Genomic DNA, 72089 nt, shown 5'->3' on the forward strand with positions numbered 1-72089 from the left:
ATTGAGGTTAATGAATGTAAATGGTAAGTAAAAACACATTAACTAGAATAATTAAGAGTACCATAAGTTTGCTGGAAACACCACAGGAAATTACACAACCTATCAAACATGATTTCCTCCCGCTCTGTCAGAGACTGAAATATGTGTCTTGATTGAAAATTTATTTTGGCCATAAAAATGTAGTGCCGCTGAATTTGTTTCCTTGTTTTTACACCTCACAGATAACCCTGGAAGAGATGAACAGACTGTATGAGAGTGAGAGATAAAGAGATGTATGAAGAAAGTATCACAAAATGGGGGGGGGATCAAGACAGAGAAAGAGCCTGTAAGTTAGGTAAACAGACAGGAGGTGAAAGGAGGCAGGGGAGACACATGTTAGTCAGGGGGAATCCTGCACATCACCCTGCATAAGGAGTGCAAACCTGACACTCACAAGCTGCACACCAGGCCTGGAGACAGCCTGAGAAAAACAGATAGAAGAGGCCGAGATCACAATCATTCAGATGCTCGGGGAGACAATCAGGCAAGCCAACTGGACTACTCAGGTGAACCACTGAAAAGAGAACTGGAGAGAGGATTGTAATTTTCTATTAATGTGTGAATGTCACCAATTAAGCTTGATTTGATGTAATCTAAAATAGTGTGACTCCTGGAGAGATTGTATTTGAAAGTATCAAAACAGCAAAAAAGGTAAAATAGTAAACAAAAGATGGAGTAGTTGTAGTTTCCTATGGAATGCAATTAACAACAAAAAAGCAGTCTTTCTATCAAAAAGACATATACATTGCAAGTTATAAGAATGAGCATTGCACAATATGTAAGCTTACTTCATTTGGTACAGTGAAACTAAATTTTGGCTGCACAGATCCCTTTTTTACAGCTCTGTTTTTCTGTGCCAAAAGACTTACAGTGGGGCAAAAAAGTATTTAGTCAGCCACCGATTGTGCAAGTTCCCCCACCTAAAATGATGACAGAGGTCAGTAATTTGCACCAGAGGTACACTTCAACTGTGAGAGACAGAATGTGAAAAAAAATCCATGAATCCACATGGTAGGATTTGTAAAGAATTTATACGTAAATTAGGGTGGAAAATAAGTATTTGGTCACCTCAAACAAGGAAAATCTCTGGCTCTCACAGACCTGTAACATCTTCTGTAAGAAGCTTTTCTGTCCCCCACTCGTTACCTGTATGAATGGCACCTGTTTGAACTCATCATCTGTATAAAAGACACCTGTCCACAGCCTCAAACAGTCAGACTCCAAACTCCGCCATGGCCAAGACCAAAGAGCTTTCGAAGGACACCAGGAAAAGTATTGTAGACCTGCACCAGACTGGGAAGAGTGAATCTACAATAGGCAAGCAGCTTGGTGTGAAAAAATCAACTGTGGGAGCAATCATCAGAAAATGGAAGACATACAAGACCACTGATAATCTCCCTCGATCTGGGGCTCCACGCAAGATCTCATCCCGTGGGGTCAAAATGATCATGAGAACGGTGAGCAAAGATCCCAGAACCACACGGGGGGACCTGGTGAATGACCTGCAGGGAGCTGGGACCAAAGTAACAAAGGTCACCATCAGTAACACACTACAACGGCAGGAAATCAAATCCCGCAGTGCCAGACGTGTTCCGCTGCTGAAGCCAGTGCATGTCCAGGCCCGTCTGAAGTTTGCCAGAGAGCACATGGATGATACAGCAGAGGATTGGGAGAATGTCATGTGGTCAGATGAAACCAAAGTAGACAATGTGACAATGATCCAAAACACACCGCCCGGGCAACAAAGGAGTGGCTCCGTAAGAAGCATTTGAAAGTCCTGGAGTGGCCTAGCCAGTCTCCAGACCTCAACCCCATAGAAAATCTGTGGCCGGAGTTGAAAGTCCGTGTTGCTCGGCGACAGCCCAAAACATCACTGCTATCGAGAAGATCTGCATGGAGGAATGGGCCAAAATACCAGCTACTGTGTGTGCAAACCTGGTAAAGACCTATAGTAAACGTTTGACCTCTGTTATTGCCAACAAAGGTTATGTTACAAAGTATTGAGTTGTATTTTTGTTATTGACCAAATACTTATTTTCCACCCTGATTTACGAATAAATTCTTTACAAATCCTACCATGTGGATTCATGGATTTTTTTTTTCACATTCTGTCTCTCACAGTTGAAGTGTACCTCTGGTGCAAATTACTGACCTCTGTCATCATTTTAGGTGGGGGAACTTGCACAATCGGTGGCTGACTAAATACTTTTTTGCCCCACTGTATCTGCTTTTTCTTCCAATAGAAGCTGGATTTATGTGTAAAATGTAGGACTGAGAGAATGACCCTGAATTGGACAAGCTGTTAAGAAAATGATGTATATTTTATATATAATAACATGCTGTATACTGCTGTTTGAGCCAAGTCTTATAGATCAGCTGCTGCGACTGATTATTTATTAATATTACTGCCCCATCTATCATGGCAAAAAGGACTAAAAAGCGTTCTTAAAAACCTCTCAGCCAGGAAAATTCACAGAGTTGTCTGTCCAGCTGTCCAAAGTTCTCATGGAATCAGAGCTCTCCAAGCACAAGGTTATCAGACTTTCACAGGACAAAAACAGCGGATCCCACTGATTTATTCACGGCTTTTACTTTTGTAAATAGGCCATTATGCACTACTGTCTTCACACCTGCTCCACCACTTGTCATTACTGAGCAAGCAAAGCGACCCAAAAGCAGACTCTAAAGATTAAATAGAAAATCCCCTTTAATAGTGGGTGGTGAGCAGTTCAAAATACAAAATCTGATAAAGAGGAAACACAAACTAAACTGCCAGGTAATACAAAGGGAAGACATATATCACCAAAAGGACAAAGCAAAAAGGGAAAATACACAAACACAGAGGGTAATCAATTGGAAACAGCTGGGAAACAAGACAAAGGCAAGCATAATCAGACAATTGGCTAGAAGGGAAGTAGAACCAAAGAAAAAACAACTTTTACCAAAATAAAACAGGAACTAACAGATGCCAGCCATACCCGGATAAAAGCATACCTGAGGCAAGCTTTCCGGAGTGCACTAGTCTTTGCCTTGGTGGCACCAGCCATTTTAGCCAACCTGGTTTTCCATTTTAGGATGAAACCTCTTCTCACCCACACTCTGTTATTCATCTCTGTTTTTATGTTGCGGCCTTTGAGCCGGGTCGTAACATAAGTGGGGGCTCGTCCGGGATCTTTGGACATTTTAGTGGAGACTGAATGTCAGTTTGTTTTGCTTTTAAGTGGGTGAGTGATGGTGGTCACTGTAATTGTGCAAACTCCCTTTAGTAAGTGTGTTTCAGCTGGGTGGCTGTGCTGCCCTTCCATCGAAGCACTTGTTTGTTGTTTTGCTTTATTGTTTTAGTTTATTGTGTTTGGTGGCTATCCTGGGTGGGGGTACGCTTCAGAGTTTGGTAGGAGACTATATCTCTGGTCTGCTGCCTGCTCTCGAGTTCGCGTTTAAAGTTGCCTCGAGCCTGGTACACCACTGAAGACTAGGGTAGGAAAAGTAAGGGTTTTGTTGTTTTTAGTGTTTTAGGCTGGGAGTTGCACATAGTAAATCAGTGGCACCAAACTCGGTAGGAGGTTTGAGACCATTCATGATTATGGTCTGTAGCTGTGGCGGGTAGGCTGTTTTTAAGTTGGCATTGTGTGTACGCCATGTGTGTGCATATGTCAGTGTTGATGGATGCTAATGAGATCCTTGTGAGGTGAGTGTTTTTGTGATGTGACCTTTTAGTGTTGTGGGGAATATGGCTATTTTGTTGGATCACTTGTGAGTGTTGTTGGCCAGGTGATGGCAATAACACTGTGGGGTGCTGAGCCACCCTTGATGTGATCATTGTGTGGCCATAGCTCTCCAGTTTGTGGTTGGTCACTAGTGTGCTTGATTTACTGAACTTTTTGGATTAAAGTAACTTGTTGTGGTATAGGGCCACTTGTATGTGACTGTTTGTGTGGTGGAGACAACAGATCACTTGTGATTATTTGTTGCTACATTTGGTTTTGTGTTGTAGCAGATCAGGTAATCATTTTGGGTTTGTGACTGTTGTGCTCCTTTGTGTTGGTCACATGTTACTTTTTGTCTGTTCAGTGTGGCAACTTCAAATCCTCATGCCCATCCATGCTTAGAGATGCCAACTATAACGTGAATACTGTGCTTCTGTTAGCTTTAACTTTTATTCCAGGTTTGTGGGTCAAGGAACTGAAGGCTTCAGAGGGGCTTTTAATAAATTTAAGGGTCCTAGAGGAACCCTTTTAAGGGAGGAGGTGTTACGTCCCTCTGCAGCTTCTAATCGTCTCAGTGTTTTCAGCTGGTGCTAATTGGCCACACCTAGTCAGGTGTGGATAAAAGCATACCTGAGGCAAGCTTTCCGGAGTGCACTAGTCTTTGCCTTGGTGGCACCAGCCATTTTAGCCAACCTGGTTTTCCATTTTAGGATGAAACCTCTTCTCACCCACACTCTGTTATTCATCTCTGTTTTTATGTTGCGGCCTTTGAGCCGGGTCGTAACACCCATACACACACCAACTTTACACTAAAGGAAACACAAAGGAGGCCAGGAAATTAACACGAAACCTCTGCCTCAGGATCTCTTACCCGGACACTTATGAAAGAACATGAAACATACAACATAGTTCATACAACACCAGCTAAGTCAGCGGTTTCCAAACTTTTTTTGTTTTACAGGAAAACTGTTGCCTCCCCCCCCAAACATCCTCCAACCACACACACCCATATTTTGCTCCACTGTGGTTTATTTCACACCTCAAACATTTAGTAAACAATTAAGCAAATACAAGTAATCTGCAATAAATTACAGGTAGGAAGAAAGTAAACTACTAACTCTTTTACGCTACGTCCACACTTACGCGGGTATTTTTGAGAACGCAGCAGTTTCGTCCACACGTAAACAAGGTTTTGAATCACCGGAAACGGAGATTTTTTAAAACTCCTTTTTTGCGTTTACGTGTGGACGAGGAATACAGAGTTTGTCACGCAACGTCAAAGGTATGTGCCTTTTTTTTCACGTCATGCTGTTATTGTTATTGTTATTGTTTGCATGAGATGAATTGCAGAATAGCAGACAGACACAAAATACTGTTAATCTGACTATCTTCCGGTTTTACACGCTTACACACACACACGCCGTTACTGTCCCTCCATTTAGAAAGGCAGAGGCGTCACGGTATAATTATTTTACGTGTAGTTGTTTTTTTCCTGTGTAATAATATTCAACATTGCTATCAATACATTTTTCAAAAAAATGCCTCTCTGTGCAAAATGGGTTCAAAAACATAAACAACTGTGGGATACTGTTTGTCCGTGATTTGAACCGGGGGAACAAATCGTGGCAGGATCAGCCTGATATTATTTGTATCCCACTGTAACGTTACTGTATAAAGAGCAAACATCTCCAGGAGCAGTTAGTCATTACAAGTGTTTGTGAACTAAAAATCAAGAATGTGGGATACTGTTTGTCCATGATTTGAAGAGCCCAGCGCGTCCTCCCGACCAGTGTTGGGACTAACGCGTTATTAAGCAGTAACTACGTTATTATTGTGGTAACGAGCACGGTAACTAGTTATTATGCCAAAATCAGGAACGCGTTAGTCGTTACTGGGATTTAGATAGGGTCGTTACTCGTTACTTCGTGTGGTGGCTATCACGGAGCTTCCACAGATTCAGTAACATTAGCAAGGGGTGGAGGCCATCAGGTGGATGAGAGAAAGGGGAGGCAGAAGGAAGAGAGACCCGAGGCGGCCGCCTGTCCCAGTGTGAACTGAAGTTCAGGTAAGAAGTTATGACCTGCAGTCTCTCTGGGTCAGATATAAACCAAGTTTAGGTGGAGTTTATTTTTGTTATTCTGACTTTTTACGTACTGCGTACTAGCTAGCATGACGGAGTTTCTATACAGCTGGGTGGGTGCAGTGTTGCCAACTTAGCGACTTTGTCGCTATATTTAGCGAGTTTTCAGACCCCTTAGCGACTTTTTTCCTAAAAAAAGTCGCTAAAAAAACGACGTGAAAGCACGTATTGCTTTTACTCTCAACAACCAGCGGGTGCTGTAACGCAGTCAGTTCTTCTTTTACTCTTTTACTCTTATGCTGTTTTGTGGATCACAAGGTTTAAAACTACTTATAAACACACACACAAAGTAACTCTACCAGAGTGCCTATTTCGGGTCACTTTTGCCGGTCCAAGCCCGGGTAAAGGAGCAGGGTTGGAATTGTGACATTAAAAAAAACAATAATTGCTAAAAGAAATTTAATTTGTAGTTCTAAATAAACTCTAAATGCATTTAGGACGTTTTTTACTCATTTTATGTCTCTTCCACGATGTTATTTCTCTCTCCAGCAACATAGGTTACAATTAGATTAGCATGACCAATTATGCAAATTAGGCAATGACGTCATTTAAATGACCTGTATTTATATAGCGCTTTACTAGTCCCTAAGGACCCCAAAGCGCAGTCATCCACCCATTCACACACACATTCACACACTGGTGTCATTTAGCGACTTCTAGCGACTTTTAGGACAACCAATAGCGATTTTCCTTACTGTGGAGTTGGCAACACTGGGTGGGTGCTATGATGTTAATGATGTTGAACTTTATTTTGTTCATAAGGTTAATTATTAGTTGCCAACCGTCCCGTAAAAAACAGAATCGTCTCGTATTTAGAGAAAATATCACACGTTTCATATTGAGGTGAAAAGGAATAGTTTGTCCCGGACTTCAGCTACAATGAAAAAGACACAAAGCTGGAGTCAAAGGAGCTTGCAAAGAAAAGCGTCTGGACTTCTTTAAGTTGCTTGAAGACGTTTCACCTCTCATCCGAGAAGATTCTTCAGTTCTAATGTCAAATGGTGGAGAGTCCCAGATATAAACCTAGTGGGAGTGACCCCCCACAGAGGGACAAAAGGACCCCCTGATGTCCAAAATGTGAACATTGGCATCCTCGAAAGAGTGTCCTTTATCCTTAAGATGCAGATGGACTGCTGAGTCTTGTCCTGTGGAGGTGGCTCTTCTGTGTTGTGCCATGCGCTTGTGAAGTGGCTGTTTGGTCTCTCCAATGTAGAGGTCTGGGCATTCCTCGCTGCACTGTACAGCATACACCACCGTCTTCAAGCAACTTAAAGAAGTCCAGACGCTTTTCTTTGCAAGCTCCTTTGACTACGATGACCTGGATGACTGAGAACCTTCACAGACACACAAAGCTGGAGTTATTCTGTGTTTGCTGCACAGCTGCCTCTTCTTCTCTCATTCTCTCCCCTTCCTCTCCTGTTTCTACTTCAATCATGAAACTGATCAATGATCAGCTGATTGGCTTTTCTTTTTCTATTTCTATTTTTTTTTCTATTGGTAGGTGGCACAGTGCACTTGTGGCAAGTAAGCAAGCTAGAAGACTGGCAAAGTTATGGAAGCAACACATTAACAAGAGAATTCTGAGTAAAACCAAAGTTACTTTCCCTAATAACTAGTTACTTTGAAAATAACTTGAAGTAACTCAGTTAGTTTTGATAGAAGTAAGTAGTAATGTAACTAAGTTACTAATTTAAGTAACTTACCCAACACTGCTCCCGACGCAGGGAAAAGCAGTAATGCAGGGGAGACCTACCTCGGCCTTGTGCAGGTGAAGCCAAAAAGAAGATATGCTTCACCATATTTTCTAGTCTTTGGCTTAGAGTGAAGTTGGTTTCGAAACATATTCAGCGATGTTTCATCTCCTGCTTTGCGTTTGTGTGGACGTCCCGTGTCCAAGCTTTTTTTTTTTTCTCCCCTTTTCACACCACGCCCTCGGTGCAATGGTTCAACAAGGTTGATAACTAACTTTGCCCTTAGAATTAAAACACAGTATATTTAAACTGCTTTTCACCTGTCAGATATAAACCCTACTGTCTACTGGGTTAGCAGACTGAACAGCAACCATTACCTCTATTGATCAACATATTTGTGCCTATAGGCACGTGTGTTTTCAACTGTATTTGTGAATTTGTGTGTGTGTGCATGCAGCAATGTTTGTGAGACCTCCCGCCTGCTCTTCCATTGACTTTCACTTTGGCCGATACAGGATGTCAATTTATCAGTCGATTGAATATCTACCAGTCCTTTATTTATGACAACACTGGATGAAGTGTTGCTGCTCCTTTTTCTTCTTCTCTGAAGAGGTGTGGAGAGAGACAAGTGTGTGCATGTGTGGGGAGAAGGGGGGAGGGGAGGACAAGAGAGAAGCAAAAATCAATGTATTTTTACTGAAAGCTCTTGTGTAGCAGGAACACAGACAGGAAGGAAAGGGGCAGGACAGAGAAAGGGGAAGGGGTTCAGGGTAAGAAAAGCAGTCTGAAAGGAAAGGACAGAGGGTAGGAGCTTTTTTTATGTCTCCACTCGCTTTCGTACTACTCAGAAAAATGTCATACTGGTGTCTGCATTGGACTGGAGTATTTTTGCTGTAGTCCTACAAAGTGAAGCTTCGGCTACGTTCACACTGCAGGCAAAAGCGCATCAAATCTGACTTTTTCTGACCCTATGTGACCCATATCCAATCATGGTATGACAGTGTGAACAGCACAAATCCGATATTTTCAAATCCAATCTGGGTCACTTTCATATGTGGTACTGAATCCGATACATATCTGATGTTTTAGAAAGCAACTGCTGTTTGAACGGTCATGTTGCATTAAATCCGTCTTTACGTCACTGACACAAGACAGACGCCAATTATCAGCGCCGGAGAAGACATCGTGAACGCTTCCTGGCCATCCAGTGTAGATGTTAGTGAAAATGTTGGGAAGACAACGTTGGAGAAACGTGAACATTGTATTTGTACTGTATAATCTGCAGATTCTGACAGAAATCTGCAACTATCCTTTGAAGCACCACTCCTCTTTAAAACAGCAATAATGCAAACCTTCTGTAGATTTTCTGTATTTTTTTAGTTGTTATAAACATCTATAGATATTTTGCTTTTGTTTGTTTTTTATTAACCATATGAATACTGATGGGGCTCATTGTACTTCAGCTTAAGAAAAACAAGTAATTAAAAAGATTTTATCATTTTAATTGCTTGCACCCTAAATGCTTACAGCATAGGAAATAGATAAACACAATGTAAATAACCAGTCCATTCATTATTAGGCATCTTTTTGTATTTGGTTTTGTTTTGTGTACTTACAGTGGTGTACAAATGGAGGAAGAGTGAAACAGCAGAAGAATTAAGAAAGGAACATAAGATGATATCTCAATTCATGTGTGTCTATTCAGAGTTGTGTGCAAGTAATCACATTTGTAAATATTTAAAAAAAAAAAGTAAGGATGCATAGCTAAAAAGCAAGTTTTGTTTGAAGCACTGAAAATACACATAAGTCATCAGTCAACTCAACCAACTTTTCAATTGGCTGCCTTTTTTTGCTTTACTTCTGCCATGGCCAATATGCAAATGAGTGTGGACAATAATCCACAAGTGAGTTTGTTGGTAAATTGTGGGTTTTGTTATCTCCGAGCTGAGGCTCAAAGGTTGAGGTTATACCGTGTTACCTAGAACCAGGGTTGCAGAAGTTAGCGATATAAGCGTGATAATGGACAGCTGCTAGTGGTGGCTGGCACATGCAAGGCAGGCATATGTGGGCATACTACATCCATTTAAAGGATCTGCTATATTTATATTTTTCAGTAGTTGTCATAACCAGTGTTGGGTAAGTTACTTTAAATTAGTAACTTAGTTACATTACTAGTTACTTCAAAACAAAAACTGCAGTCGTGGTGCTTTCGATTGTACTCAGAACTCGGAAATTCTGCCTTCTGAATAGGAAGATGTAGGTAACACCAGACTGAAGATGAGCTGCATACAGAGCTGGACTGGGACAAATAAATCGCCCGGGCATTTTGACTAGAGACCGGCCCACCATTACAGGAAAAATCATAAAGCCTTTGAATGAAAATACCGTAATTGTCGGGCTATAAGCCGCTACTTTTTGCACAAGCTTTGAACCCTGCGGCTTTTAGTCAGGTGCGGCTTTTCTATGGATTGTCCATGATTTTTGTCATATCATAAGACGATTTGTTTTGTTTGTTCCGCTGTTGTACGGCACTACATTGCCTGGCGGAAGGATCGGGGTTCAAGAGTGGTATGTTAGTCACATGTCCGTCCGCCAGGCAACGTAGTGCCGTACGAAGTAGCGCGAAAAACAAACTTCAAAGTAGCGCTACGCGTTCAGCTGGAGTCGTGGATGATGAGCGGCGATAAACTTGCGAAAAGCAAGTTATGCCCAACTCCACCGGTGGATTCTGACAGCGTGGAAAAGTGTGAAAACATCCACGATCACCAACGGATTTTGAAGGGCTGGACTGCTGCATGATGGAGAGGAGGACACCGCCACGGCCCTTCTGAGGGTGTTCAACTCTGACACTGACAATGAGGATTTCTTTGGTTTTGAAAGTGACAACGAAGGAGAGAAGCGGAGAGTGGATGACGAAGCCATCCTGAGCCTGTTTGTATCCGACACTGGAGGAGAGGACTTTGGTGGTTTTAATGCGCAGGAAGAAGAGAAAGATGGTGGTGAATGACTGACTTTTCTTCTTGTTAAAGCTGTGTCACTGCACCTGAGCCTAAAAGGTAGTCCAAATCTATTTTTCTGGTGTGCTATAGGTTACTGTTATGTACTACATGTGCAAATATGTACCCATAACTTGTTTTTCAAAATATTAATAAAAGGGGTGTGTCTCCAAACAGCCATCTCTTTCCTGACAATTCCCTTTGTGCATATTCTCTTACATATGATAAGTCAACATTGAAACACCTGCGGCTTTTAGTCAGGTGCGGCTAGGATTTTCCCCTGATTTTAGTTAATATTCAGGTGCGCTTTGTAGTCCGGGAAATACGGTAAACACTCTTGTGACAGTGATGTATACTGTTCGGATGGTATATATGTATCAATCTATCAATTGTTTGTTGCAAGACTCAGATAATTATTTTTTTTAAAAGTGAGACATTTTAAATGAGAATAAGAAAGTATTTCCTTGTGCCCCCCTTTCCCTTTTAATGCCCTACATGGACCCCTGGCAACACTTTGCTAGACCCGCCCCTGCATAGTTACCAGCTGTCAGCTACTTAGAAAAGGATCCTGGTGTTATTTGTCTCTCAGAAACAGTTCATAACTTCCTCATAACTCATTCATATCACCTAAAAGGTAAACCTGTTTCTCCATCACAGCTCTGATGATTCAGTAAGGACATCTCCTGGTTTCATCTTCATGTTTCCCTCTCATCACATAACCAAACCGACATCATGACCAGCAGGTTTACAGCTGTGGCTCCAGCAAACGTCAGCTGATATTAGAAATTAATATTAAATAAATTCTAACAACAGCTGATCAAGCTTAAAAGTGCTGCTGTTTTTTACCACGACATCCGTTGGTTTCCTCTTTCTGGCGCAAAGTGGGCGATAAACAAACAAGAGAGAAAAGCCGATCAGCTGATCATTGATTAGTTTCATGATTGAAGTAGCAACAGGAGAGGGAGGGTGAGAGGATGAGAGAAGAAGAGGCAGCTGTGCAGCGTAAACACAGAATAACTCCAGCTTTGTGTCTTTTTCATTGTAGCTGAAGTCCGGGACAAACTGTTCCTTTTCACCTCAATACGAAACGCGCAATATTTTCTCTGAATACGAGATGATTCCGTTTTTTACGGGACGGTTGGCAACTCTAATAATTAACCTTATGAACAAAATTAAGTTCAACATCAGTAACATAGCACCCACCCAGCTGTATAGAAACCCTGTCATGCTAGCTAGCACGCAGTACGAAAAAGTCAGCATAACGAAAATAAACTCCACCTAAACTTGGTTCATATCTGACCCAGAGAGACTGCAGGTCATAATTTCCTACCTGAAGTTCAGTTCACCTGACACTCTCGGACCAGCCCATATGGAAAAGATATATATAAATCTTATAAAGTTTGTATCTGTCTTGTGTGAAACTTGTATGAAAAGCATATAAGAGTGAAAACAGATATAAGATCCCTTGAAAAATTATATAATGAAACTTGTATGTTTTGGATACTTACTAAAACAATGTATGAAAGTAATGCGAAAGTGGCCACTTTCATGAGTAAATCATGTAAGCCTTATATGTTTTCCCACAGGCATTCCACAGAATGCCTGTGGGATGCAGAAACCGGCAAGAACCTTTCCATGCATCAATGTTTCTGGAAAACTTCAACAAAATTTCCAGGATTATCCGTTTTGATAACCGAGACGACAGACCAGCTCGACGGCAGAGAGACAAGCTACCTGCCATCAGGACAGTGTGGGATAAGTGTGTGCACCACCTCCCCTGTTTTACAACCCTGGGCCTAATGTCACCATTGATGAGCAGCTGATCCCATTTAGTTGTGAAACATATTGCTTCACGTGTAAATGTGTTGTGTCTTTCCACTCACTCCACTTGATTATAACTGATTTTTTTTTATAACATTTTATATAAAAGAAAAACGAGAAGCACATTAATTCATAAATGTGATCTAATAAAGGTAAAGGGAAAAAATTAACCATGTTTGCTGTTCATATGGCTTGTAATTGGGATGAAGTAAACATCTGTTGAGTAATTTAACATAAAATTGTTTGATAGTGTTAATTTGGAAAGCCAAAACTCTAGCGGGTCCACCAGACCCATGAACACTGGCTGAGTAACAAAAATACGAACACCACACAAGGGTTAAAGGAAGAAAGGACTAAAGTCACACTGTGAAAGAGAGCCAGAGATCATATTTCATTTTCATTTTCAAGTTTCACAGGTGTAGTTTCATAGTAGTGAGTGAGCCTTTGCAGACAAGTCAGCATCTTCCATGCAAACTGTGAGAACTGTTAAGTTCGCTGGGTCACCATATAGTTCTTATTTTGGAAGATCAAAGCTATTACACTGACCATAATCATTTAACATTTTTAAACACCTCCATCTTTTATGATCCTGTGAAATATCCTGAGCTCACAATTTGACTTGGCTTCTGCGATATTTGCAGCCCTACATACCTAAGTAAAACCTGCCTTTTTTCCTATAGTAAATGTAATGAATAATAATTATTGTTGTTGTTATTATTATTAATAATAATAAGCAAATCATCCAATCACATGGCAGCATGTAGACATGGTCAAGACAATCTGCTGAAGTTCACTCCAAGTATCAGATTAGGGAAGAAAGGTGAATTAATTGACATGTGCCATAGCATGGCTGTTGGTGCCAGACAGTCTGACCTGAGTATTTCAAAAACTGCTGATCTATTGGGATTTTCGCACACAATCATCTCTAGGGTATGCATAAAATGTTTATTAAAAAAAAGAAGCTATGACATGAGCTATGCCATTTACAAGTAGCTCTTGTAAATGGCAGAGGTCAGACGGGAACTGCCAGAAATCAATACGCAGCCCTAGTAAATACTCTAAAATAATACAGAGAAAACCCCAATAACAAATGATTCCTTTTCAGCAAGCCCTTTGCAAAGGAAAAACTGGGAAGGAAAACCTCCCTTTTAACAGGAAGAAACCTTCAGCAGCCACCTGCCACGACCGGTTGATTTTTCTACCAATGTTCCCTCTAAGCTGTGCACGTACGCACTGATGGCACGGTCTCTGCACACAGAAAATCTGCGTTGTGCACAGAAAAAAAATCTAACCTGAATTGAAATTAAAATTAATACTTTAACAATTCTTTTTTGCAGTGTTAGTGTTAGTCGGTAAGTGACTGGCTGCTCCCATATGGGATTAGAACGATGCCACCTTATCCCATAGTCCAGCCAATAATGCGATCCACATTCGTATATACGCAGCTAATCAACGTCGTTGACAGGCTATGAAAGCGTCCTTATGTGCTGACACCAGTGTTTTAGCTAGCGAAGCGGCGTGGCTGATGTGGAGTGAAGCCACGTTAATGACAACGTGTACAACTATTGGAGATGTGAGCAGGACAGACGGAACAATTGACGGAAAAAGTGTGGACTTTATACCAGTTTTTAAATTGTGTTGATAGGCCACGTAAAACCAGAGTTATGATAAAAATATCTGCAATGTTTGGTTTTCTTCCTGAATATTATCGTTGCTTATATTTACTCATCAAATTTGATGCAGAACAGCTGATTGTTCTGTAAACAGTTTGAAATGTTTATTTAAAAAAACGCCCTGGCTGCATTTTTAGGTAAACAGCTGCAAAAAACTTTGTTGTTTGCATAACTCAGTTACTTTTTTGAAGAAGTAACTATATAATTAATTGCCCAACATTGGTCATTATATACTGTATTTTGCAGACAGAGAGTTACGGGACTCTCTCCCAGACCACAGACTCATACTCATAATGTAAGTCAGAGCTTTATTTAAAAAAAAGAAAAAAAAAGAAGAAGGAAAGTTTTGTTTTCAAAATTAGAGTTCAAGTTATTTTTATTTTTTTATTTTTACAAAATGTTAACATACTACACAGGTCAACAAGATTCTTTTTGAAATTTTCATCGTAAGTGGGCTAAAGCAGTTAATTAAAAGTAGTCTAACATAAATGTAAATGCTGTAATTTGATTATTTTAGTAAACCATGTAACTTGGATGGATTCGATGCTGCCGTGACCACAGTGCACACATCTGCTGTTGCTCACGGTGGTCCAAGGGACCGCTCAGGGAGTTTGTGTGTTCACTCAGACACATGAAAAATTAGAGGGAACATTGTTTCCTACAGTCAAAATTTAAAAGAAGAACTAAATGTGTTTTGTTACAGCAGTATCTAAAAGTAGAAAGAGTTCATGGACAAATAGTTTGTGCACTGCAGGATCTTATTCAAGTGTGAAAACTATTAGATTTCCTTGATTAAATGTTGATCACACATGTGATTTTACAACATAATGTGTGGGGTGTAGGCTTATTACTCTGAAATTAACTTATTAATCTCAGACGCAGTCATGATTTTAGCACTGTCTGTAGCACTGTTTAGCTTACGCGAGTGTTATTTAGACCCAGAGTTTCTGTGTTGATCGACAACTGCTCTCACAAACTCACGTGCACACATATACACACTGAATACTCACTTCAACTTGTGCTTCTTCCAGTAATTCACACTAAACTGCATTACTGAATTCTCTTCTATTATTGAATGAAAACATATTACTGTCATTTTTCATTTACAGGGAAATGCAGTTCACAGTAAAAAGTTCCTTTCCCATTAATTTCCTTTGCAGAATATGCTCTTCTTCCCCCCGGAGAAATGGGAAAATAAGGCTGATAAACAATTTAGACAGATGCTCGATCAGAGCATAGCTGAGGATGTCCCGCTCCTTATTCAGATCAGCTTTTTACTTGCAACGCTAAGGTGGATGTGGAGGCATTTGATGACAGCATATTGTGCAGATGGTTATAAATCCTCCAGCTTTTGTCCATGATGGTGATTCTTACCAAAGAGAGGTCTTTCAAACTAAATGAAGGTCAACTTGTGACATAAGGTTTGCTGCAAATAAGCTGCTAATGTAATTTTACATTTAATGAATATTTCCCCATGAAAGCAAATTGCAATTGCTAGAGAAGTGATGATACTGAGAATAAAGAGTGACAAGCTGTTAAATCACTAAAATAGGTTATGGAAATGTGAAAATGTACAAAGTAAATGTGTTTCACCACATTTTAAAAATTAAGAGCAAATTCCCTCTCTATTTTTAATTGAATTATATATTATCCACTTTAAATTTTACTGTGTTGTGTTGAAAATATATGAAAACAACTCAACATACCATCTAATTAAATTCTGCCCTTGGTGATGAAGGGTTTTTTATTTCATTTTATTTTTTTACTATTTTTAAAAAGCGTACACTGCCTCAGGTGTAAACAGAATTCACAATTCTATCAGTTACGTTCTGTGTACACTCTGGCTGGCAAAACAAGTGAAAGAAAAGCAACAGCATCTGTAAATATGTATGTATATTAACCATAAGTATGTATGTAAAAGACAATGTTTTGTGCCATTGATCTAGAAATATTAAAAAAGGTGGCCTTTATTTTTATACAGTTTCATTCATTCTTCGAAGCAAATCACTAGTTGTCATGGTATTCAGTTTAAGTTCAGTTTCATTTCCTATTTAGCACATATTCACGATGACAATAATCTCTAGATTTCAAAGTAAAGACCCTAGAATATGAGAAAGAAAAGCAGCATCTATCACACAATAGCAAGCAAGCTATGATATGGTTTGGTCCAGGTGTCAGCTTCCACTTGGCGCTATACATCAGAACCTGTAGGAAAGAGACAGCAGTATGTATTCATTAAAAGTAAAGTTCAGGTTCCAAAAAAGAAAAGAAAGCAAAGCAGAGAAAGGACAAAGCACACAATTTATTTTGACACAATTTTTTTCAAAATGTGATGGGTCTCATTCTGGAAAGGTGAACATTAAATAAACTGCCTGACTTTTCTAGTATTAGTCAGCTAACTTCATTCCTAACAGAAAATAATGTGTTTGTGTGTCATTAACATTTGATCAGTGACTGCAGAGCCTTTATACATATTTCTGCTTAATCAATTTTTTCTGTACCTGTAAACCTGCTTCCAGGCCAAAGAGATTAGCTGTCCCACTCTCATCTCCATGTAGTCCCTCACTCCTCACACTGAATTCCCCTGCAGATCTAGGAAGAAGCTGGTGATTTCTTTTATTTCAAAAATGTGTCTAGTTGCAGGAAGCTCCTGGTAACGTTTATTTTCATTCCACACGTTATTTTGTAATAATATATTATGAACATATCCCACATAAACAAATCATTTTTGCAGAAGTGTACATCACTGCATACATTTTGTACACTGCCAGTCACTGTTCTAGGTTCTGAGAGCTTTCAGTAAACTAAAGTGGGTTAAAAACTATTTGAAGTGCACTAGGTCTCAGGATTGAGAGATTTTTTTTAATTATTATTATTAAAATGATTATTAAAGCTATATTTTCCATTTTAAAGATAAGAATTTAAATTTACTTCCATCTAAACTGTTAATGTATATTTTGTTTGTATTTATATTTGGTGTAAGGTGTCAATCAGCATAAAAATAATTTAAAACAATACAATAATTTTATTATAAAAATAGTATTAAGATGCAAAAAATGCCCTGCACATTTGCCATCATTTGCACAAAATTGTAAATCTATCGTAACCAGAATACCAATACATGTCTGCACAGTGTTATGTTTTTGGGGTTGGCATTGCCTCTGGTGCTGAAATGGTTGAGTTCAAAGTGATGTTTTTTTTTCAATATCCTCAAGTCCCTAGTGACGCTAGGTGACAGTGGGAAGGAAGAACTCACTTTTAGCAGGAAAAAACATGAAGCAGATGAAGGTTCAGTGAAGGGTAGCCATCTGCTATTACTTGCTGGGAAAGGCTGGACTGGTAACCTGGCCCACCAGTCGTTTGCACAAGATGCGCTCATGCACCTTGTACAACAGAGTTTAGTGTGGGAAAAACAGGGAAAAGGTTTAACTAAAAATCTAAGAGAGAAAAAGAAAAAAACAACTTTAAAAAAATGTGTCAAATTAAAGAACATGTTTGCTGTTGGGGCTGCTGCGGGAGCGTCAACAGTAGTACCGGCAAAAATTAATAACAAGCCTTCAAAGTCACAGTGTGCTGCTGCTGCTGCTAGCATAAGCAGGGAATAAGTGCAGGAGGAGGGATAGCAGTCCCAACAAGAGATTGAGGAAGAAAGAGGAAGGTGAAAGACAATAGACAGAAAGGCATAATTAGGAAGGGAAAGATTCAAGAATTCAGGTAAAATGATGCTGATTGAAAGTGTGGCTTTTAATTGTCACATGCTATAATACACTATTTAACACATAAAATTTATTGGCACCACTTTAACTCATGGTGCCTGGATTCGAGTCCAACCTCCTTCCCTTTTCTGCTTGTTAAAATGCCATTAAGCTATTTGTTTTCAAATGAAAAATAACTTTATTTTGCTTATTCTTGATATTTCATATGGGCATATTTCACATTTGATAATATCTTCATAATATTACTGGTAATATTAGTAGCAGATAATAAGTATATTCAAGGTTAAGATTATTTTGGGGTCAGTTGAGGTCAATGTTCCCTCTAAGCTGTGCGCACTGTTGTCAGGCCTGTAGGTATCAGGCTTGTGATGTTCTCCTTTATCTCATAGTGGACAGAAATTATTTTTTGGAGTGGCACAAATAATTTGTGTGGCATCAAATTTGATGCAGAACAGCTGATTTTTTAAATGTTTATTTAAAAAATCGTCTTGGCTGCATTTTTAGGTAAACAGCTGCAAAAAACTTTGTTGTTTGCATAACTCAGCTACTTTTTTGAAGAACTAACTATATAATTAATTGCCCAACATTGGTCATTATATACTGTATTTTGCAGACAGAGAGTTCCGGGACTCTCTCCCAGACCACAGACTCATACTCATAATGTAAGTCAGAGCAAAATAAATAAAAAAAGAAAGTTTTGTGAAAAATTAGAGGGAACATTGGTTGGGGTGGAGTTATAGTATTAGAAATGCACAGAAACACATTATGCTGCAACTGAGAACCATTTCTTTTCAGCTTTGGCTGGCACACACACACACTTGGGAATAACAAGGATAAAGAAGGAAAAAAAATCTGTCAGGGTAAAAAACTCAGGAGACAATAACTGAAAACAGAAAGTCAACAAGAGGGAGAGGAAGAGGATAAAAGTTGAGAAAAGGAACCCTCCCTCCCTTTGAGAGTCATGTCAGCCACTACTGATGAATGTGGTCAAACATCAATACGGTGAGAATGATGACATCTGGCACACACACACACAAGGTTACAACACGCAGTTAAATGTGCTTTGGTAAAGTACCTGCTTTCTTCTTCATCCCTTTAACCTCCATTTCAATTTCCATATTAAAATGTCTCCCATTGTTTTATGTGACTTGGCACATTGCTCCTTGATCTTCAATGACATCAGGCTGATAAATAAATCGATGTACAGTAAAGGGCAAAGTTATCATATGCCACGATGGGCCCATGTGTTCGGCAGCAGCTCAATCTCTTATTCTAAATTTCAGTTTTCCTTTCTGCGAGTGTAAGGCTGGCCTAGTCCACGCCCTGCTTTGTGACATGTTGTCTGATATGAACTTTTTCAGTCTCCTCATTTTGCATTTCTCTGAACACACTTTAGGTGTCAAAATTGAAGGAAAAATTCCTTAACCCTGGAGATAAAAATGTATAATATTCAAAAACATATTAAATCAAATGCAGTTTTGCAGATAACTGAAAAGAAAATGTCCTTAGAAGCCATCATTTTGCTGTAACTTGCATCCTATATGTCTGCTACAGTTGAACTAAACTAATCATTTTTGTATTAGCCCATTTAAATGCTACATATGTGTAGAAAGAGACATTTTGAAATCCTAACAAAAAGTCATCATTTTAATTGTTATGCCATGTTTGTTTATCTTACCTTTCAGTCTCAATCATTAATGAGGAAGCATTTCTGGCTATATACCAGTGAAATTTCAGATATTTGTCTCTATGCCAATTAAAGAAAATGATTGCCATTGTGGAAGCGGACAAAGACTGTAAACCTTTCCCTTAAGGGTCTTGACTATTCCAAAATGCTGACTTTAATGCTTTTTAGCCATTCTTTACTAGAACAATGATATTGATTCCCCAACCATCCAATGTTTTTAACTGTTCATCCAGGTCAGGATCTTACAATGTACACTGGAACAACTGTTTGCTGACAATTTATGCCAGAAAACCGAAAGAACCAAAATGAATTTCATTTATTTAGCCTGATGTTCTCTACTAGTTTTGAACTGTAATTTCCCTAAATATGTACTTAAACATACTGAGAGCTATAATTTGGGTTGGTGCTTAACTAGGACCAGATCTCATCATCAGATTTCATTCATTAATAAATCACAGAAAGTCTGTTGAAATAAAGATATATTTTCAGCGAATGAAAATTAATTTTTGTTGCAGTTTGAGAAAGACTACCTACATTATACATGCGGTGTACACTGAAAAAAGGCCATGTTGGATTTAATTGATTCAATAGTGGACATTGGTTGCACACAAATGTTTTGCTTTGGCAGAAACTTAAACAACAGAGTTAAATCAACACAACTTATTCATAGTCAATAAACCTGGGAATTTATTGTTCATAAAACGGGACTGAAACATGTTTAGATGAAGTAAGTTGAGCTCTTGGAATATTTTAATCCTTCACAATTTTGTCGTTTTATTTCAACACTATTCAATAACCTTTACCACAATACTACTTGATCACTTAAATACTACATGTTGTCTTCACATGACATAAGGTTCAACAAAGGGGGCTGGGTACACACTGGACAGCTCACCAGTCAATCACATAGAGACAAACAACCATTTGCACTCACATTCATGTGGAATTCAGAATCACCAATTGACCTAAGCTAACTCTAATAACTGCATGACTTTTAACTGTGGGAGGACGCCAGAATACTCAGAGACAAACCAGCGCAAACTAGCCAGATTGTGGATTTGAAACCAGGACCTTCTTACTGTGAGACAACAGCGCTAACCACCATGTCACCAATCCAGGATTAACAAAAGTAGGAAAGCTATGATTTCAAGGCTTGATGCAGAATTTTCTGTACATTTCTGTCCTTGACAGGTTAAACCACAAATAAAAAGCAATAGCATACATGTTGTGTGTGTGTAGTTGTCTGCCTCTTATAACTCCAGTGATTTTCCTGCAGTTTGAAATCTCATGTGATCTCGTTAATTTCATGAGTCCAGCAACTAACCACTCTTACTAGATTGTATCATGTCATCTCAACAAGAACAAATTAAGTTGTTGAATTTCGTACAGATCCTACATGATTTAATTACGTTCAAGATAGAAACATGAAAATTTTGTGTTAAAATTACAATGTAAACTTTTTTAATGTAACAACCACCCAATTTACTTCTTTCGGTATACCAAAAAAAATAGAGGCGGCTGCTCGACTTGACTGAGATGGATGCCTTCCTGAAACCACAATCCAAAGCGTGCGAGACTGAAATTCCGTGCAGTGTCGCGAGATTTAACATTGCATTTAACATCATATCATTGACTTACTTCACTCGAACATGATATGAACAATTTAATCTACCCGCCCTGCATATTATGTCGTTTCTACACTATATACCGTGCTGCCATGTGGCACGGTGGTTAGCACTGTTGCCGCACAGCAAGAAGGTCCTGAGTTCAATTCCACCATCAGGCTGGGGTCTTTCTGTGTGGAGTTTGCATGTTCTCACCGTGTTTGCGTGGGTTCTCTCCGGGTACTCCGGCTTCCTCCCACCGTCCAAAGACATGCAGCTTGTGGGGATAGGTTAATTAGATAATCCAAATTGTCACTAGGTATGAATGTGAGTGTGAATGGTTGTCTGTCCCTGTGTGTTGGCCCTGCGACAGACTGGCGACCTGTCCAGGGTGTACCCCCGCCTCTCGCCCTATGACAGCTGGGATAGGCTCCCGCGACCCTGAAAAGGATAAGCGGAAGCGAATGGATGGATGGATACACTATATAGTTACACTTAACTTTAAACCATGAGGCAGTTGTGTTAAATACACGCAAGATGCTTACATAAATCCAAGAGCTGGCCAATCCCTTTTTTTCAGTGTAAAAGGACTTAGCCATCTGCAGTATTTTAAAGAAGGGGTGTATTTTGCTCAAGAAGCATTTTAGAGAAATTACATTGTGTTTCTGTAACGCATCCCTGGTTCGCAGGTTGAGGTATGCCACCTTGATGGATCACTCCTGCCCTTTTCTTGTTTTTCTTTTCTCTTCACTTCCTCGAAACATCGAGAAGATGTAATACCACTGACTTTCAATAATCCCACAGATTTAACGGGTTGTAAACACACTGAGGTTTAATCAAAATCGCTGTCGGTTTGTTTGTTTATTTGCGAGTTTATTTGTAACGTGTACGTTCCACTTGATTTCTCCATTTCTTCAGCAGCGCTTCCAGTCGTGACAAGCACTGTTTCATTTTAGTGTAATTGCATACACAACACTCCCTTCCCATAATTACTCACTAGCTCATCACACCCAGGACATGAAAAACTGAAAATGACCACATCTACCATTTGCAGCAGTGTGTGTCATCTTCATCGCATCCCCCTCCTCCTTCCACCTCCTCAGCCCCTGAAATGCCTCCTTTACCATTCGTTAGCATAGCATCTCCGCTCAGCCTCGGCCTACCATCTATCACAGCAGACCAAGGCAAATGGAGCTTTCAGCTGAGTGGTGATAAGGAATCGCAGCCACATTAAAACATCTGTCACACCTCCAAAGCCATACTCGGCGTGTGTTACAACGGCCAGGGAGGAGGGAGGAGAGTGAAGGGTTCAGGGAAGGAAGAAAGTAGGATGAAAGTAGGGACAAATAAGAGACGGGATAAAATGTGGATAGACAGATCATTTTAACAATACTTACATTTCTGACATCTTTGTTTGTTTTTTACTTCCATCATCATTCATATTCTACACTATAAACCTTAGTTATCTTAATCAAGTGCCCATACTGTAGGTGGAAGCCATTCAATATAAGTCTGTATTTGTTGTTGTGTTTTGACCTTGTTTTGTACTACTGATGCCACATACTGTAGTTTTTAATTGTCTTTTTTAACACCAGCAAAACCTCAGTGAAAAGACATTGGCTTCTTTTCCAGCTCTATAAAAAATGTTTGTTTGGGTAAAACAAAGTTAAAATGCTGTCTTTTTTAAAGCTACTGAAGTGTAGAAAAGAGCATTCCATTAAGCTGAAAAAAGAGGGTATCACATCCTTCTCAGCAGCTTTACCTTTGAACCCAGAACTGTCTTGCTGTGAGATGACATTGCTTGCCACTGCACCATTATGGTGTGTGAGGACAATAATTTGACTGTTTAGAGGCTTGTACAAATAGGCATTAGATTGTAGACATATCCAATGTCAATTATATGCACTGGGGGAAAAAAGCATGCTTTTGCTTTTTCTTTTTCTTATTATGCCCTTCCAACGCCTCCACTAAAAATCTGCCTTTTGTGTTTATGGCAGTTTATGTTCAATCTTGTTGGAAAACAGAAAAAAACAGTAGTGACCACCAGGTGTAAATAATGGAAACCAAGCATGCGGTTTGTCTGAATCCAAAATACACTGACTCTCATTCAGTCACAAGGGTTTATTTTACTTCAGCTAAATTTTGATCTGTCCTATACCCAAATTGGCAAAAAATACCTACAATTTGGTATAATTCTTCTTTTAATTTCTATACATATATTTTATATATAATTTTATTATATAATTTTTATACTTTAGCTTTGATTATCCAAACCAGTATCATAGCAAAGAAGCTATAGACACATGCATTTCACACTTTGGCGATGCTTGCAGAAGTTGCAGTACATTGCACTACCAGCAGAGGGAGGTATTTTATTTTTCAACCAATCATTGGAAGGTGTTTAAACAGATATTGCTAACACATTTAAATGAAAATACACATCAGCCACCTAGGTTAATCCTTTCTGGCATAGTACCCTGGAATTTAATTCATAGCTTCTTTGGTCACTAGCAATTTCTTAGACTTATTGGAAATATATCTTCTCCCCAATGCTGGTACTGCAGCTTCTGCATGAGTGTTCATTTCACGCTTTGGAGAGACAGAGTGAAATGGACATAATGGACTGACGTGTCTTTTGTGATTAAATCGTGATTAAAGGTTGTTACAAGATCAAGGACTCAACGTAATTAATATTAACTTAATATTAACTTGACGTATAAGCACGTCCAGGTGCATCACTTCCTATATTGTTATTTATTATTATTATTGCTATACAGAAAATGTAATCTTTGGTGTGTGAAAAAAATTTTTTGAGGTGCTTTTTTTTCTAAATGTCATCTTAAATGTTATCTTTCTCCAAAGCATGGGGTCAAGGTTTTTGTATAGGTCTAACTTTAACCTTATTCTGTTTGGGATCTATTTTGGATCAGGTCTAATCACTGGAGTTCTTCAAAAAACATAGTTTTCCTTTGAGTGCTGCTCAGATGGGACATCCAACCCAATCAGACCAGGTAAGATGACATTCAGCATATAAAGCCCACACTAACATTTGATAACTGGTACTAAGCAGTTATACCAATACTGTGTCAGTGTTATTCTGACCCAAATTTTTTAGCCCAGTGTATTTGTGTGTATATATATATTTTATATAGTTTAGTTCCAGCCTTAGCACAACACATTTTACTTCTCTCCCTGGTAAGTCCACACGTTGAAAGAAGAGACCAATTTGGCATTTCACATAAACACTAGGATTAGGCTTTATTGATTAGACATTTGCTTTGGTGTCATTGACACATCTGTACATGCATGTATTTCCACCAGTACTTTTCGTACACAGCATCTTTTCTCAAAGTTTTCAGCAATGCCACCCTTTAGAAGAAGCACACGTTTTGACAAATCTGGAAAGAACAATAAAGTAAGTCTCCAAAGGACAACGCAATTACAGCAGCGCACATCAAAAAGCACAAATTTGACAAGATGTAGTATCTATAATTACTTACCTGCCTTGTTTTACTCAGATTAAGCAAATTACTTGAGTGTCTTTTGGGCAAACTGAATGATTGAGATAAATCCAAGCAGTAACTGGTGCATCATGTGTATTATCCATGAATGGCTTTGTATCTTAGTCCAATAAAGAAGCCAATCTAACCTCAGTTTTAGATTTAAAGCTGTTTTCTGATTAATTAACTCCAGTCTTTCAGGGGTGTTTTTTTCTTGTCACTCTGAATGTGGATTGGGGTGATCAATGCACAGCTACAGCTGGTTGAAGGGGACCAAATCCATTGAACAGTTGATTTGGTTCCATTTTACCAGCTTTAGCAAAGCATTTTAGGGTAGAATCTGGTCCAGAAGAGGTGACAGGAAGAAGTGAAGATGCCTGAAAGAGACAAAGCCAGAGAAAGGAAATGATAAGAAATGACGCTGTTCACACCCACGTGTCGTCAATAAGCAGTAATAAAACATTTGTACAAGCTGCAACAAACCAAACAGCACAATGCATCAGCAAACAGGCATTGATTGCTAGAAAAAAATGTTGCCCTTAAAAGAGTGCATGTTACTGCTTAGAAGAAGCCAGATGATACAAAAAAGGTATGGGTTGCAAAAGACCAAGGGAAAACGATGAAGAACAGAAGAGAGTGAGTGAGCCAGAAGGTAAGACAGAGAAAGGGGAATAGCAGGTAGGACGGGTGATGAAAAAGAGATGAGAAAAACAGAAAGTGGGGCCCTGAGAGATAAGAGAGGAGCACATATAAACAATGGTTGCAGACAAACTTGAAAAAACAATGAATTCATCACCTAACTGCCAATACTGCTAATGAAGCCAGTGGATAGGACAGCAGGAAAATTAACTCACATTGACCTCTAGCCTTACACGTGGAACATCTCCTCCTCTCTCCATTTCACCCAGTCTCTCCTCACCAGCCGTTACTGTTCTCACGTCTATGCACTAAGTTCTGGCCCATAGTTGGGCCTGTTCAGTGTGGTGGCACAAAGATGATGTACTCAGCAGTCTTGCTGCATGGCTCTGCTCGTCTTTGGAACAACTCACTCATTTCCTGGTTCAGTTAGCCTAGCTAATCATTTAATCATTAGAAAATAAACTTTTTAAGCAGACTCATGGCCCTAGAAACGTATTGATATATGTTGTGTTTGGACTGTACTTTTTCATAATTGACTGATCTTATATGATAATCAATGGCTTAACTGAAATGACAAACCTGCTAAAGACTGTTTTTATATTAACAAAGGATCCGATACATAAGTGGACATGGGAAAGGATGGCTCGTACTGAAAATTATTAAACTAAAGTTTTGTTTTGGACTCTAATGTGAAAAGATGCGTACCATATGTGCATTGGTAGCATCAGATACAAACTAGCTGGAACAGACCACACTAATCTGCAAATGGAGCTTTCTAACAGAACGGCCACAAGTAACTCATCGGGTATCCTTCCACACTAAGCTTATATAGGCTGAGATTTTTAAGTGCCTTAAGCCTGCCCACGGTTTCTCTGTACTGAACACGGTCCCACCCCTTTCTCATTCAAATCCCAGAACACAGACATGTGGTCCTATATAAACTAATTCAGATAAATTCAGATATTTTTATATTTTCAAAAGCATTTTTTTCTTCAAGCTTTCGCCCTGAGCCATCATTTGTGAGGTGTTCACTGGAGTCTTTTGTGGCAGGACTGGGTTTGTTGGTGAAGGTCATTTTGAACTGTGGGGGAAACTCAACGGGTGAGTACGCTAACGCTGACTAAACTTTTAACAGTTTTCCTAGTTGTCAACAAATCTCAATTGTCATCTTTCCTATTCCACTGGTGACAATGAAAACACACACAGTTTATTCTAACTCAGTCCCACCAACGCCATACTGGAACAATAAATATGGGTAAATCCACAGCTGAAGAAATTCACTGTTTGTGCCAAATTGAATAAAAAAAAATGTTGTCCAGCAGTCACAGCCTGCTCTGTGTAGCTCTACTAGGATTTAGCACTTAAAAATGACACGTGTAATTGTGAACTTTCAGTTCTGTATCAAATCTGTCAAGATAAGAAATACAACAACCTAACACAAATTGCATAAAAAAAAGTGTAAATACTAGCTGCGGATGTAAAGACAGGGTCCGTCCAGTATTTCTTTCTCTCTCTTTCCATCTATTTAATAAACTTGCAACCTATGAGACCGGCAAATTGATGAGGAGGACACATCCTTGAGTGAGGAGGAAAAAAGAGGGGGAAGAGAGAAGGGAGAATGACAGGAGGAAGAAAGCTGGAAGTAGCACACAGAGGAGAGGACAAGCCTGCATGGCCTGAATTCTCTACCTGTCCTCGAGCTGCAGTTGCTCTACCTCTGCAACATGCAGCACTGCAGTGTGCACGTGTGTGCGTACTCTGTGCTTCCAACAGAGTATCCTGTGTTGATTCTCATGTCTATATTTGATCCTGGTGTTGCAAGTGTGAACTGTGCCTGTGTAGAATGTTCACACAGGATGGATGGTGAGGCCAAGTACTACCCGGCAAGCTTCTCTGTGTGGTCAAGCACAACTATCAACTTCAGAGGAGAAAGCGCTGCACGCTGAATCCTTTTCATAGCAGGATTTTCAGTAGATTGAGGAGAGAATTCCTGCCTGTGCTTTATTCTTGCAATCTGTGGCCCACACACTCATCAAACAGGCAACCCTCCTTCACCCCACACACCTCCACTCAGATCTGACATCAAACAGAATCATTATAAACAGAGCGTTTTATCATTAACCTCGCTCAGATGCCTGCTGAAGGCTTCACCGGTGAGTGCTCTTTCAACATTAAACTGTAAGACAGCTCTGTCAAGATCACAACTACAATAAGTAAAGGTGTTAAGCATTCATAAGTTTAGCAGTTCAGGAGCTCAGCGAAGTGGACTTTATATATGTGGGTCGGTCGGAGTGCTTAGTGTGTGTGTGTGTGTGTGTGGGCCCTCTTGCTTGCTGCTACTGTAGGTGCCCTCTATGAGGCTGACTGCATGGTTGGAGATAGGCTGGCTATTTTTCTATTCTGGGACCGTGCTGTCCGCTGCATTCCTGCCCTTATATTGGAGACAGAGGGGAGGAGGAGTTGAGGGTTAGGGACAGCTGGACGCCTGCAGAGGAGCGAGGGAGAGACGGAGCGGTAAAGACAGTTAGGGAGTCATAGTGGGAAGGTCAGTGGGGGTGCACGGCATCCCTGGGGAGGCTCACACAGTACAGGTAGTGTTACGTAGCAGCTGCCTGCCCACAGCTAAGTAAGGCCCCAGCAGGAGGAGTGACACTTTGAAACCAGTCCCGCTGTGGACTCTGTCACTCTTGCTCACCATGATATTTTCATTTCAGATGTATGGCCTGACACTGGGGGCTGCACTAATACAACCTGCCATACGCAGCCACTCCCCTCACTCTATCAGTCTCTTCTCTCGCTGACCATGTCATGCGTTCTGCCTATCAGTGTCCTACTGCTTTTTCGGTGTCTAGCTGACTGACTGCCAGACCTTGGTTCTCCATCAAGCGCCAATACTGTGGGAGGGCGAGGCCAGGAAACCTGTCAGACCATCACTTCCTGTCACATCAGTGTGAAACCCCTGATGGTTCTGAGGGCCACTGTTGCAAAATAGCCATTAAAATCCACTTAAAACCACAATAATCTTCTGTAATGCGGCATTTAAATGAAGCAGATTTATACAAAGCATCCTAATGAAGGTCTGTGTGCATGTCTGATGAAGATGTTTGCCAGCTGGTAATTAGCTTAATGCAAGGCGCACCATAGTAATGAAACAAGTTGACCTGTGGTCAGGCTGTAAACTTTATCTTCTGTGGCTGGCTGTATTAATTCCCTCTAATTACCTAGTGACTAGAGGCAGAGGGAAAAGTGGGACGTATATCATCAAACTAAGCTTAGACATTTCAATTAAACCTAATTTCTATGGGAGATGTGATGTAAAATAAAAGTCCATAAGCAGAGACCAGCCCTTAAAGACTTGGGGGCTGGTGGGTCAGCACCTCTCAAAATGAAAGGACCTGTGCCACGAGGTTAGCAGTGCTAATGCTGCTGCAGTCCACTGCAGACACCGCCTGGCTGCCTGGCTGGCTCTTCTTCTACCACCGACCCCTCCTCCGCAGCATTCGGACGTGAGCAGCGCCCAGCGGTTGACTCAGCATTTTTCTCACGCCTGATTGGTTGATCAGAAGGGGAGGCAGGAGTGTAACAGGGCCCGTTATCCTCTGCTCAGCTGGTTCCTCGCTCTCTCCCTGAAGATAAAACACGTCTATTGGATTAAAAAAAAGAAAGTTTCCTGACCTTGTGGCGACTGCTTGCCTCAGGTGCCGCACCGCGACTCTTTCTTTATCAACCGTCTCAGGGTTGCTACGGCCTTTGATGATTCTATCTCAATACTGTAGTTCAAATTGTGGAGCAACGTTGACATAAACAGTGAGGGCAATTGGTAGACCTTTGTGTCTTCCAAACTCACCTCTCTTTGCAGTGGATAAAATACCATGATCGGGTTTGCTTGTGGCCAATAAATGCATCTTAGCTTGGGATCTTTAATGTCTCTTTCATTAAGCGTGTATGCAGCACTCATACTTTGTAATTATTGCAGCGTTTATCTTCTGCTGCTTTTGATTTTACCTCACAATGATTTAATCCTCAAAGTCGCTTTATTCCTTAACCTTTTAATCTAACGGCAACACCCTTAAGACGATCAATACCTATTTAGATGATATATTTAATTATATCCTCACGCTTTGGCCCTCCCACCACCACAACATTTAAACAGGATTTGACTGTTTTCAGCACTTTAATTTCCTTTTTTACAAATAGGACTAAAGCCTGTTTCCTTAATAAACCCTCTCTTCGAGGACTTTGTGAGTTTTCACACTTGGCAGGAGTGAAATACTTTTCATTTAAGGAGCTCTACACAAACTTTTGCCATCATGCACTTTGGATGCAGACTGCATGGGCTAGCCATGAGCTAGCCAAGGTTAAAACAGTGATGAGACAAGCATTAGACTGTCCTGCACTTTTATACTGCTATGTTATATGTCAAAGATATATTATGTATATATAATGAACATTAGCATAATGAAAACAAACACACTTAGACATGACACTAGCTATTCTGCCCTCTGCTCTCATACTGGATATTACTGTAGAAAACAAATGTTAGTTATGCATTTGTTTGGCTTTGTGCCATTGCATGTTTAAGACAAAATTCATACAGTTTGACCCTGCATATAAGTTAGCATTGTGACTAATATTTTCTGGTGTAGTAGCATTTCTTCTCAAGTATGACTTTGCTAGTGACAATGTTAGCAGGTGAGATATGGTTAGTCAGTTGGCTGTAAATAATCGGGCCATGGTTTAAAAAAAATGGTAATATTAACTCCTCGCTCTTAAAGGCAAGAACGTATATTTTTAAAGTTACATTATAGTCGATTTACAAGGACAAGACTTTGATAAATGAAAAAAGTTATATAATGCAAATTTAAGAGCAAAGGGTGAGACAGTAAGTGTCCTTAATGAGCCATTTTATTTGGTAATTTCACCAAATATATATTCTGAAAGTTGGAGCCCTATTTGGATCTCCTCACATAGCACACATGTGAGTCTACTACAGTTTTACTGCCCTTTGGACCTATTCACACTATAGCAGCACACCATCAATAACTGTAATGAGATTAAAACACACACACATTAAAAAAAAGCACAGGAAAGCTCTTATTCCTGCCAATGTAGCTGTGTGTGATTTTATGCGATAGAAAATGCTGAGCTGTAGCTTCAAAACTTAAATGGAATTGGTGTCTAAATATGCTGGAGACAGCCAATATCTGTAATTACACGCTCATAAACTAATGTAAAGATATAAAGAATTCCTGCATACTGGGCTGTCAGTAAACTTCTTGGGAAAGCAGAGGAGATAAATGGCTCCGATAGACAGTAATGAAGAGAAAAGCCCCTGTTTCTCAAGGAAAAGGAGATCAGATAAGGAGAATGAGGAGTGCTCCAGAAGTTAAATTAAAACAATTTAATGAGCAGGTTTTTGATTTTTAAAAGAACTCTTTGAACGATATTAAGGGGGAGAAGACGTCATCCGGTTCGGAGAATGATGTCATGATCCATATGCAGTGGCTGCCAAACCGCAGCAGACCTGCCTTCTGTCTTCACCTTTCTTTCTCCCCTTCTCTTCTCTCTCTCTCTCTCTCTCTACCTATGCAGGCTGATTGTCACTCTGAGCACGCTCCCCCTGCCCCTCCCCACCCCCACTCCCCCTCACCCCACCCCACCCCCTTTCTTAACGAACCACCGCTGCCACTTAGGTGTTTTAGTCATGCATTACAGGCTGCGGCAGGGCCACAAAGGCGTGCTTGATATACACTCTGTTGTGAAACAAAAAATCCAATGCAGTTAAAGTCAGAATGGGCGCTCGGGTGTAAAGATAGAAAAGAACACGTCAGCCGGGGCTATCACCAGACAGTGGGACACCCACTCTTTTAAAGCTTGAAAAGCTCACAGAGACGGAGAGGCTTCATAACAGTGTCCTTGTTTTAACGTGGGACAAAAAGGAACTAAAAGAGGGCCTGAGCTAGTTAGAGCCATCTAGATTACAATCAGCAGCAGATGAGTGTCTTGGTTGTTTCTGTGAAGACGTGTGTCGGGATGGATAGGTGTAACTAAAGTGATAAGGTTTTCACTTACAGGCAACATAGTGGGAATAAAGAAAGTTACAGTGTATCATTCTATTGATACATTTTATTGGTCTTCTAATCATTGGTTGGTCATAGATGAATAATTTGGCTATCATGTTAAATTATGAACATAAGTAAACTACAAGTTTGAGCCTTCTGCATCATTTAAAGCAGGGCTAATCAGTGTCAGTATATGAATAAGGACTACTCAGGTATGTGAAAAGGGGCTGCTCATATTGAGCGACTCAACAAGGTTGACTCTTCAACTGTACAGTTCCTTTTAGCTAAAAGATCTTCTTTGACATTTGATTTTGCAGTTTCCAGTTTTACTGCTTAGGTTTATTCTTACTATCATCATTCATTCTTTCCACTTAACAGTAAAAACGATAAAGAAAAAATGAAAAGCAACCTGTTCAGCAACGATACAGTGCACAAACTACAGATAGGTTCTCATTATAGGGCGTCAAACTACGGTGTTAATCACAAGTCTCTGGTGTCACAGAAAAACATAAATGCATAAATGATGTCCTTCACATACTTTATTGCAATGGCCAATACGTCACGGCACTGACGCCACAGAGCAACAAAGTGCACTGAAGGAGTCAATGGTATGGATCACAATCATGTGGAAGAAAACAGGACTCTAAATAAATGTCAATGTCGGTCCGACTCTAATAGAGACTGTAAGAAAGTTTAAGGGAACAAATCTGTGCTGCTTTAATCTCCACTACGTTTATATAAAACAACTGTGCTCTTTACTCCACCTTCAAGTCATTTTTGACCAGGATATGTCCTTCAACGCACATATTAAACAAAGATGTAAGACTGCTTTCTTCCATTTGCGCAACATCTCTAAAATTACAAATATCCTGTCTCAGAGTGACGCTGAAAAACTAGTTCATGCATTCATTACTTCCAGGCTGGACTACTGTAATTCATTATTATCAGGAAGTCCTAAAAACCCACTGAAAAGTCTTCAGCTAATCCAAAATCCTGCAGCAAGAGTACTGACAGGGACTAGAAAGAGAGAGCATCTGTTTAAATCCAGAATTGAAGTCAAAATCCTGCTCCTCACATACAAGGTCTTAAATAATCAGCTGATAAAGACTTGCTGATTAGAGGGCTAGTCTGGTCTTGTTTTTCCTTTACTGGCCAAGCAGGCATGATAGATAGCTGCTCCTTCCTGATCTTGGTTCTGCAGGAGGTCTCTGCCTGTTAAAAGGCCCACGTAAGGCCTCGAGCAAAAACAGTTGGACTCGACGACTATCTGTTCTGATTTTAGAAACAGAATATCACTTCAATCACCAGGATCATTTTAGAGAGTCACTCAACTTGTTCTTTTCAAATTCACAATGAGATCTCATCCCATTGAGGTGCCGTGCTGATGCCCCCAGATCCGACAGGAAAAAAATGTTTTCACTCTACGAAGTGGAATTCGTTGAAAAGAAACCATAACTGCTACAATAGCCCCAGGCTAATACACAACCCACTCATGATGTTCACTAAACCTATAGTTTCTACTGTAGCCCTGCTGCTGATACAGCACTACTTCTGGTGTGTAAAGCCCACTGTTACAGATGGTAATCCAGCTATCATATACTGTAATAGTCTCTGTGCAACAAAATGGAAGCAATTATCTCAAAGCACACAACGATCGTTGGAACAGATCACAACGCATAACTCTTTATTGGTTTGGGAGATTTACTTTCTGCGACTGGCTCTCTCTCTTTGTAATTCATGTTCTTTACAATTCTTCTCTTCTTTTGTTTCTTCTCTTCCTTTGTTTATTGATCATTTGTTCCTCGGCTTTCTCGTTAGGCTTGAACCCCTTCCTGGGGCTCTAACGTAGCCTTCGTGCCACCACAACTGCCTTCTTCCTTTCTCTTTTCTGTCCCCTACCTTGCTCTTTTTTCCTTCCTCTTCAATAACAGAAGTTCTGAGCAGTGAGGTGATGACAGGGGAATGCTAAGTAGCCTTGTCCCGACGCCGCACTCTCCTCCTTTTAGATGTATGTGTACTTACAGGAGGGAAGAGAGGCCAGACTCTGCGCTCTGCTTGCTTGACTGACGGACTCCCTGACTGACATGGTCATTTTACCAGCGGACAGTCCACAGCTGACTCACTGCTTTTGCTGCCTTGCAGGCTGCTCCACTAATCTTCCTCTTCTATCGTTCTGTATCACCGGCTGTGGCAGGCTGGCTTGCTGACTCCCTGACACTCTGCACTCCAGCACACTGCTCCCAATTACACTCCTCCTCTGGTAGACTGAAGGGAGAAGGATGCATGAGACCCCACTGAGACAGAAGACGTGCTGTATGCACATAGAAATCGCATGGGTAACTACTGCACTTAATGTAGATCATTGACGCTAAGACACCAGACACGCAGGCGCCAATTTATTCAATAAGTAATGTATTTTCTCCTAAATTTGGTCAAAATTACGATTTCAATTACTGCCTGTTTCAAACATCTACAAACCACCAATATCAAAACTCATAGTTGCACTAGAGGATATGTGCAGACTAGACAAGATTCAGTCTCTGGAGACAATGAAGGTCTATGCAAAATGTTTGTGCTCTTGACTAGATAAGAGCCACAGGGTTAAATCTATTGTATTCTTTCATGTCTTCTCTTTTCACTCACCCTGAGATCAGTTGTATTTGAGGGCTGCCCCTGCATGAACCTGGTTCAAGAAAGGTCTTCCTGTTAGAAGGCCGTTTTTCTGCCCCACCGTTACCAAGTGATTGTTTGTAGGAGATATACAAAGAAGAAGGCGGGATCTCTAATACTGATTTAAGCTTACTCATAATGTGCCCTGACATTGACAATATTGCTAACTATCAATATAACTGAAAAGAATTCATGTTCTTGACAATATGATTAAAACATTAAAATGTTAACTAGACTTCATGATGGAAGTCTACACCACATTACCAGCACAAACTACAGCAGTCTCTGTTTTTTTTTTTTTTACTTTAGCTTAATTAGCTTTAAATTCAATTCAGTTTTACTTTAAATTGTACAGCACATAGCACCAAAATCACAACAACTGTTGCCCCAAGGAGCTTTAATAGATTGATACATATTCATAAATATTTTATACAGGTTTTAAGAACTATAACAGTTCCTCCTGTCCTTCTTCATGAGAATTCCTCTAAAAATGAATCTAGAGTACATGAAACCATTCTTTCCCACAGTCTTCCTTCACTATTCTCATAACCAGTAATCAAAATAACAATGTGCCCAGGAATGCATTATATTCTGAGATATACCTTATGAGATACATCAGTGAAACTCTACTTTATATTCCCTGAGATGCCTCTCCAGGCAATATATTTTTTGAAATACTGCGGGACATGGATGGTAGTGCTCTCAGGCAGGAGTTGCATTACAAAAGACACTGGAGCTGTTCGTTCAATAACCCAAATGTATTTTGAAATAATTAAAGGAAAAAAAAAGTGCTTATTCTGGGACAAGTGATAGCCACAAAAGAAACAATTAAAGTGAGAAATGCCTTTTTCTAATTTTTTGGTCAACGGACAACTATTGTGTCGTAAAATTGTAAATGTTATGACCTTATAAACGCAGACAGAGTGTAATTAGAATATCAGGATAACTGTAAACCCTAGCGGTAATCATGGGGAGGAGGGGTGTCAATATAAGGGGACCTCGCATGTGAAAATATGTGTGTAATCTCCAGCGAGCAGAGAGAAACAGTAGCAGAGGGGACGCAGAGGAGGGGGATGTGGTCCACCACCAGCACCACCACAGTGCCCTTGTTCCTTTAATTACTTCCTCTGCTTCACAGCTTCACTGCATAACAATTATCCTGCGTGTTCATTTGAAGGGAGCAGACCCCCTCTCCTCATATCGTGCAGTAACGGACATCAGACAGGCTTGTGATGTCAGCAGCATCGCTTGATGTAAAGAGAATACTAGTGGGAGCCATTAAATTAGACTCGGGTTAATGCAATTGTCTTTTACAAACACCCCTACCCACCCATCTCTACCTCCTGCACAATAAACATGAGCAAAAGTTGCCCGTAGCATTGCTCAGTCCACATGTAAAGTTTTGCCTTTTCCTCTCTGCATTGCATCTTAAGAGCATTCAGCAGATACTAGAAGAAAGGCACTACAGATTATAAACCCCGCTTATGTCCCATAACTGCTACCATCAATTATGCACTGCTGGAATGTTAGATTCTTCAGCTTTTAGTGCTTTAATGTGAACTTACTATTTTTGCAGTGCAGCACACTCACAAGGATAGGAAGGGGTTGGGTCTTTTGCAGTCTATTGGAGTCTAATTCAAGCAGATGTCTGTTTAATTGATCGAAACAAATTACCTCAACATTGATCTCTGTCCCGGCCTAAGCGACTGATCTGCTTTTTGGAGCCACACTGTGTGTGTGTGTGTGTGTGTGTGTGTGTGTGTGTGTGTGTGTGTGTGTGTGTGTGCGTGCGTGCACGCTCGGGGCAGGGTGAATCTTTTTTGGCTCTGACACACTCAAAGAGAACGTATGGCTTAATCGCTAAATGATAAATAGTAATTTGCTTTCTGATTGTGCTGTGTTTTCTTCATTGATTGTGAGGTTTCCTTTGAACTAATGCACCATCATTCTAACATTAAACTGCTGGGCCAATTAACTAATTGACTTTTAAGGCCCATAATTATGAGAAATTCATTAGATGAAGCCGTTTATTATCAAGGCCTTATCTTCTTTCTTTCATTGGTTGTAAATTGTCTCTTATAATTCCAGAGGCATATGTACTGTACGACACATGTTCCATCACCAAAAAGCTCTTTCTGCGTCTGTACAAGACTCCGTTAATGTCTAAGACCAAAAGAACTTTTATAGGCCAAAAAGAGACATCACTACTCATATAGGTACACGTATTTGAGTTTTTATATATTTTTTAAAGCTCTGCATACTTAAACCAAAGATTATACATATAAACTTTTTTTTAAAAAACTTTTGGTTTTGGATTCAATATTTTTTAAGCCTCAGCATCAGTATTTTGTTTACAACATGCTAGGTTTAGGACCTAGAAGCATGAGCACTAAGTTATGCACTAATGCTAACTTGTTTGGTTAGCAAACTATAACTATAAATTGCATGGAGTCAAAGCAAAGAAATCCATATCTACTAATTAGTGCTAAGTAAAAAAGTGATAAAATACCACAATTTCATTCATCAAAACTGAAGTACAAACTTTCAGATTACCTGAACCACAAAGTAAGCTATACTAGTTGTCAAATAATACTTAGCCTAGCCTAGCAAAATATAGATTGGTTACAGCTGCTTGTAGTGGCACAAATCTCAAACAATCTACCATCCAGACAAGTGGAATATTAAGTTAAAAATAAATAAATAAATAAGCGTAAAGAAAAAAAACCACACCCTCCAATTAGCATATTTATCCTTCAGTCATTTTTCATTCATTCAATGAATATAAGTCACACACACGTATGTGTTTATATATACTGGAAAACTGCAAACTTTGGCTGAAGCCTATTGCTGATGCTACAGATAAAAAAGCTTCTACAGCTAAAGAAACAAATCACTGAGCTACCGCCCTCAGAAAAGGTGCATTACAACCATGTAATGTGAACATTAAAAAAAACAGAACATAAACAGCCAGATGAATCAATACTGTGGCTGGGTCTGTTGGTGTTACATATACATTCTAGAGCTACTTCCTGAGTGTTTATGTGGCCATACCCACATTTCATTTAGACCGGTATGTGTGACGGTATCTATGTGTGTGTTTTATATATGTGCCCATTGTGTGAGCAATGACTTTGCAGGGGGTTTCAGATGTACATTTCCCCTGAGATTAGCTTTTGAGACATAAACATAGAATGGGATATAATAGGCTATGTGTGTGTCCTTGTATCAGGGCGAAACGACACATACATTACCACTCCACCGCATCTGTTTCAACTTCCATTACTCTTTACCGCTATTATATTCCGTAGATTGCTGCCGAAGCACACTTACTATAAACATGATTAAAAGAGAAAAAAGTCCCGGCAATAAACTCTGACACTTAATATCAAACGGCTGACTTTACAATCTTCTCTCCTACAGTCTTGTCTTCTACTTCCTTCTGTCTTCTGAGATACACAGAAATGCAGTGCAAGGAGGCATATTAACAATTTAAGAAACTAAACTCACCTATCTAGGGCACCATTAAAAATATAAAGGCCTCATTTGGAGCCATTTGTTCTTCTATCACTACACACCTCATGATGCCACATAAAGTCACCCCTGATTAAAATTCGAGTTATATTCAGGGTTGCGGGTATCTTGTGTACTGCAGAACCCTGCAACCATGTTTTCACCTTTTTTAGAATAAAAATGAAAAAGGAACTTCACAAATGTATCATTTTTCCAAATTTTGAAGTGAGCCATCAGCACTATAACTAGCTTCTGCAAGTGTTTCTTGTTGGTAATTGCTTAAAACATGTTTCCTTATCGTAATGCACATAGGGGCACTGACAAAATAAAAACACACATGGTGTGTTTTTGTTTAAGTAGACAGCAGCACATTAACAAGATTTTACATTCTGAAATACAATAATGTACCCTGTGTGGTGTGCACTGTGTAAAGTCACAGGATATACACCAAACAGACCCTCCTGATTTGGTTACGCTATAAGCTGCAAAAAATTCCCATCAGTTGCCATTGCTGCCTTCTATCACTAGTTGCTGTTTCAATCGTTACCTATCACTTTTCAATGCATATGTTAGTATGTTCTTTGCAGAGCTGACAAGCTTGGTGAAAAGCTTTAAAATATATTCTGCTTCTGTAGGAAATTATTTCAAATGCCTTGTAGTGATACTAAAGATAAGCTATATATGAGAAGAACAGGTAATTAATTTATGGTATGGGTGGTATAAATAAGGCTACTGTGGTGTCAGAAGACACACCTACTAGTTGGTAGAAATATCACTTAATCTCTAACATTCTTTACACTAACAGAATCAGAATCAATTAGTGGTGGACAGAAACATAAGTATATTAATACATTTTTTTAAATCCCAAAAATTTGGTGGCATTGTCCAACAAATCATCAACCTAACAGTACGAATAGCTGTTTCAGAGAGGGTGAACATCTAGTGAGGCACAGTCAGCAGATTAACAGCAAGTGTTGCTTTATCAGTCTGAAGAAAGAAAAAAAACACATGAATCTGGTCTCTAGCTGTTTCTTAAGGAGAAATACTGCTCATAATTAAATCAAAGTCTTTGTCTTCATTTTGATTGTGAATCACTTTGTATATTCTGAGTTAAGTTGGTCAATTTGAATTGAATTTAAATTAAATGTGTTTAATTAGTTTGTGAGAAATTTGAGCAGGAAGGGTCATTAATTAATCCTCTGAGCTCTAATCCTTCAACAGACACTCTTGTCTGCGTGGTTGGTGAAACATCAATTTACAATCCATTGATGATTAAAGCTAGGGTTGGGGTTCAGTTAATGTTGACTCCTTTTTATAGAATTTAAAGAGAAATGTAAAGAGATTTCACTTAAAATGTAAAACATTCTTGTTTCTGTTTAATATATCTGGCAAAAACCCAATGCTACCCCTAATCTCCAATGACCTTGTGAGTCTTTAGTGTTAAGATGCAACTGCATCACTTTATGCCTAGGGCATAAAATCATAAACATCTAAAAGCTTTTGGACAAATGCCTGTATAAACTCAGAAAAAAAGCAGGTTTGGCCTCTAACATAATCTTGCCCTGGTTGATTGACTGGTTTGCTTCAGCTGACAGAGAGTGGTGAATCAAGCACTTCTTTACACATGCGTATAGTCAGCTGGATTGTAGGCTCTGCATTAAATTCCATATTCACAGAGGCAATTTTTTTGTAAGTTGCTACAGTCAATGTTCCACATGACTGATCTGTATGTAACTACCACTAATCCCTCACTGGGCCTGTGGATTACAAGCTTTGCCTTTGCCCTTGTGTGGACTCCAAATGGGGAAACAAGTCAGCCAGCCAGCCGGTAAGCTGGCAAGTCAGCCAGCTTTGGCATTGGACTAAACAGCCAGCAAAGAAAAGCTGGAAGAGAGGGTCGGGGAAGCCCTGAGAAGAAGCTGGAGTTCTCAAGGTGTGTGCATGCCTGTATGTGTTTATGTATGCGTGAGTATGTGTGTGTGGATGGATGGATAACTGTCTAGCGCAGAGCGAGTCAAAGCGGTGGCATTGGTTTACTTTTAGCGGGGCCCCCCAGTCGTCCAGCTTTGGCTGTCTCAGCACGGTGCCGCAGTCAGCATTGTTGCATATTTAATGTCCTGATGAGAGCTTCCACCTGCTGACACAGGCAAAGTGACAGAACAATACCCGCCCAGCCCCACCTCATCCCCCCCCCCCCCCCCACACACACACACACACACACACATACACACAGGAGGCCCTGAACACCATCATCAATCCAGCCTTCGCCTCGCCTCATCTCACACGCTCACTCGCCACAACTCCCTCCGCTACGATCCTACTTCAGTCTACGCTGCTCTCTCGTTTCCCTTTTTTTCCTTTACCACCCCCCACCCCATCCGCATCTCCTCTATCACACACTTACTACTGTGCCCTTCTATCTTTGAATTCTCCCACAGTACAACGACCTTTCCCGCTGCTTCTTAAAAATCACTGCAATAAATCCCTCCAACATAAAAACACACTCACACACTTGTACTTACTCACAGGCACACATACTTTACGTTTCTTTGTGTGTGTGTGTGTGTGTGTGTTGGGGGCGCTGGGCAGGGGGTCTTTATGAATATGTTCTCCAGTGATGTGTGGAGCCTCTTCATTTGCGCCTGCTAAGATTAGAACTGTCTCTCATATTGAAGCTTAATTAGCTTTGAAACAAACACACGACTGCGTGTATTGTAATGTTAAACAATTCTTCCTGGCACGAAGCTGTTCTTCGCGTTTATTACCCACCCCTTTTTTTCTCTCCTTGAAAAATCACATTGGCAGGAAGTGTAATCCGACTGCATATCCCTGTCAGACCAGTCGCTCCCACACAGGCACAGCACCCCGGGGTGTACACCTGACCAGGGCCAAATTACCGCACTGAAACTGGCCCAAATAATACCTGAACAGGGACAGGTAAACCTTAAGTAGGCCACATACAGTATTTATATACAAAGTAGGCCAAAATCCATACACTAAAACCTGACATGATTGTTATACCTGCTCCCAAACCACACCCGGATTAGTCACTGTTCCAGCACACATAGACATACTGTGCCTCCCATACATACTTAATCAGAGCTAAAAAATGATTACACAAAGACCTGCATGTCCTGCTGGCTCAGCATCCTGAGACAGATATCATACAGGCTCACACTGTGGGTTTGCCTCATCGTAAGTCTTTTTCGTTCACTTTTCCTGTCACTTTTCTCTCTCTTAGCTGTCTTGTAAATGCCATAAGACATAAACTTCCCCCACTGCAAAGAAGTTGACAGAACAATCAGACCAAGTAACTTGAACGAGAGGTGAAAAATTTAGACTTCTGATTTCAAATGTCTACAAGTAGGCCAACAAGTCGAAGCCAGATCCAGACAGCGTGACTGCACGCAGGCGTCTGAGTGCAGTAATCTGTTAGAGAGGCCTGCAGCCAGTCTCTTCTTCTTCCTCTTTCTGACCGTCCTCTCAGGCCCATGCTATCCATTAGCAAGCATTTAATCACTGCACCATTTACTGGAAACCGCTGTCTGTCTGTAGTGTGGGTATGTCTACTTGTGTGTCATTTTGTAGCATTAGCAAATTCACACAATGTATTCTTAAAGTAAACAAAATGGACTTCTTAAAAACTAATCACCATCACAGGGTGTAGGGAAAAAAAATCCACTTTTGGCCAAATGAACTAAGAATGAAAGACAAATCTGAAAATCTATGACAGCCATGTGGAAAATGTCGACCAGAGTTTAGCTGCATCTACACTTTACTGATGTATGTATCTCATTGAGAAGCTGACTGGACTCAATTGGGCCACATCAGGGCAGAAAAAATTTTTCACATACCTTGCCTGTGATCATGTAGCATGCAGATAGATTATCTACAGCTAGGATGTGGAACTAAAGTAAAATCTTCTTCATCATGGTGGATTTGCTTTGCAGTTAAGTTTAAAGTTCCTTTCAGGTTGCTGCGCTGCAATTTCTCCCGACCTGGGATACATACTTCTTTACATTCCATAGTTGCTCTTGTTCATATGGGCATATAAAGAAGTATGTCCCCCAAGCAGGCCACTGTCCTTGGTGGCGCATCAGGCCTCACACCTCCTCCTCGCTGCCAGCCCAAAACGCTCGTCAATGGGGAGGGGAAAAAAAGTGTCGAATCAGGAACTGCGCTGACCACTGAATGCATTTATGACACTCACCAGTAGCACAGGCTTCAGGGTTCACTCCTCCCATCCCAACAGAGAGAGTTCTTTTGATGCTAACATGCCAAACTTTTCTGCCTATTAGAATAAGGACCCAGCTTTTTGTTCTGACCCGTGGACCAAAAAAGAGCCGAGATGATTTAAAACTTTAATTAAAGGAGAAATCCATGCAGCTAGTTTACACTTTTTTTCATTGAAAAGAAAACACCTACAGCTACCACCAACAAGTCACTATCAACGCTTAAAACACTATGAGTAGACACTTGTAATAAGCCACTATGTCTGCCCACTATGTGACCGCTGAGCTTTGAAATATTGTACATTATGAAGTGATTTTTCTCAAACACACACACACATGCACACACAGCACGCAATTCACCTTGAGTGTCATACTTAGAGGTTCAGCTGCTGTGGGGTGAAGGAGGTGTGGGAGTTAGAGAATGATGGGAAATAAGGGAGATGTTGCACTTACCTACAGGCAGATGTTGGCTAGAAGCCCCCCAGCACGTACACACACACACACACGCACACACACACACACAGGCACACAGATACAAGCCCCCCCCACCCCCCATCCCCCCACCTCCTCCTCCCCTCGTCTCTCGCTTCAGCTGAGACGATGCACCAAAGAGAAGAAGCAATAAAGCGAAAGCACAGAAGAAAAGGAGAGTAGAAGAAGAAGTGCTTCGCTCTCTCTTCCCTCAGTCTGTGTCCCAGGTGCTGCCTCTGCAGTCTGTGTGTGTGTGTTTCGCCACACACTCACTCTCTCTCTCTCTAACATCCTCACTCTGATTCTCTCTTTCTCTCTCACCCTATCCTCTCTTTATAATCTCTCCCTCTTCCTCATACTGAAAACTTTTAGTCCGGTGAACAGCTGCTCGTCCCACCGGTCCTCCACCACTGACAGCAATTCCCCCCCTTTTTTTCCCTCACCTCCCATTCATCTACCCTCTCTCTCACTCTCGTTCTCTCTGTCTCACACACACACATAAACATTGTCCCATGTAGTCTATAGGCTGCCATGCTATGCAGTCACCCCCTGACTGCCCACTCCCCCTCATGTAGCATGTGCTCTCATTCCCTCTCTTTTTTTCTCTCCTGCTCCCATGCGCGCTCTCTCTCAGCCTTCTACCTCTTTCCCAGTCAAACTATAGCGGTGTTACACTTCCATGCTGAGCAGACGGTGGTGGTGATGATGAGGTTTGAATGGCACATGTGGTGCTGCACATGGTCAAAGTGGGGGAAAAGCAAGGGGGAGAAGGCCGAGCGAATTAAATTAATCTCTGTATATGTCGTGTGTTAATTTGTAAATGTATATCAGTGTGCATAGATTGTGTGTGTGTGTATGCGTGTGTGTTCAACTGCCCTTGTTGCTCCAGTGAATCCTATTCACCTGAAGTCCCTTCCCACAAACACAATCACAGACACACAAACACATACACCCTACCTGCTGGCACACACTATCTGCCCTCTCCTATTAGCCTCAGCCCCGAACTCCAACCAACCAACCAACCAGCCAACCAACCAACCACCCGATCTCCCTCTGGTACACACATATAAATACACACATCCCCCATCTCCTTCCCTTCCCCCTTCCTCCCCCCTCCCCATCCTCTCAGAGATCAATACCAATTTATAGGCAAATGCACAAAGGCTGAGTCGCGCTTTTAATGAATTGAACCATTGCTAACGTCAGATATCTAATGAAGGCTCTGAGAGAGGCGTTAAGAAAACCTATGGCGGGAGCTGCAGAAAGCGTGTAAGGGTTATTGGGAGTGTGTGTGTGTGTTTGTTTGCAGAACTGTAGGTTTTTGGATCACAGGTTTTACTCTAATTTCCAGTCAAGATCCCCATTAAGGTATTTAACTAATATAAGACAAGTTCAAGGATAAAATGCGCATGTTCTCCATCCACAAAACACTAATGCAAAAAAACCCCCTAAACTATTAGTAATAGAAAAGAAAGAAAAATGGGGCATGCACTGCTTCTGCTAATCTGCAATGTCAGGAAGTCTCTCTTTGTCTTTGTTCTGTCAAACTTTCAGCTTGAAGGACAATTAAAGCTAATAAAATCTCCATGAAAGCGTGCATTAAAGCATACTGTTGACACAGCACAAAGTTCTCCCCAATATTCTATTTGCTAACATACAAGGAACAAAAGACACATTCCCCTATATAAGAGTCCTTCCACAGTGAAGTGGAAAATGGATATTTTGTAAAAGCTTCTACGTGCATACATTTTCCACTTGTGTTTGTGCCTAACCACTCACATATTGTATATTGCTTTTCCATGCTACATAATCTGACTCTCATGTCTTGTCCTGCACTTTGAACACACAAAATGCCTGAGTGTATCAACTGCAAATGCAGAAGCTAGTATGTCATCTTCTCTATAGCCGCCCCAATAGCCCTTTTGTGTGTTCCTACCACTGTGTAACCAGTGCCATGGGGGCTGCACACATCAGCCCTGCCCGCCCAGTAATTAAACTAAAAGTCTCTTCCATAAATCACAGTCGTCTTCTTCTTTTCTCCTCTCTCGTTCCTATCCTATTTTCTCTCCCAGGGATGGAACGAAAGTTTTGTAAATTACCAGCTATGGCTGGTAAATGAGAGGGGCTATGCACACTACAAATCCAGCTCTAGACACAGACACATTAAGAAGAATTAAGCCACCTATCTAGCTTCTTTGCCATCATAGTCACAATATTCCTGGCGGGAATTACAATTCTCCGGGGAGAAGTAGCCAGTTCCTGCAGATTGCAAGAGCTGCTCAGCATGTAATGTGCACCCTTGCTCCACTACAATACATAGTTGGGAATGTACCATCAGACAGGACTTCTTTAGAACAAGGTGAAGTACTAAAATGTTTTCTCATACATGCAAATGAAATTGAAACAAATATAAACCTCTTCATTCTTGTACCCTCTCAACATTTAGAGTCCCTATGGTTAAGCTAACACAGTTTCACACAGGCTTCTTTTCATACCAAGTGGAGGATAGACACATTCCCTTCAGTCAGCTGTGTCTGCTAAAGCATGTAAAGCTATGGAAGTGCTCTCTTACAGGGATGGGCAAAGATACCCGACACTTTGCCACCTCCTGTCAGTGCTCTGCATGCTTGACAGACAGCTGACTACTGCTGATCTCCCTGGTATCTGCTAACTGGGTAAAATTAGCCTGGACAACGGCAACACAGAGAGAGAGAGAGAAGGAGAGACACTGGAAGAGAAGTAGGGGGAATGATAGAGAAGGATGGGAGCATATGCGGGACACTTTTAGAACCTTGCTCTTACTTTAAACTTCTCTCGCTCCTTCTCTCTGGAGAGTGACACATGTGTGTGCCCCGTCTATAGATAGAGCCGAGGCCCCGTTTGGACGGCCGTCCCAACACAATGATGCAACTGATAGAACTCACCTGTGCTGCACCATGTTCAACACCATGCATTATGTTCTGCTGCTGCCATATGGAAATATAGTGGCTCACATGCTGCATAAAATGCAGTGGAAAGTTTTATAAAAACTGGCAAAAAAAAAATGTGAGGCGATGTGATAATTTCACATGTGTATCATGTACATGTTCACAATCTGAGCAAACAGACAAAGGCAATAGCACAATAAATAAAATTTTTTAAAAAGTACTTTAAACTTGATGTACATTGTGTAAATTCATATTCCATAAAGAGAGACTGAGTCATTTCCACCATTTCCAGTTTTCATTCTAAGGAGTTTTCACTGAGTGTGAAATACTTGCTTCATCTGTCCAGAATGTTGAGTCTCAGAGATAACCCTTGACCTTTCAACCCTGTCCAACATGCAGCATGTTGTAACACTTTCCCTGCTACCACCAATCAAAAAAACAGCGGCGCAACAAATAAATAAGAAGACTGTTTCCAGCTCGCTCACTCACATTTGGAATTTTTTCTTTCAAACCAGCAGCTAAAAAACAAAACTAAAATAACAAAACTAAATACTTTACTCTGTGAGAAGGCGGACAAAACAATGGTACACATACAGAAACACACAATATATGCAGTGTGTAAGCACTATGAAAACAAAGAAAGCAAAATTTTAAAAACACTTATTCTACAAATCTCTAAACACACACTGAGGCACTTCAACACCTACCGTAGTAAAGGTGATCCAGATGGGGATGGTGGCCCATGCGGAGTGAAGCAGTCGCTGCAGGCGGAGTCTCGCCTCCCTGGGAGCTGAATCAGCGATGGAGAGTTTAAGGATGCGGAGAGGAAAAGGGGAGGAGGAGGAGGAGGAGGAGAAGGAAAGAAGGAGTGAAAGGAGAGGAGAGAAAAGAAGAAGGGGGTCATGGGACTTGTGACTATCTCTCTCTCTCTCTCATTGCTGGATGCAAAAGGAGGAGGGGAAAAACAGGCAGACCAAGAATAAAAAAAAAGACATGCATGTAGAATTGAGAGTAAAAATAGTGGCCATAAAAGAAAACCATAGAGGTTTGTGTAAGAGGATTCGATTTTGAAGTGATGACTGGGCAGTGAAATGCGTCAGCCGGCAGCTGCCCGTCCTTGCGCACCACACCAGGCCATGTAAAGTTAGAAGGAAGACAGCTGATCAGACTACCAGAGAAGGAGATGGAGAGAGATAGTGAGTGCTGACAGAGCTGAAGGACAAATCGGGAAGAGGGACAGGGAGAGGGAGGGGTTGGGAGAGCGAAAGAGCGGGAGTAAAGAGAGGCAGTGCGCAAGGAATTGAGGGAAAATAACGTAAAGAGTAAAATGAAATAGAGAAGAATGAAGGAAGGATTTGGAAGGTAGAAAGGAAAAGGCAGGAAAATGAAAGACAGGAAGGTAAAGTAAAAGGAAATGGGAAAACAAAAAAGAAGGGAAAAAGAACTGAAAGAAGGAAATGCAGAAACGCAGAGGTGCAATGTTTGGAAGAGGAAAAAAACAGAAAAATAAAAAAGAGCAGTTGAAGGGGGAGCTTTTAAAAAGTAAACTTAATTATTTCTTACTCTTTTCTGTCTTTCTTGTCCTTTTGCTCCCATATTCCACTCAGTCATTTTCCAGATATGTCGTCCAGAGGTTGGTAAAGGCAATTCCTCCGCAGAAAAAAAAAGATGAGGGAATGACTACAAAAAAGAAACAATAACAAAACCCCCCCCCCAAAAAACAACAACTTAGATATCAAATTCTTAAAGTAAAGTAAAAAAGGGTTTTTAATGATAAAAGGTCATCTGATACCGCTTATGAGCAGTGATTTGTACGTTGATTTTTTTTTCAATATGGGTGTCAAAAATAGTCGAAAGAACATTAGAATGAGAACACTGTGAGTGAGGGAAAAGCAGCGTAATCAGAGGAAACCCCCACTGTCCCACGATTTTTATACCAAGGTAAGAACCAGAGACACACACCCCTCTGTCAGCCCACCCATGTAGGCAAGATCCACGGCCTTATTTAGAGAAGCATGGCAAAAAATAGCCTCCCAAGTGTTGCTTTGAGGTGTCAGGGGTGGGGTGGGAGTGTCTGTGTACAGAGGGTGGGTGGGAGAATAGGAGTGACAAGATGGGAAAGACTTGGAGATGAGAAAGGTTGGGTCAGTGGAGGTGGTGATGTAGCCGCTTTTAATCATTCTATCTGCTATTTGACTAGTGTGGCCTGAGCTTGAATTACTCAACAATCTTCTCTTGTTTTCACCGGTGTCATGTGACCATCCTATAGCTTCCTCTGCTCAGAATGCATCATCTGCTGTACTTACAGATTACCATCCCTCTCCAGTGTTTCCTCTGTAAGTGATCATTACATTACCACCAGCATTGGTGGTAATATAATGTTGTAATGGATTTTTTTGGTATTTGCTCCATGTTATATCTATTTGGTGCTAAAAATCTGCACTCCACTATTTGCATATATGAAGTAAATGCAGTGAAATCTGTAAGTATTTGGACAGTTTCTCAGTTTTTATGAGTTTTCCTCTGTACGATAGAACAATGCACTTTGATCCAAACAGTCAAGACATGATTGAAGTGCAAACTTTCAGCTTTATTTATTCAGTCATAATTGGTGAGAGCCTCAACTTTGACTTTATAACACCAACCTTAACTCTTCTGAAGAGGCTCAAAAATGACTTTTAAAAATGTGTTATATTTAGCTTTCCACATGTTATAAAAATGTGGAAAGTTAAAAATTTTCTTTATTTATCTAACCAAACCTCAGAGAACAATTTTAAAAAGTAGCACAGAGTTGGGGTTAAGGTCATCACCAATTATGACTTAGGCCTGATTTAGACTTCAGTGGGAAACTTTTGTAGAGCCTATGACAGAACAGTTAAATCCTTCCCAAATCAAAAACCCTGGATTAACGGAGATGTTCGCGCGGCACGGAACACCGCCTTTGCCTCCGCGAACACATCGGACTACAAACACGCACATTACCAACTCCGGAAGACGATCAAAGCAGCCAAACGTGAGTACAGGGACAGGGTGGAGCAACAGTTTGACAACCCTCGGAGTATGTGGCAGGGACTAAACACGATCACAGACTTTAGAGGGAAAACCAGCACACCGCAGACCACGGCCTCTCTGTGTGAGGATCTAAACGTATTCTACGCTAGATTCGACGCAGCGAACACCATGAGACCGGACAGTGTGCGCACCGCGGATGACGTCAGTGCGCACACTGTGTCTGAGGAGGATGTGCGGAAGTGCTTCAGGAAGGTGAACGCGCGCAAAGCTACTGGTCCGGACGGGATTCCCGGCCGCGTCCTCAAGTCATGCGCGGCTCAGCTGGCTGGAGTGTTCACGCACATCTTCAACCTTTCCCTCTCTCAGTCTGTAGTCCCAGCCTGCTTCAAAATGGCCACCATCGTCCCTGTACCCAAATCCTCCACCATCTCCTCATTGAACGACTGGCGACCTGTAGCCCTGACCCCCATCGTAAGCAAATGCTTCGAGAAGCTGGTCAGGGACTTCATCTGCTCTGCACTACCCGACTCACTGGACCCTCTACAGTTTGCATACCGCCACAACAGGTCCACTGATGATGCCATAGCCCTGACACTACACACTGCCCTGTCACACCTGGAGAAGAGAGACACGTATGTGAGAATGCTGTTTGTAGATTACAGCTCAGCATTCAATACCATCGTTCCCTCGAAGCTGGATAGGAAACTGCAGGATCTAGGACTGAGCAGCTCCCTCTGCAGCTGGATCCTTAGCTTCCTGTCTGACAGACGCCAGGTGGTCAGACTGGGCAGCATCACCTCATCCCCCATCACACTGAACACTGGTGCTCCACAGGGGTGTGTACTGAGCCCTCTCCTGTACTCACTCTACACCTACGACTGCACAGCCACTAACAGCTCCAACATCATTGTGAAGTTTGCGGACGACACTACAGTGGTGGGTCTTATCACCAACGGTGATGAGACGGCTTACAGGGAGGAGGTCAGCGCCCTGACCCACTGGTGTCAAGACAACCATCTCACCCTCAACGTCGCAAAGACAAAGGAGTTGATAGTGGACTTCCGGAGGTGCAGAGAAGTACACACCCCCATCACCATCAACGGCGCTGCTGTGGAGAGAGTGAGCAGCTTCCGGTTCCTTGGAGTACATCTGGCTGAGGATCTTACGTGGTCAGTACACACAAACAAAACAGTGAAGAAGGCGCAGCAGCGCCTCTTCTTTCTCAGGAGACTGAAAAGATTCGGCATGAGCCCCCGCATCCTCAGGACCTTCTATCACTGTGCCATTGAGAGCATCCTCACTGGATGCATCACCACCTGGTATGGCAACAGCACCGCCTACAACTGCAAAGCTCTCCAGCGAGTAGTGCGGTGCTCTGAACGGATAATTGGAGGTGAGCTTCCCTCCCTCCAAGACATCTACAGGAAGCGCTGCCTGAGGAAAGCGGGGAGGATCATCAAGGACTCCAGTCACCCCAGCCATAAACTGTTCAGACTGCTTCCATCAGGAAGGAGGTTCTGCAGCATCCGGTCCCGTACCAGCAGACTGAGAGACAGCTTCTTCCATCAGGCCATCAGACTGCTGAACACGTCATAGACACCTCAGCTTCACTACTGGAACTTCAACATTATGCACTCCACACTGTATATAAATGCCACTTGTTTTGCACATATTCAACTCTGTATATTTTATATATTTTATTATTATTATTATTATTATTTTTTATTTTATTTTATTTTTTTTTACTATTTAATTTGTAAAAATGTGTATACACACACACACACACACACACACACACACACACACACGTAGGAAAATATTTAGTATACACATCCAGAAATGCATACGCTATTATATATTGTACATATATTTATTAGTTTCAGGTTGGCCATTCTTGTATTTTGCTCGTTTGTGTTGTTGTGTTTGCACATCTCTGTTGCTTGTGGGGCTCGCACACAAGAATTTCACTCGCATGTGCTGTGCCAGTGTGCCTGCACATGTGATGTGACAATAAAAGTGATTTGATTTGATTTGATTTGACGTAACCTAGTGGTCAATGTCATTTTCCACAATTATGCTTGTGTATGGTTACATGTTAATTACCACGTGGTCATGTCCTGCGGTTACAGACAGTGTCAGCCGGAAAAAAATTCAGTGCCGGGACTTTTTTCTCTCTTTGGTCCGGCTCCTATTTTTTTTTATTTTTTGGAGGCAAACATTTGCTTAGGTTTCCATTCCTTTGTTCTTCATGTCCATTCTGGCAGTTTCCGTAATGTCCCTGTAGTTATATTGATGATTGTTATTCTGTCAATGATAAATTCAAAAACTGCAGTGAAAACGTAGCCGGAAGTGCACAGGAGGAATCAAGGGTGCTGAACAAGGCCAATCACAATATTTGAGGGATGCGTCCCGACGTGCAGTTACATTTCTTGGGAGGTGCACGTCTGGACTGAAAGCTTGAAGAGCATCTCAGCAGGCAAATTGCAGTATTTGGTAATGTCTATGAGGAGACAAGGGGCTTACATGCAAGTATAAAAAATAATTATGCAAAATTTATAATTTTGTAAACTGGACAATTACTTTTGAGTCTCTGAAAATAGGGGACTATGTATAAAAATGGCTGTAATTCCTAAAGAGTTAATGTCAGTACATGCACTGTCTTTATAGGCTTGCCCTTTAAAGTTGACAAGCTTTAATACTGGCACAATAGAAAAAACCTTCTTAAGCCTGAGATCCCCTATCTTCATCCCCTTGTCACCACCGCCCTGCTGAATCTCCCTGCTGTATTTTTAGAGCTGCCAAATAAAGATGCACGGGGCCCTCCACTGACAAACCGGAAACCAACTATCACACACACACGCATCCCCTCCCCGAATTACAAAGCTGTAGTCACAGCACCCAACCCCAGTCCTGCATCACATTTGGCGACACCATGGGGTGGTGCTATATATGTATGGACCCTAAAAAATTAAGAGAGAAGGGACCCACATATAGACAAGCAGGGTTAGAGGTGTTCACTCTGTGAGTCTCTGATCCAACAAAGAGTCTCACAGGAGACAAATGTATCTGTGAAGGAAGCAGCCAAGAGACATGGCAAGATGGAGAGAGAGAAAGAGAGCGAATGAGGGGGCCTGGGAATTGAGAGGACAGGAGAAAGGGAGGAGAGATGGGGAAAGAAAGGATATTGATTTCCACCTTAAAGAGGCAATCTCCGCTTCTCAGGAGCTCCAGGGAGTAAGCGTGTATCTGTGCCTGTATGTGTGTGTGCGTGTGCGTATGTGTATGATCTGTCCTGGGATCGCAGACTGAAGACACGGGTGCACACAAGCGTACACACACACACACACACACACACACACACACACACACACACACACACACACACACACACACACACACACACAAATACACAATTTGGAATGTTAACAATGTTTAGAAAAAATGAAACAAAGCGCAGAGCAAAAGAGAAAATAACACCTTTAAACTAGTCATTTTATGCCCTGCCTCCTTCAAAGGCATCCCACTGCTCTAATTAGTTTTATTAGCTGCAATCTTTTTCCTCTTTTGAGTTTTATGTTCTCTTTTTATTTCACACCTTCTTCTCAACAGTTTTTATTTTTTTAAACTTTCATCAAAAACATTAAGTAAAGGATTTTTCAATGACTGCTTACTGAATGCTGAAGATTCAAACTACACTAAGACTACATCAGAGTAAACAAGCTTTTTCCCCCTCAGAAATAGTTATATAATAAAATATAATAGCACATTTGTACATTCTTTGAACTACAATATATAAAATGAGTGGCAGCTTTTCATCTTTCAGACGTTGTTGGTTTTTATATTAATGACCCTTATATCTTTGGGCAGACACCAGAGACTACAGACTTTAGAGAAAGACCAACATTACACACAACTCATAACTAATATGTTATGCCGTTATTTTTGTGCCATTATTCTGAGCGCACGTAAAAAAAAATTGCAGGTGCAAGTGTTGCATTTTGGGGAGAAATTTATTTTGAGCGAAGAAAAGCTAAATTTGAGTGAACAAAATTCATTGCTGCGTGCAACAAATGTATTTCAGTGTTTGCTATTATCCATATACACACACAATAGCAGCCCCTCTCGCTCAGTTTTTGCATTTACGCTCGCTCGCAATGTGTTGCTTGCGCTCTCAACATTTCTGCCCATGCGCATTCAACTCTTTCTCTACACCGTTATATTTGTGCCACAAAACCAGCCAATCACAGACTTGGATGCAAAAAAATCTGATTGGCTGTTTTGGTCTCCAATCAGCTCGAAATGACGAAATGCAATATCCCAGAATCCATTTCATCCAAAACTCAAACGAGGCAGTGGCGGAGGAACACAGAGTGGCAGAGTTTGAAATATTACTCTTTCTGGGTGACAAAATAAACTTTTAAGATATTTTCATGCGAGAATGGTGCTGTGTGAACTTCAAATGTCTGCTCGATTTATCAAGACATCACATATTTGCAAAAGTACTCTAACGTTTTCGGAGATGCCTGTTAACCACCAGCTGACCACATAGCTGGACTGGCCATTGGGCATAGCTGGACTGGCCACTGGCCGGTATCGCTCAAAAAAAATTTCTCCTCAAAATGCAACACTTGCACCTGCAAATTATTTTTTACGTGCGCTCAGAACAGTGGCACAAAAATAACGCCATAATATTTGAGACCAGTTAGTATAGAAGATTGTAATTTATGAAACATTTACAGCCCTATTAAACTCTCAGGACATCTTGTCAACTGCAAGAAGAGAGAGTGCCTCTCTTATCTCTGGATTAGAAAAGTATCCATTTTTGAAAATATTACCACTTTTTAAATGTCACGTCTTTGGCTATTTAACTTTGGTAATTTAACCCCAGCTCATGTGCCTCAAGGTCATCTCCTTGGGCAGTGCTGCACCACTTTCAGCACAGCTATTTTTATATTGCCCTGCTGTATTTACCCTCACACAAGTGTGACACACACTGAAGCTTTTTCTGTTTGTTAAAACTGACTTCTTAGTCTTTAAGTTTACTCTGGGAAAGAGGATGAAGTGACAGGGAGTAAAATTCAAGTGGGTTGTTATGCACAGATTATGTTGATGAGCCCAAAAAAACTTCCCAGTGTGCTGTGCTGAGCAGGCACACTTGGACCTCAATGAAGATGAAGAAGGATACCCAGCTCTCACAACACAACACTTATGATCATCTCAGGGACACAGCTCCAGCTGCGAGCACAGAAGCCCATCCACCTGCTGTTCACACACACACACAACCAATCAGAAGAAAGCCAACTCAAAGGGAGGGTGGCCTGAAAGGTAAAGAAATAAACTGCTATTTTCAAACCTCAGATAAAGGCAAACATAAAAGGGATACATTTATTATTTTGAAGTGTGATTATGCAAAGCTGCTCTAATAGTCTAATAGTCCAAGAATTAAAATAGAACTTGTGTAAGTACAGCTAATACAGCTGGTGGCCTTCTGAGGCTTTCCTGTGATAACTATGTTAAAAAACAAATACACACCATAACGTATTCACAAATCTACAGGGTGGGCCATTTATATGGATACACCGTAATAACATAGGAATGGTTGTTGATATTAAAGTCCTGTTTGTGGCACATTAGTATATGTGAGGGGGCAAACTCCTCAAGATGGGTGGTGACCATGGTGGCCATTTAGAAGTCGGCCATCTTGGATACAACATTTGTTTTTTCAATGGGAAGAGGGCCATGTGACACATCAAACTTATTGGTAATGTCACAAGAAAAACAATGGTGTGCTTGGTTTCAACGTAACTTTATTCTTTCATGAGTTATTTACAAGTTTCTCTTTGTTCACAGCCATTGACATATCGAAGAGGTTAACACATGGGGAGCGGATCGAAATTGTGTTGATATCTGGTGAATGCAGTAACTGGGTCATTGCAGCAGATTTCAATGCAAGACACTCTACGAGACCACTCATCTCCCATGCTACAGTTAGCAAACTGCTTGCTTTCGTGGAACTGGTTCAGTGTTGGATTTGCCAAAATGTGGACGCAAGAAAACTGTCACTAATGAAGAAACATCAGTGGCTGTCCTAGCTTCATTCAGCAAGAGTCCACAACGTAGCACATGCCGCATGTCACTGGAGAGTGGCATTAGTCGATATTAGCTACTCACAAATGGCACCCTTACAAACTCCAGCTACTGCAGCATCTCAACGAGGATGACCCAGATTGGCGCCCAGAATTTGCAGAATGGGCAAAACAAAAATTGGAACAGGACCCTCAGTTTACGCAGAAGATTTTGTTCAGTGATGAGGCAAACTTTTATGTGAATGGTGAAGTTAACAAACAAAACCACCGCTATTGGTCTGACACTAACCCACATTGGATGGATCCCTCCAAGACTGTTGGAACAACAAAAGTGATGGTATATGGAGTGGGGCATAACAGGTAACATAACAGGTAGTGGGTCCATTCTTCATCAATGGAAACCTCAAGGCTGCTGGATATTTGAAATTGCTACATGATGATGTGTTTCCCTCTTTATGCACTTAAGCTGGCACGTTCCCTGAGTTTTTCCAGCAAGATGGTGCACTACCACATTATGGGGGCCAGGTCTGAGCATTTCTAGATGAACTGGAAAGTGGATTGGTCGTCGTGGGCCAGTTGAATGGCCCCCATGGTCTCCCGATCTGACCCCCTTAGACTTTTATCTTTGGGGTCATCTGAAAGCAATTGTCTATGGTGTGAAGATACGAGATGTGCAGCACCTGAAACTACAGATACTGGATGCATGTGCTGGCATTTCTCCTGCGGTTTTGCTATCAGTGTGTGAAGAGTTGGAGAAGAGGGTTGCATTGACAATCCAACACAATGGGCAGCACATTGAACACATTTTATAAGTGGTCAGAAACTTGTAAATAACTCATGAAAGAATAAAGTTACGTTGAAACCAAGCACACCATTGTTTTTCTTGTGACATTACCAATAAGTTTGATGTGTCACATGGCCCTCTTCCTATTGAAAAAAACAAAAGTTGTATCCAAGATGGCCGACTTCTGAATGCCCACCATGCTCACCACCCATCTTGAGGAGTTTGCCCCCTCACATATACTAATGTGCCACAAACAGGACTTTAATATCACCAACCATTCCTATGTTATTACGGTGTATCCATATAAATGGCCCACCCTGTATATTCAGTTTTGTATTTGAAAAAACAATCGAATCTTGTAGCTTTAATTTCTCTTTTTAAAGAATGATGTATCTGAGCAAAAAACGATGACTATATTATAAAATCTCTTCATATGTAGGGGGTTTTCTTGTAGCAGTGCTTCTTTCCTGTAAAGTATTTGTCTTTGTGATTGGGTCAGCATGTGTTGAATTAGATTACACTGTTAATTTCTGAATGCACAGTCATGCGTGCTCACTGAGTGAAGAGTTTGCCTGTTGTGTGTGCTTTTAATTTATGCTTAAATGTGTGTGTATTCAAGCATGTCTTTCTATGCCGGCCACTTACCAGCCATACCTGCAGTGCTGCATGTGTGTGTGTGCTGATCTGCGTTTTGGTGAGTCCCAGAGTGTCAACGGGCACTTTAGAGTCTGTACACTCATCTGATTTGGCTTGGTGAGCCAGCAGAATAATAAGGTTGTGTGGTAGGACAAAAAAACCCAATAAGCTCCTTCAAACTCCTTCTGTCTGTGATGGGGCTGTCCCATCAGAGACAAACTGAAACCACCAAGACAAAACACCTAAATATTTCCTTGATTTTTTTTTTTTTTTTGGGTGGGGTGTATCCTTATTTCCTCTCCCTCCTCCTCTCTGTATGATGCAGTTAAAGTTCCCAGGGGACTATTACTTTAGCTGGCATGTGGAATGGCCGAGGAGATGAATGCTTTTTCTGCATTACCTGGTGGCGGGGGAGAAGCAATGGATACAGTGCACAGATCCTGCAGACACTTTTTAATCTGGGGGAGAGAACTCTCTGATCCAAGCTAGTGACAGAACTGAAAAAAGGGAAATGTAAAAAGAGACGGCCAGAAGGCGAAAAAAGAAAAAGAAAGAAAGAAAGAAAGAAAGAAGGAAGGATAACGGAGTACGATGTGTGATTGTATTTTTAATTAGTACAACTAGAGAGGAAAGTTAAACTCCTGACTTTGGATAATTCTTCACCACAGGGAAGGTTTTCAATCTAATGAAAAGACTTTGACTTTCAATTTGGCTCTAACGCTAATTGTGGTGGACTGAATGGAGCCATTTGTCCCAAGCAGGGGGACTAAACCATATTTAGGGGGCTACTGCCCATAAACAACAATTAGCTCATAGTCCACAGTGTCCACACTGAGGAGCCAGAGCCAGAGGAAGCAGATGCTCTCAGAGGTCAATGAGCAATTCAATCGGTAAAGTTGCAAAATGCAAATAAAATACAACATAGATTAATGGATCCAGCCCATATTGTCTTTTGATGCCACAGTAGAACAGCCAGTGACCTTGTGCTTTTTAAAGTTCAAAATAAATTAAAATCATTTATTGAAGTAAAAAAATACCCCTTCAAAGGAGCTGTCCCTTTAGCTTTCAAGCCAATGACTGTTTAGGCCACTAACTAATTAATATTCAATGCTAGGAGGTGCAGCATCAGCAAATGGGCTCCTATTGTAACTGGAGTGTCCACTCAAAGACAATCCTTCAACTATCTGTTCATAATATCAGACTTTTTTCATGCTGGGCCTTCAAAATTTATTGGTGTAGTTACATTTTGGTAAAACCAAGTTAACAGAGAACAATGGCTGCCAAAAGACAATTGTAGCTATTACTCTCTACAAACAATTACCTTAATATACCTTCAGGGATATTGCTGCATTTATGCTACACTCGTGAGAAGGGCTACTTATTTCTGCGTTTGTGGTTTGTGTCCCTTTGGAGACCAGTGAGATGACTTTTTTTTTTTTATCTTAACCCTCTCTGTGAGGTGTTGTTCTTTATTGGTGACGACCTTAACACTATGGCATTTGAGGTTTTTCTTTGATGATCCTTAAAAATGCTAACTCTTTTAACCTTAGTGACAAAAAAATTGCAACCTGCTGTAAAAATATGACTATATACTATTTGCTTTCTAAACTATTATCTTTTAAAACTACTTAAGCCTGAAATATACATATAAAAAAATAATTACAATTCATTTTATTTTAACCCTTTGAAGTTCAGTTTGTTTACATAGCTTATTTTTATTAGAAGCTGAGATGGGTTAGTGATTTCAGCCACACTGATTTTTGTGCATTATTTTTCTCTACAGTGTCAGATTCTTTTTTTTTTTCATACTAATGAAAAACATGCCACCTTCCCACAAATGGCTTTTTTGCCTTTAAATGACATAGTCTTTTGAAAGTACTTCAGATGAGCATCCCTACATAAGTCTGCAGTTCCTCTGTATCTACATAAGCAACTGAATGTTTCTCATGCTGATTTATCATGGCTACAACTTGCTTCTGGATGTCATCCATCAGCAGCAGTGCATAGCTGGTGGCATGGTGTGTAGGTCCCAGGATCAAACCTCTGACTGATGGGACATAGCATTGCAGTTATTGTGGAAGACCAAAGTATGGAAATGACAGGGCCGTGCAGAGATGTTTGAAGGGACAGGTGCTCAAAGTTAAAAAGGAGCACATAAAACCAGGCTAAATAACAACAACCCACATTCATCAAGAATCTAATATGGAATCATACTATATCACTATGGTCACAAGTATGCATCATGGTGCTGATCCAGAATCCTTCCCTTATTATTTATTCTTAGTTATACAGGGTGGGCCATTTATATGGATACACTGTAATAACATGGGAATGGTTGGTGATATTAAAGTCCTGTTTGTGGCACATTAGTATATGTGAGGGGGCAAACTCCTCAAGATGGGTGGTGACCATGGTGGCCATTTAGAAGTCGGCCATCTTGGATACAACTTTTGTTTTTTCAATAGGAAGAGGGCCATGTGACGCATCAAACTTATTGGTAATGTCACAAGAAAAACAATGGTGTGCTTGGTTTCAACATAACCTTATTCTTTCATTAGTTATTTACAAGTTTCTCTTTGTTCACAGCCTGTTGGGACCAGGAAGCAGAGTTGCAGTCTTACACGCCTCTCTGCAGCTTCTCTCCTCCTGCTACCCCCCCCAAAAATCCATCTCCATAGAGACTGTGTCAGCTTCCAAAAAGACAAAAAACAAACTAAAAACCAGCAACAAACAACTTAAACATAAACAGTCACAAAGAAAGAACAATACAGTATCCACATCTGAACCAAAGAGTAAAACAGTGAAATGTGGATTATTAAATATTAGGTCTCTCTCCTCCAAGTCTCTGTTACTACATGACTTAATAATTGATCAACAAATTGATTTACTCTGCCTTACAGAAACCTGGTTGCAGCAGGATGATTATGTTAGTTTAAATGAATCAACACGCCCGAGTCATTCTAACTACCAGAAATCTCGAAGCACAGGCCGAGGGGGCAGTGTGGCAGCAATTTTCCACACCAGCCTATTAATTAATGAAAGACCAAGACAGACTTTTAATTCATTTGAAAGCCTGATGCTTAACATTGTCCACCCCAGCTGTAAAACTCAGAAACCAGTCTTACTTGTTATCATCTATCGTCCACCTGGGCCTTACACAGAGTTTCTGTCTGATTTCTCAGAGTTTTTTTTTTTTTTTTTTTTTTTTTTTTTCAGAATCAGAAACTTTATTGTCATTGTCATGAGAACAACGAAATTAAGAATGGTCCCCGATCATTGCATCATCCCTAGCAATATCAAAATATAAATAAAACAATAAAATTCAATAAATAAAATAGATAGAATACTTAAAATACTAATAAGATATAACAGTAAAACATTCACATACATTCCCACACACATGCTTCAGACCGTGCATAGATTAACACAAGAGTGGCGTGATGGACATTTTTTTGTAGTATTCAGATGTGTTATTGCAGTTGGATAACAGCTGTGTTTGAGTCTATTAGTCCTTGCTCTGATTGCCCTGTACCGTCTGCCTGAGGGCAACAGTTCGAACAGGGAGTGGCCAGGATGTGAGGTGTCTTTTATGATGTTTTGGGCCTTTTTAAAACAGTGGGCGTTGTGTAGAACTTCCAGTGTGGGGAGAGGGCAGCCAGTGATCTTTTGGGCGGTGTTTATATCTAATTTAGTTCTGAGCTCAGATAAAATAATTATTGTGGGTGATTTTAACATCCATGTAGATGCTAAAAATGACAGCCTCAACATGGCATTTAATCTGTTATTAGACTCAATTGGTTTCTCTCAAAATGTAAAAGAACCCACCCACCACTTTAATCACACTCTAGATCTTGTTTTAACATATGGCATAGAAACTGAACATTTAATAGTGTTTCCTGAAAACCCTCTCCTGTCTGATCATTTCCTGATAACATTTACATTTACAATAATTGATTACACAGCGGTGAAGAGTAGACTTTATCAAAGTAGATGTCTTTCTGAAAGTGGTGTAACTAAGTTTAAGAATATAATCCACCCACTGTTATCATCTTCAATGCCCTGTACCAACACAGAGCAGAGCAGCTATCTGAACGGTACCCCAACAGAGGTCGATTATCTTGTTAATAATTTCACCTCCTCACTACGTACGACTCTGGATACTCTAGCTCCTGTGAAAACTAAGGTCTCTAATCAGAAGTACCTGACTCCATGGTATAATTCTCAAACACGTACCCTAAAGCAGATGACTCGTAATCTGGAGAGGAAATGGCGTGTCACAAATCTAGAGGATCATCATTTAGCCTGGAGAAATAGTTGGCTGCTTTATAAGAAAGCCCTCCGCAAAGCCAGAACATCTTACTATTCATCACTGATTGAAGAAAATAAGAACAACCCCAGGTTTCTCTTCAGCACTGTAGCCAGGCTGACAAAAAGTCAGAGCTCTTTTGAGCCCACCATAACGTTAACTAGTAATGACTTCATGAACTTCTTCACAAATAAAATTTTTATCATTAGAGAAAAAATTACCAATAATCATCCCACAGATGTAATATTATCTACAGCTACTCTTAGTACCATTGATGTTAAGTTAGACTCTTTTTCTCCAATTGATCTTTCTGAGTTAACTTCAATAATTACTTCCTCCAAACCATCAACGTGTCTTTTAGACCCCATTCCTACAAAACTGCTCAAAGAAGTCCTGCCATTAATTAATTCTTCGATCTTAAATATGATCAACCTATCTCTAATAATCGGCTATGTACCACAGGCCTTCAAGCTGGCTGTAGTTAAACCTTTACTCAAAAAGCCATCTCTAGACCCAGCAGTCTTAGCTAATTATAGGCCAATCTCCAACCTTCCTTTCATATCAAAAATCCTTGAAAGAGTAGTTGTCAAACAGCTAACAGATCATCTGCAGAGGAATGGTTTATTTGAAGAGTTTCAGTCAGGTTTCAGAGCTCATCACAGCACAGAAACAGCTTTAGTGAAGGTTACAAATGATCTTCTTATGGCCTCTGACAGTGGACTCATCTCTGTGCATGTCCTGCTAGACCTTAGCGCAGCATTCGATACTGTTGACCATAATATCCTATTAGAGCGATTAGAACATGCTGTAGGTATTACAGGTACTGCGCTGCAGTGGTTTGTATCATATCTATCTAATAGACTCCAATTTGTGCATGTAAATGGAGAGTCCTCTTCACACATTGAGGTTAATTATGGAGTTCCACAGGGTTCAGTGCTAGGACCAATTCTGTTTACATTATACATACTTCCCTTAGGCAGTATCATTAGAAGACATCACTGCTATGCAGATGACACCCAGCTCTATCTGTCCATGAAGCCAGATAACACACACCAATTAGTTAAACTGCAGGAATGTCTTAAAGACATAAAGACCTGGATGGCCGCTAACTTTCTGCTTCTTAATTCAGATAAAACTGAGGTTATTGTACTCGGCCCTGAAAAGCTTAGAAATATGGTATCTAACCAGATTCTTACTCTGGATGGCATTACCTTGGCCTCCAGTAACGCTGTGAGGAACCTTGGAGTCATTTTTGACCAGGACATGTCCTTCAACGCACATATTAAACAAATATGTAAGACTGCTTTCTTCCATTTGCGCAACATCTCTAAAATTAGAAATATCCTGTCTCAGAGTGACGCTGAAAAACTAGTTCATGCATTTATTACTTCCAGGCTGGACTACTGTAATTCATTATTATCAGGATGTCCAAAAAACTCGCTGAAAAGCCTTCAGCTAATCCAAAATGCTGCAGCAAGAGTCCTGACAGGGACTAGAAAGAGAGAGCATATTTCTCCTGTTTTGGCTTCCCTTCATTGGCTTCCTGTTAAGTCCAGAATTGAATTCAAAATCCTGCTCCTCACATACAAGGTCTTAAATAATCAGGCCCCATCTTATCTTAATGACCTTGTAGTACCATATCACCCTATTAGAGCACTTCGCTCTCGCTCTGCAGGCCTACTTGTTGTTCCTAAAGTATTTAAAAGTGGAATGGGAGAGAGAGCCTTCAGTTTTCAGGCCCCTCTTCTGTGGAACCAGCTTCCAGTTTGGATTCGGGAGACAGACACTATCTCTACTTTTAAGATTAGGCTTAAAACTTTCCTTTTTGCTAAAGCATATAGTTAGGGCTGGACCAGGTGACCCTGAATCCTCCCTTAGTTATGCTGCAATAGATGTAGGCTGCCGGGGGATTCCCATGATGCATTGAGTCTGTGAAGGTTCTCAGTCATCCAGGTCATCGTAGTCAAAGGAGCTTGCAAAGAAAAGCGTCTGGACTTCTTTAAGTTGCTTGAAGACGTTTCACCTCTCATCCGAGAAGCTTCTTCAGTTCTAAGGTCAAATGGTGGAGAGTCCCAGATATAAACCTAGTGGGAGTTTCCCCCCACGGAGGGACAAAAGGACCCCCTGATGATCCTCTAATCGCCTGAGCCAAGGTGTGAAACTGGGTGTGGGTCCCCATCAGCCAGAGTTTCGGGTGTGTTCATTGTGAAACCTGGCCCCACCTTATCATGCGAATTCCTGAGGTCAGATGGCCCAGGATGTGAGTGGGCGTTAAGGCGTCTGGGAAGGGATCTCAAAACTGGATTATAGATGGCAGAGAGTTGGTGTCGTAAACCCCCGCCTCTGTTCAAAGATGGTCGCTTTCCAGTCTTTCCAGTCACCTTTCTCACTCACTATGTGTTGATAGACCTCTCTGCATTGAATCATATCTGTTATTAACCTCTGTCTCTCTTCCACAGCATGTCTTTATCCTGTCTTCCTTCTCTCACCCCAACCGGTCGCAGCAGATGGCCGCCCCTCTCTGAGCCTGGTTCTGCCGGAGGTTTCTTCCTGTTAAAAGGGAGTTTTTCCTTCCCACTGTCGCCAAAGGGCTTGTTCATAGGGGGTCATATGATTGTTGGGTTTTTCTCTGTATCTATGAAGCGCCTTGAGGCGACTTTTGTTGTGATTTGGCGATATAGAAATAAAATTGAATTGAATTGAATTGACATATCGAAGAGGCTAACACATGAGAAGCGGATCGAAATTGTGTTGATATCTGGTGAACGCAGTAACCGGGTCATTGCAGCAGATTTCAATGCAAGACACCCTACAAGACCACAAATCTCCCATGCTACAGTTAGCAAACTGCTTGCTAAGTTTCGTGAAACTGGTTCAGTGTTGGATTTGCCAAAATGTGGACGCAAGAAAACTGTCACTAATGAAGAAACATCAGTGGCTGTCCTAGCTTCATTCAGCAAGAGCCCACAGCGTAGCACTTGCTGCATGTCACTGGAGAGTGGCATTAGTCAAACATCCCTTCGGTAGATATTAGCTACTCACAAATGGCACCCTTACAAACTCCAGCTACTGCAGCATCTCAACGAGGATGACCCAGATTGGCGCCCAGAATTTGCAGAATGGGCAAAACAAAAATTGGAACAGGACCCTCAGTTCACGCAGAAGATTTTGTTCAGTGATGAGGCAAACTTTTATGTGAATGGTGAAGTTAACAAACAAAACCACCGCTATTGGTCTGACACTAACCCACATTGGATGGATCCCTCCAAGACTGTTGGAACAACAAAAGTGATGGTTTGGTGTGGTATATGGGATACAACGATAGTGGGTCCATTCTTCATCAATGGAAACCTCAAGGCTGCTGGATATTTGAAATTGCTACATGATGATGTGTTTCCCTCTTTATGCACTTAAGCTGGCACGTTCCCTGAGTTTTTCCAGCAAGATGGTGCACTACCACATTATGGGGGCCAGGTCTGAGCATTTCTAGATGAACTGGAAAGTGGATTGGTCGTCGTGGGCCAGTTGAATGGCCCACATGGTCTCCCGATCTGACCCCCTTAGACTTTTATCTTTGGGGTCATCTGAAGGCAATTGTCTATGGTGTGAAGAGACGAGATATGCAGCACCTGAAACTACGGATACTGGATGCATGTGCTGGCATTTCTCCTGCGGTTTTGCTATCAGTGTGGGAAGAGTTGGAGAAGAGGGTTGCATTGACAATCCAACACAATGGGCAGCACATTGAACACATTTTATAAGAGGACACTGGAGTATATTCTCCAGCATCTCACACTTCTGATAATCAGTTGACTGCTTGACGTTTATTCAGTGGTGTAAAACCTATAACTTTAATCTTACCCGACCCATCCTTCAAATCTGGGGAAATGAAGGGCGCAATTGTCGGCCGCATTTGTCGGAGTCTTCGAATTTGGACAGTCTTGGTCGTGTCGCTGTAACGTAATTGGCCTACTAATGCAAGCATAGGAGGATGTGATTGCTGAATTTTGACACAGCTACGATACCGGACACTGCTTCTTCTTCTTCTAGGTTTAACAGCAGCTAGCATCTTTATACATACCAACTTCTGTTTCAGTCCGCTATTACATTCTTAAATCCTAATACTTATCCCTGCTTCTTTTGGGATCTTACAAAGCTTCAAACGACGCGTCAACTATTAAAATAGTCGTCGACAATTTTAATAGTCGACGTAATCGTGACTAGTCGACTAATTGTGGCAGCCCTACTGTCAAGCACTCCACCAGTAGATTACACCGTCCACCTCATAGGTCCCTATCCGCTTATTACATCAGTCTTTCAATCCATATAACAGCTCTTGCAAATAAAATGTCCTCTCTATTTGTTGTCAGCTTTGGAGTATATTGAGATTGTAGAGCTAATTCATTACTTACAAGTACAAATTAGTCTTCAATTTTCAATCTCATAATAAACTTATAAAAACACAGCTCCAGCAATTCATTCATTTTTACAAATGCATTGTCGAAATATTAAACTTCAGTATCTCATTTGTATGGAGTGGTGAAACTACATATATTGAATAATGTTACAACTAAGTACCGTAATTGTCGGGCTATAAGCCGCTACTTTTTGCACAAGCTTTGAACCCTGCGGCTTTTAGTCAGGTGCGGCTTTTCTATGGATTGTCCATGATTTTTGTCATATCGTAAGACGATTTGTTTTGTTTGTTCCGGTGTTGTGCGGCACTACGTTGAATGGCGGAAGGGCATGTGATCAGACACACAGTATCGGGTTCAAGAGTGGTATGTTGGTCACATGTCCATCCACCAGGCAACATAGTGCCGTACAAGTAGCGTGAAAAACAAACTTCAAAGTACCACTATGCGACACTGGAGAAGAGGACTTTGGTGGTTTTAGTGCGCAGGAAGATGGTGGTGAATGACTGACTTTTCTTCTTGTTAAAGCCGTGTCACTGCACCTGAGCCTAAAAGGTAGTCCAAATCTATTTTTCTGGTGTGCTGTAGATTATTGTTATGTACTACATTTGTTACTCATTCATGAAGCACAGTACATGTTTCGTACTTGTAATTACCGCTACTTGTACATATACCTAAAAAGTTATGTAAATATGTACCCATAACTTGTTTTTCAAAATATTAATAAAAGGGATGTGTCTCCAAACAGCCATCTCTTTCCTGACAATTCGCTTTTTGCATATTCTCTCACATATGATAAGTCAACATTGAAACACCTGCGGCTTTTAGTCAGGTGCGGCTAATGTATGTACAAAACAGGATTTTCCCCTGATTTTAGCTTGTGCGGCTAATATTCAGGTGCGCTTTGTAGTCCGGGAAATACGGTATTAAAATTTGCGTAAAATGACTTACTATTATTTAAAACCTTCCAAAAATATGGATTTCAACACAGGAAAAGAACAGTCTCCAAGGCAGAACGCCTTGGGAGGCTTAAACATCATCTCTATAATCAAATAGAAAAACATACGGTGGCTGGGAAGTGCAAAGCGCTACAAATTAAAAAACGGCAACAAATTAAAAATCCACAACAAATTAAAAAATCCACAACAAATTAAAAATCCACAACAAATTAAAAAACCGCAACAAATTAAAAATCCACAACAAATTAAAAAACCGCAACAAATTAAAAAACCACAACAAATTAAAAATCCTTGACGGATCGTCTGAAATACCGGAAGTGGGGAGTGATGTCACGAGAGGGGGGCGTGGCCAGGATTTTTGGTTGAGGCGCCATGTTTCTGGGCCGAACAAAGCGCTAGCGAAAGAGGAGCGAAAGTACACGGATAACACCAGCTATGGTTCGTACTTGCTGTGCGGTCGGTTGTAAAGTTAGATCGCACGACCGGCAAGGGAATAAGGTTGAAAATGGTTTATCTTTTCATTCTTTCCCCACCTGGAAGCAACATGAGGCAGCTCATGTATCGGATGTTACCAAAAGAAGGCGTCTAGTTTGGATAGCAGCTGTGAGACCAGCTGATATCCAGTTGTCTTCCATCTCCAAATATCTGTTGGTGTGCTCCAGACATTTTCATTCCGGTAAGTTATAGATATGTTCATATCACTCTTTATCGGTCTTTGTCTGACATCACTAGCCGTGTCTTGGCTCAAACTCCCAAGAGCACCTGCAGGTCCATAAATCACACGATCACTGTGGCATCACTGAGTGTTGAAAAACTATCTAAAGTCTTTCATCTGTAATAAAATGATCAGCGTTCTGCTCTACCATGTGTAACTATTGAGTTTATCATCCAGGCATCCATGAAAACGAAATTAGCAGGAAGTTAGCTCGCTAGATTCCATCTAAATACAATATAGCATGTCCTAACTGAGGGATTTTGGAAACAAAGTCAAACGTACAGCTCTGCTATCACTTCCAACATAAATGAAGACAGAAAACTAAACAGCAGTGACGTTTGTAGGGTACTGTGAGTAAAATGCGTTTGATTTTCCCCCGAACATTCAAATTAGTGCAATCATAAATTCATTCATGAGGGACAAATTACAGTGAGAGCATGTGGAGGCTCTGGCTATGTTCACACTGCATGCGAAAGCGCATCAAATCGGACTTTTTTGACCGTATGCGACCCATATCCAATCATGGTACGACAGTGTAAAAACAGCACAAATGCAATATTTTCAAATCAGATCTGGGTCACTTTCGTATGTGGTACTGAATCCGATACATATCTGATGTTTTAGAAAGCAACTGCTGTTTGAACGGTCATGTCGCATTAAATCCGTCTTTTATGTCACTGACACGAAACATATGCCAATTATCAGCGCTGGAGAAGACATTGAGAACACATGAGCGCTTCGTGTCAATCCCGTGTAGATGTTAGTGAAACTGTTGGGAAGACAACATGAACATTTTATTTATACTGTATAATCTGCAGATTCTGACAAAAATCTGCATATCCTTTGAAGCACCGCTCCTCTCTAAAATGGCAATAAGGATAATTATTAGGCCATATGTAAATAACAAAATAACTTAAAGCAAAGTCTGAAGCAAGTCTTTATATTAAGGGCCATCAGTCAAACAATACTGTTTGGTCTGGGTCTAAACAGAGCGTGTTGGGTGTGACATCTGCTTTTGCACATGTGGGCCACTTTGAGGGTTCACAAAGGAGCGCGTTTGCTGTCACATTTTATTTGTAGTGTGAACAAGCAGACAAAAAATCGGAATTGAGCATTAAGACCTGCAGTGTGAACGTAGCCATAGTGAGTTCAGTGCATTGATGTGACATTGTCCTGAAGGATTTAGTTATTCTCAGTGGTTAAAGAAATTGCAATTATTTATTCATATTTATTAGAAATAATCCTAATTACATATCTTGCTTCCGTGTTTGTGTCCTGTGTCACAAAAATACATTTTTTACTATAATACATTAATTAATGACCTGCAGAATCTCCTTATCATATTACGTGTCCATAATTGTCACCTAAAGTCAAACTTTATGCTTTCTCCATAAAGTGATTACATACTTTAGTTTCATTTTCTGAAGTCAGGTTTCTGAAAGAGAACAGGCAGATTTGGAATATAACATGCAGCGTTCTATAGATGGATACATAAAAAAAAAAAAAGGAAAATTACATGTATGTGCTAACTTTCTAAACACTTTGTTACATTTATGATAAATGGATTTGAAAGTAGATAAAACACATTTATGTTGGCCTTGGCTCATTTGAGTCTTTGTCTTTAAATTAACTTGTAACTTGTATGTTTCAGGTACTGCATTCTCAAAGACTGAATGAACCAGCATTGCAGCCATGGGTCATTGTGAGCATCACAGGGAAGGTTGAAGCCGCCCACTGCACCTGTATGGCCGGAGTCGTGGAGACCTGCAGCCATGTCGCTGTTCTTCTTTTTAAAGTAGAATCAACAATGCGGATCTGTGGCACAAGGGCTGTTACAGATGAACCTGCATACTGTGTTTTGCTGGGTAATATGACCAAGATACAGCCAGAGGTTGGCCATAAGATAGACTTCTCCTCTTCAGCTGCCCAAAAACGGCTCTGGATCAAAACATAAACAGACCATCCGTATTGAAAGGTAAAAGGAGCCGTCCTCAAAAAAGAAAAATCCCACCTGCTACTGTGGAGGAGTTGTCACTGCTATTGGATACTTTGCTAGAGCACAGTAAAGCTGTGGGTTGTGGGAATGACCCATAATGTTTTATATAAGGGTCTAGATTTATGCCTGAAGTGCACTGCCATGTAAATAATTTGCATTTACTGAATATGTACTGACTGAGTACCACTGTTCAAAAGTTCAATAAAGAAACAAACTAATTTTTGCCTCTTTTTTATTATAGAACATCACATCAGTTACAATGTAGAATCCATGTCATTTATAGTTTATAAAATACAAAATGTTTACACAAAATCATGACAGCATTTACACGATATCACCCACTACTAACACTACTTAATTTACTATCAATTACTTCAATTTATCTTCTGAAAAATTACCGCTATTTATACAGCACAAGACTTAAGAATATTTAACGGGAACAAGTTTCATTTTCCCCTGGTTTTACTACCACACTGTTCATCAAAATGGCAGCAAACCTTCACCATCTTATCCAGAAGGGTCACCTCTTCACCCTCACATGGAAGAAGTAATCTGATTGGCATGGTGGTATGTTTGAAGCAGGTCCCTTGTGTAGCGCTGGAACCCAGTCACGATGTTTCATCCATTTCATTGGCTGGTCTGCTGCAATAATGCCAAATAATTAGCAAGTCTATAAATAGCACGTAAAATCACTCATTAGGATGTTTTTTTTTCTAATTTGCTATGACCTCAGAGTGCATCGAAAAGAAAACTAATAGGCTATCTGGTCTTTAAGTGATGGCGTGACAAATCCTGCTTCCAGGCCTAAAGTAGTCTGCATTTAATATGGGTTTTGTGTTGTTAACATGTTTAATGTTTTGTATTGTCTTCTATTTAATCTCAAAAAACTCCTAAAAACAGTAAGTGATCACTGTTGGCCTCCCACTGCTTCTATCACCACTAATCATTTGAAAGCTCAGTTTTTAAAACCTTACGATGTAGCTATAGCCCAGCCCATGCAGCAGTATATGAATGACTAATCCTATTCATCCTTGTGGATGGATTATCTCAGTTGTTCTCCTGGCTGAAGTTTGGTCCGTTTACAGCATCCTGCCATGGGATTACATTTGTTACTGACCACCGAGAATCCTCACGATAACTTTTATCAAGTGGAAAAAGTTAGTGTTTATATTATGCTAACATAGCTGTGTCGCTAACGGTCACGTAGCACATCGTTTTACATCAGCTAGCCAAACTTCAGTACCCTACAAACGTCACTGCTGTTTAGTTTTCTGTCTTCATTTATGTTGGAAGTGATAGCAGAGCTGTACGTTTGACTTTGTTTCCAAAATCCCTCAGTTAGGACATGCTATATTGTATTTAGATGGAATCTAGCGAGCTAACTTCCTGCTAATTTCGTTTTCATGGATGCCTGGTTGATAAACTCAATAGTTACACATGGTAGAGCAGAACGCTGATCATTTTATTACAGATGAAAGACTTTAGATAGTTTTTCAACACTCAGTGATGCCACAGTGATCGTGTGATTTATGGACCTGCAGGTGCTCTTGGGAGTTTGAGCCAAGACACGGCTAGTGATGTCAGACAAAGACCGATAAAGAGTGATATGAACATATCTATAACTTACCGGAATGAAAATGTCTGGAGCACACCAACAGATATTTGGAGATGGAAGACAACTGGATATCAGCTGGTCTCACAGCTGCTATCCAGACTAGACGCCTTCTTTTGGTAACATCCGATACATGAGCTGCCTCATGTTGCTTCCAGGTGGGGAAAGAATGAAAAGATAAACCATTTTCAACCTTATTCCCTTGCCGGTCGTGCGATCTAACTTTACAACCGACCGCACAGCAAGTACGAACCATAGCTGGTGTTATCCGTGTACTTTCGCTCCTCTTTCGCTAGCGCTTTGTTCGGCCCAGAAACATGGCGCCTCAACCAAAAATCCTGACCACGCCCCCTCTCGTGACATCACTCTCCCCTTCCGGTATTTCAGACAATCCCTTTCCGTCAAGGATTTTCAATTTGTTGCGGTTTTTTAATTTGTTGTGGGTTTTTAATTTGTTCTGGATTTTTAATTTGTTGTGGGTTTTTAATTTGTTGCGGATTTTTAATTTGTTCTGGATTTTTAATTTGTTGTGGTTTTTTAATTTGTTGTGGATTTTTAATTTGTTGCGGTTTTTTAATTTGTTGTGGATTTTTAATTTGTTGCATTTTTTAAATTTGTTGTGGATTTTTAATTTGTTGCGTTTTTTTAATTTGTTGCGGATTTTTAATTTGTTGCGGATTTTTAATTTGTTGTGGATTTTTAATTTGTTGCGCTTTGCACTTCCCAGCCACCGTAAAAACATTATTTAGAATTAAAACAACCCCCAAAATGTAAAATTTCTTTTCTTTCTATTCTTTGTAACTTTCCAAAGTACTGCCAATTGTCTTTGTGGTACACGGCTTTGTGTCTATATAACGTACAAAAATGCCATCCATCTGCTCCCATATCAGTTTTATGTTTATGGGCCGCTTCGATGAACCTACTATAAAAAGTCAATGAATTTTCCATTAGCATATGGGCTTGGTAAGCTGTGAATGGACTCTACAGACTGTTGGTGCTTTGAAGTTAAATGTTAATAAGCTTTATTTCTTCATGGAGGCAACTGCAACAGCAAATTGCAATAGCTTAGAATCTAGGAGTCAAGAATGATTACGGATTCAAGCTGACCAAAAAAGACCAAAAAGAAAATAGACCAAGAGAAGTGCGTGGGGTGATGATTTTATCTGTCAACCTTATGCATGCATGTGTGCAAGTCTTTGTCAGAAATTACATGGTCATTTACCTTGTAGTCCCAAAAGTCAGTAAATATGCACAGCATCTGCAGTCATGCAAAAGTTGATGACAACCCAAACTCTAACCAAAAACTGTAACCCTATGTTTAGGTGGAGGTAGAGCAGGTCACCTACTAATTGGAAGGTTAGTGGTTTGATCCCCATCTGCTATGGTCTGCTTGCCAAATATCTTTGGGCAAGTTACTAACCCCAAGTTGCTTTCCGATGCATCTATGCAAGTGAGAACATTAGATAGAAAGCACTTACTTTATGCAAGAGTGAAAAAAGTGTGTGAGTGAGACAAGTTGGGTAAAGCACATTGAATGCTCAGAAAGAGTAGAAAAGCACTACATGAGAAGCAGTGTATTTGCCTATGTCTTGGAGATAAGTTAAAAAAGATAATTTTTTTGTTAAATCCATCCAACTTTGAAGTATTCCAATTATAATGATGACTTTTTTGTCTCCTGACTGCAAAGACTTTAGAGAGCAAGTTTTTTTGTTAAATAGTTACATATCGCGATAGCTTAGGTTTAGATCATCATCATTGATGATATGATTAGATGTTTACATGTTTCAGTTTAGTTCCCAAAAGTTAGCAAATAAAACTTGTCTGATGCAGGCTATTTCCTGCTGTCTGAGAAAATGTGTAGAAAACTAAAAATACAGTGGAAAATATCCTGACCTGATTCTCCTGAATTTCTCAATATTTTACATGAACTTTGAATAAATTTTAGTTCAAATGTTTCAGTTGGTTACAGGAAAAATAAATCATACATACATACATACAATTAAATGATACAAGTGGCCTTTAGAAATTAATTACATATAGTGGACACAAAATTTAACGTGTGGGATCATTTAGGAAGGATGAAGCATGATTCAAGGAGATAAGATCCCAACTATGCAAGTATTTAGCATGGTTAGTCTTATGTCAAACAGTCTTCTTGACACTTGTTATAACACCATGAGAATTATTTCACTCCTGCAGATAAGATTAACAAGTGTCTGGCTTCACATGTGCACACCAAATTTACATTTTCAATGCTCGCTATTTTAGTTTTCAATAATGATGTCTTTTTTTAAGTCTTGTAAATTATATAATTTATTCTTGGCCAAGGTTTAAAGGTTATGGCAAATAATTTTTATACATACCGGTACTGCACCTTTTTAACCCTTGTATGGTGTTCGGGTCTGTGAGACCCGTTTTCAGTTTTTCTCAAAAGAAAAATTAAACAATTAATTATTTTTTCAACCTGAAATTCATTGGCTTTG

General features: G+C 40.5%; 1 long non-coding RNA gene across 1 annotated transcript; it reads right to left on the reverse strand.

Annotated features, from left to right (window-relative positions):
- Positions 1-24306: 24306 nt before the first annotated feature.
- On the reverse strand, positions 24307-46932 carry LOC308407464. The gene is made up of 3 exons (XR_013973677.1): positions 46649-46932; positions 45793-45875; positions 24307-24951 (listed from the first exon to the last, which is right to left on the reverse strand). It is a non-coding gene; the product is annotated as an uncharacterized lncRNA (long non-coding RNA).
- Positions 46933-72089: the final 25157 nt, after the last annotated feature.

This window comes from Rhamphochromis sp. 'chilingali' (genome assembly GCF_963969265.1).
Source record: "Rhamphochromis sp. 'chilingali' genome assembly, chromosome: 12".
NCBI lineage: Eukaryota > Metazoa > Chordata > Actinopteri > Cichliformes > Cichlidae > Rhamphochromis > Rhamphochromis sp. 'chilingali'.